Here is a 72,089-nt window from a genome sequence, read left to right as displayed (position 1 = left end):
TGACTGATTTTCAGAATCCATTTATTATACAGGTACTGCTGGAAGACTTAGCTTCTGTTTTTCTGTTGAGTGATTCAGGAATAAAAGAGCAAGGGGATCTGGGCTACATTCGGTGTCAGGCCAAATATGGCATGGAAAAATACCAAGATTCAGTCTCTCTCTCTCTCTCTCTCTCTCTCTCTCTCTCTCTCTCTCTCTCTCTCTCTCTCTCTCTCTTTTCTCCTCTCTCCAGGTGAGATAGAGAGCTAAGCTCACAATTAACTCATCCTCAGCTCTGCCTCCACCTCATCTTCCCACTTCCTTCCCATCCTACCATGCCTCTGGCCTTCTTCTTCTTTATCATCTATCTCAGAGAGCCACAAATGAGTCAAACATTAGCATCAGCTGAGACCTGAATATCAGGAGCCAGCAGCTCTGATCTGTGTGATCTGAGAACAGACTCAAATCTCCCCAGAGGGAAGCTGGATGTGTTCCCAGTGGCCAGAGAGGAAGGGTTAGGGGAAGGGGAGACCTGCCCTTCTAATACCTTTCCCAGCAGAAGTAGAGAATAGCAGTGACCTTTCACATTTTGGATATTTTGCCAAACAGCCTGCCATCAGGGGAATTTGCCAGGCCAGGAGGTCATTAGCTCTTGCCCGGGAGGAAAATCCAAGAGGCTCAGGCTGGGGCACAAGAACCTCTCTCTTGTGACCCAAAAAGCACCAAGTTCCCATATTATAGCATTAATTGCAGGCTCAAAGAGTTTTCTGTTATATCTACTTAAGGATACAATAGAGAGCAAACCAAGAAATAGATTCTAAGGTCCTATTCTAATGGAAGGGGAATATTTATACTTAGTTTTCATTCCTCCGAATTTGAATGAGGAATATAAATATGTGTGTGCATGTGTATGTTGCACATGTGTGTTGCAGGGGGAGTAGAATCAGAATTTAGAGGTATATTCAGTGATCAAAGAAGGGCCATTAGTGAAAAAACCCCTGCATCACTGAGTTCAGGTTCATTGTGAAAGCATAAGAGGTCACTTTTCAAATTTGCCCATGACAGAAAACTGGGAAGGATTGTTAATATGCTGAATGAAAGAATGAGCATCCCAAAGGATCCTACAAAATCACAACTTCGAAAATCTGAAGGGCCTCTAGCAGTCATGTAATTCAACCTGTACCCCCCCCCCAAAAAAAAAACAACCCATGACAATATCCCTGACAAATGTTCAAGCAACTTCTTGAAGACTTCCAAGGAAGGGAATCCCACCACTTGCTTCTGCTTCAAATCTATTAATCCCCTTTTCATATTAATAGCCCTTTAAATACTCAAACCCAACTATCAAATCCCTTCCACCACCCACCAAGTCTTCTACTCTTCTGGTTAAAGCTCCCCAGTTACTTCACCCCAACCCTGAATGACACATACTAAAGACTCTTTGCTATCCTGGTGGCTCTCCTCTGGTCAGTGACCAGATGATCACTGTCCCTCTTTAACCATGGTACCCAGAACTGAACATGATGCTCCAGATAAAATAGGACAGAGTGTATAATAGGGCTACCACCCTTTTGTTCTCAGAAACTGTGAGTCTCTTGATGCAGTCAAAAAAATGTATCTTACTGTGGACTCTTATTGAGGTTGTAGTCCACTAAGACCCTCAGATCTGAGTCAGACAATATGCTGTCTCATCATTCTTTCCCTATCCTATCTTTATGAAATTGATTTTGTTTGGTACACAACTGTAAGACTTACTCTTCTTCCCTACTAAATTTCGTCTTACCGTATGCTGTACTCAGTCAAACTCTTTTTGGATGCTGAGTTGGTTACCTAAAATTTTAGCTATCTCCACATACCCATTTAAGAGTCACTTGCAAATCTAAGGAGCACTCCAGCTATATCTTTATCTAAGTCATTGATAAAAACAGTAATTAGGACAGAGCTAAGCATAGATCCCTGGGGTCCTCTACTGAAGACCTCCTTCCCCCTTGACATTGAAGCATCAATTCACTTGATTCAAAACCAGTCTTAACTTTATTCAAAACTGGCCACAAGACCAGTTCTAAATTTAGTACACATCTCTCTATCTTCCCCACGAGAATAATATGAGATATTTTATCAAAAGCTTTCCTAAAATCTAGATCAACTACATATACAACAATCATTTCATCAACCAGTTTAGGATAGAGAAGGGGAAGAGGAGGAAGAAGAGAAATGAAATTAATCTGACGTGACATTTTTGATATAGCCATACAGACCCTTGACAATTTTTTGTTTTTGTTTTGTTTTGTGGGGCAATGGATGTTAAGTGACTTGCCCAGGGTCACACAGCTGGTAAGTGTCAAGTGTCAGAGGTCGGATTTGAACTCAGGTCCTCCTGAATCCAGAGCTGGTGCTTTATTTACTGTGCCACCTAGCTGCCCCCAGTCTCTTTATAATTAATCATTACTTCTCTTTCTAAATGTTCAGCAACTTTCTCTTTAATTTTCCCTACTAGAATTTTTCCATTTATTAAAGTCAAATTCACTGGCTTATAGTTTGCAGACTATTTTCTTACTTTTTTGAAAATAAGAACATTTGTCTTTCTCTAATTAACCAGTCAACAAAAATGTATTAAGAGGGGCAGCTAGGTGGCGCAGTGGATAAGGCACCAGCCTTGGATTCAGGAGGACCTGAGTTCAAACCCAGCCTCAGACTAGCTGTGTGACCCTGGGCAAGTCACTTAACCCCTATTGCCCTGCAAAAAAACAAAAAACAAACAAAAATGTATTAAGTTCCTGCTATGGGCCAAGCACTATGCAAAGTGCTAAAGATACAAAGAAAGGCAAAAACAGTCTCTGTCCTTAAGGAGCTTACATTTTAATTCAGGAATATAAGTGTAAAAAACTGGGTACATTGCATATGCATATATACACACATACATAACATAAACATGTAAGGTTTTATATAGATATACATATATGCATATATGTGTATGTGTGAATAAATATATGATCATCTCAGAGGGGAAGGCATCACTAATAGCTGAGAGGATGAAGAAAGGGCTCCTACAAGAGGTATGATTGAATTAATTTTTGAAGAAAGCCAGGGAAACCAAGAAGTAGCGGTAAGGAGAGAGAGCATTCTAGGCATGGAGAATAGTCAGGGCAAAGGCACAAAGATGGCAGATGGCACAAATTGTGCAAGGAATAGCAAGTAGGAAATGGGCCACTGCATCTGGATTCTAGAATACCTGAAGGAAAATAAAAGGGAAGATGTATAGAACGGTTGAAAGGAGTTAGGTTGTAAAGGGCTTTAAATGCCAAATGAAGAATTTATATCTGATTCTAGAGGTAATAATAGCAAACCACTGGAGCTCACTGAGTAGGAAGGTGACATATCAGATCTATACTTGAGGTCAATTACTTTGGCAACTGATTTGAGTAGGGAGAGATTTAAGGCAGGGAAAATAATTAGAATGGAATCGTATTAGTCCAGGATAGAAGTGATGAGAGCCTGTACTAAGGTGGTAGCTATGTAACTGGAGAGAAGGGGATGTATATAAGAGATGTTGTAAAATACAAATGACAAAATTTGGCAATGCATTCCATAGAATTTTTCCTTAACATATTTTTACTTTGTTAAACATTTTTCAATTACATGTAAAAAAATTTAATATTTTTTTTAACATTTTGAGTTCCAAATTCTCACCCTCCTTCCCATCCCATCCCACCCCTCCCCACTCCTTGAGAAGCCAAGCAGTTTGATGTTGGTTATACAAATTAAGTCATACGAAACATTTCCATTATTAGCCATGTTGTGAAAGAAAACACAGACCAAAAAAAAAAAAAACCAACAAGAATAAGTTTTTAAAAAGGATACTTCAAACTGTATTCAGTGTTCATTAATTCTCTTTCTACAGATGGATAGCATTTTTCCTCATGGGGCCTTTGGAATTGTCTGGGATCATTTTCTTTATCAGAATAGCTCAGTCTTTCACAGTTGATCATCCTTACAATATTGCTACTACTGAACACAATGCTGTCCTGTTTCTGCTCACTTAATTTTTCATCAGTTCATCTAAGTCTTCCCAGGTTTTTCTGAAACCATCCTGCTTATCACTTTATATAACACAATAGTATCCCATCACAATCATATACTACAATTTGTTCAGGCATTACCCAGTTGATGGGCATCCCCTCAATTTCTAATTCTTCACCACCACAAAAAAGACCTGTTATAAATATTTTTGTACAGATAAGTCCTTTTCCCTTTCCAGTCATCTCTTTGAGATACAGACCTAGTAGTAGTATTTCTGGGTCAAAGGTTATTCACAGTTTTATAGCTCTGGGGTTAGTTCTAAATTGCTCTCCAGAGTGGTTGGACTAGTTTACAACTCCATCAACAACACATTAGTGTCCCAATTTTTCCATATTCCCTCCATCAATTATCATTTTCCTTTTCTGTCATGTTAGCCAATCTGATAGGCATGAGGTAGTATATGAGACTTGTTTTAATTTGCATTTCTCTAATCACTAGTGACTTAGAGCATTTTTTAATGTAACTACTGATACCTTTGATTTTTTTTTCTTCTGAAAACTGCCTATTCATACCCTTTGACCATATATAAACTGGAGAATAACTCCTATTTTTATAAATTTGCCTAATTTTCCAATAAATGAGGCCTTTATCAGAGAAAATTGCTTTTAAAAAATTTCCCCCCAGCTTCCTGTTTTCCTTCTAATTTGGGCTGCATTGGTTTTGTTTGTGCAAAAGCCTTTTAATTTCATATAATAAAAATTATCCATTTTGCTTCCCCTGATCCTCTCTATCTCTTGTTTGGACATAAACTCCTCCCTTATCCATAGATCTAACAGGTACATTTTTCCATGCTATGCAAATTTACTTATATCACTCTTTATGTCTAAATCATTAATCCACTTTGATCTTATTTTGGTATGTGGTGTGAAATACTGGTCTGTGCTTAGTTTCTGCCAAACTGCTTTCCAGTTTTCCTAGCAGTTTTGATCAAATAGTGAGTCTTGCCCCCAAAGCTTAGATCTTCGAGTTTGTCAAACACTAGATTACTATGGTCATTAACTATTGTGAATTGTGTACCTAATCCACTTCACTGATCAGCCATTCTATTTCTTAGCCAGTACCAGATTGTTTTGCTGATTACTGCTTTGTATTATAGTTTGAAATTTGGAATCGCTAGGCCATCTTCCTTAATATTTTTTCATTGATTCCCTTAATATTATTATTATTTTTTTGGTGAGGCAATTAGGGTTAAGTGACTTGCCCAGGGTCACACAGCTATTAAGTGTTAAGGGTCTGAGGCTAGATTTGAACTCAGGTCCTCCTGACTCCAGGGCCAGTGCTCTAGCCACCTAGTGCTTGTGCCACCTAGCTGCCCCGATTCCCTTTATATTCTTGATCTTTTCTTCTTCCAGATGAATTTTGTTCCTGTTTTTCCTAGCTCTATAAAATAATTCTTTGGTAATTTGATTGGTATGGCATTGAGTAAACAAATTAATTTAGGTAGAATTGTCATTTTTATTATATTAGCTCAACCTACCCATTAGCAATTACTATTTCTCCAATTGTTTAGATCTGTCATTATTTATGAGAAAAGTATTTTGTAATTGTGTTCATCATAATCCCTGGGTTTGTCTTGGCAGGTATTTTATATTGTCTGCCATTATTTTAAATGGGATTTCTCTTTCTGTCTCTTGTTGCTGAGTTGTGTTGGAAGTAAATAGAAATGTTGATGATTTGTGTGAGTTTATTTTATATCCTGCAACTTTGCTGAAATTGTTGTCTTAACTTTTTTTTTTAGTTGATCCTTTAGGTTTTTCTAAGTACACTGTCATCTCATCTGCAAAGAGTGATAGTTTTATTTCTTCATTGCGTATTTTTATTCCTTCAGTTTCTTTTTCTGTTATAGGTAGCATTTCTAGTATAATATTGAATAAATAACAGTGGTCATAATGGATATCATTGTTTTACTCCTGATCTTGTTGGGAAGGCTTCAAGTTTATCCTCATTACAGATAATCCTTGTGTTTGGTTTTAGATAGATAGAAGAAAGGTTCCATTAATTCCTATGTTTTCTATGGGTTTTTAATAAGAACAGCTGGTGTATTTTGTCAATGTCTTTTTGCATCTATTGACAGTCATGTGGTTTTTATTGCTTTTGTTATTGATATGGTCAATTATGCTGACAGTTTTCCTAGTACTGAACCAACTCTGCATTCCTGATATAATTCCACCTGCTTATAGTGCATAATCTTTGTGATATAGTTCTATAATCTTGCTAGTATTTAACTTAATTTTTTTTGCATCAGTATTCATTAAGAAAATTTATCTATAGTTTTCTTTCTCTGTTTTTACTCTTCCTGGTTTAGGGATACATATTTGTGTTATAAAAGAAATTTAGTAGGACTCCTTTACCTGTTTTTTTTCCAAATAATTTATGTAGTATTGAAATTAATTGTTTCTTAAAGTTTAGTAGAAATCACTTGCATATCCTTTTGATCCTGGAAATTTTTTCTAAGAGAATTCATTGGTAGCTTGTTCAATTTCTTTTTCTAACATAGGGTTATTTAATTATTTTATTTCCTCTTCTGTTAGTCTGCCCAGTTTATTTTCATAAATATTCATGCATCTTATTTAGATTGTTGATTTTACTGGAATATAATTGAGCAAAATAACTCCTAAAATTGTTTTAGTTTCATCTTCATTCAAGGGGCCTTCACCCTTTTCATTTTTTATATTAGTAATGTATTTTTCTTCTTTTTTCTAAATCAAATTAACCAATGGTTTGTCTATTTTATTTTTTTCATAAAACTAGCTCCTACCTTTTTTATTAGTTCAATGGTTCTTTTTTTCCCTTAAATTTTGTTAATCTTTCTTTTGATTTTCAGGATTATCATTTTGGTTTAATTGGGGGTTTAAAACTTGTTCTTTTTTTATTTTTCTTTTTACCTACATGGCCAATTCATTTATATACTTTTCCTCTACTTTACCAATGCACACATTTTAAGATATAAATTTTCCTCTAAGTACTGCTTTGGCTGCATCCAACAAATTTTAGAATATTATCTTACTGTTGTCATTCTCTTGAATGAAATTATTATTTCTATGATTTATTCTTTGACCCACTCATTCTTTAGGATTAGATTATTTAGTTTCCAATGAACTATTTAACAATTAACTATATTTAATAAAGGGACATGGAAGTATAGATTAAAAGTTTCTAATCGGGGAAGCTAGGTGTCGCAGTGGATAGAGCACCGGCCCTGGAGTCAGGAGTACCTGAGTTCAAATCCGGCCTCAGACACTTAACACTTACTAGCTGTGTGACCCTGGGCAAGTCACTTATCCCCAATTGCCTCACCAAAAAAAAAAAATTAGAAAAAAAAAGTTTCTAATCCCTTCTGCTATCCCCTTCCATTTTATGGGTGAGTTCATCCCATTCACATTCATAGTTGTGATTACTATGTATTTCAATTTATCCTATTTTTTCTGTTTATCTTTTTCTTATTATTCCCTTATTAAGTTCCTTATGATTTCTCTTTCATGTTTACCTTTTTATGCTTCTTTTGAGTCTTGTATTTGAAATTAAAACTTTTTATTCTTCTCTTATCTTTTCATCAGGAATGCTTAAAAGAACTCTATTTTATTAACTTTCCATTTTTTCCCTCATAGTTTTTTACATAGTTTTGCTGAGCAGATTATTCTTGGTTGTAATCCCATCTCCTTTGCCTTCTGGAATATCATATTCCAAACTCTCTGTTTCTTTAATGTGGTAGCTGCTAACTCTTGTGTGATCTTGACCGTGGCTCCATGGCATTTGAATAGTTTCTTTCTGACAGCTTATAATTTTTTCTCCTTGACCTGGGAGCTCTGGAATTTGGCTATAATATTTCTGAGAATTTTCATTTTGGGATCTCTTTTAAGTGGTGACGGGTAGATTATTTCGATGTCTATTTTACCCTTTGGTTCTAAGATATCAGGGTAGTTTTCCTTGATAGTTTCTTTTTTTCTTTCTTTCTTTTTTAGAGACTCAAAGGTGGCATTTTGCTTTATAGAATTCAACACTTTAAAATCAGCAAAAAGTCAGAAAATGATCAGTAGGACATTGTATTCTCTACATCTTTCATTCAATCATGTACTATTTAAATTTTTTTTTATTTAGGATTTTCCCCAAGTTACATGTAAAAAACCCAACATTTTTTCACCATGATTTAAAAAAAAACTTTGTGTTCTAAATTTTCTTTCTCCATACCTCCTACACCCTCTCTAAGAAACCAAGCAACTCAATATGTTATACATGTGCAGTCATGCAAAACATCTTCACATTAGTCAGGTTGTTAAAGAAAATAGACAAAATAACTTTAGAAAGGGTAGTTTCTTGAAATATGATGTCTAGGCTCTTTGGTCATGACTTTCAGGTAGTGCAATAATTTTTAAATTACCTCTCTGATCTATTTTCCAAGTGAGTTGCTTTTCTAATGAGATAGTTCATTTTTTCTTCAATTGTTTTTCATTCTTTTGACTTTGTTTTATTGGTTCTTGATGTCTCACGGAGTCATTAGCTTTCACTCACCCAAATCTATTTTTTAAGGAACTATTTTCTTTAATGGACTTTTGTACCTCTTTTCCCATTTGGTCAATTTTGTTTTTTAAAGTGTTGCTTTCTCTTTCTTCAGTATTTTTTTAATCTCTTAGCTGTCTTTTCATAATTTTCTTCCTTTTATCTCATTTCTTTACTTAATTTTTCCTCTACCATTCTTATTTGATTTTGAAAATTATTTTTTTAAGCTCTTCCAGGAATTCTTCTTGGAGTTCTGTCCAATTTACATCTTTCTTTGAGGCTTTGCTTATAGCTATTTTGACTTTATTTTCTTCTTCTGAATTTGTGGCTTGATCTTTCTTTTTGTTGTTGTTGTTGTTGTTGTTGTTGTCATTGTTAGCTTATCTTTCCACTTCTTGATTTTGAACTTTATGGTAAAGTTGGGCTTTGTTCCTAATGGGGATAGATGGAGAAGGGGCACTGTCTCAAGCTTCAGGCTTTTTCACACCATTGTTTTCAGAGCTAGTTCTAGGGTTTGGAAGTTTTTTGTGCTTCCAAGATGTTGTGATCTGTGAAGAGTTATGGTCACTGCTCTCCTGGTTTCCACTCTGGTCCTTACCCAGGAAGGGTTCCTTATTCCTTAGGATTATAAATGATACCGCTCTTTAGGAGCCCTCCTCCCATGGAACCAGAAGTGATACTATTCCTCAAGATCCCTTATCTCTTATGATTGAAAGTGATACTGCTCCTCAGGGCTCCCATTCCCTCTCCACTCCTGAACTGTGACCCAGAAGTGAACATAGGCAATGGATCTGAAAACAGTATCTAGTCCTATGTCTAGTCCTAGGATGTGGGTCCCTTGTAATTTCTTTCTGACCATTTGTCAAGGTCCCTTACCATCTCCAGTTTAAGAGCTTTCAAAACTGTTGCTACTTTTGTCACCACTAGTGTTTTTTCACATGGGCTCCAGGCCAGTCTCCACCCCCATGTCACACATCTTAGAGTATATGTGTATAAGTGTTTTAATCTAAGTTGCTGAATTCCCTATTTATATGAATCAATTTCTTCAGACACATTCCATTTTTCTTCTTTAGTGGAATTATTTAGATTTTATTCTTGAGCATCTCCCATCCTTCCTAGACTGACTTCATCTGAAGCATCTTAATCAGTAGGCTAGTCCTGCCTATCTTCTAAATCCCTTGAAGTATGTTTTCCCCAAATGTAGAGTACATGTCAGATTGGATCTACTCTCCTCTATGATAAACTCTCAGAAGAAGGGAGTAGTTACTTCCTTTCCACCATTTATACCTCAGCAGCAAATTAGTTCTTCCCTGGTAGTGAGAATAAAACTTCCTCAAACTGGTTCTTACAATTTCATCTAGACAAACTAGTATTTTGGACCAAGTCCAGGAAGATGATATAAAATGTGGATAAATATAAAGTAGACTTAAGGTCAAAAAATTAACTTTGCAAGTATAAAATGAGAGAAGGATAGCTATATAGTAACAATTTGGGAATTTTAGAGGACTATGCATCAATAAGGTGACATGGCAGCCCAAAAAGCTAAAGCAAACTTAGGCTCTATTAAAAACAAAACAAAACAACAGAATCTCTAGCTAAGAAGGTAACAGTCTTTCTGATCAGACCATATTAGGAGTATTGTGTTCAGCTCTGGGTACCACATTTTAGGCAGGCCATTGATAAACTTGAGTGCAATGTCGAGGATGACCAAGATAAGGGACTAGGGACCAAAACAAATTAAGGCAAGAAAAAATTTCACTTTTCTAAGAATTTTGGTGACTGAAAGAGGGAATTTTTCATAGGCCAGGGCAGGGTTGGAAGCAGGATAGATTGTCAAGAACAGTGATGCTGAGGGTAGGCACCTAAAGGACGGAGCTATGGATTAGGAATGGGAGAGACAATGGGTAACATTTTGAAGTGACTATTTCATGATTTAAGCATATGTCAAGTTAACTCAGTAATAGGATTTATGTATTTACTTATTATAAATAGTACTTATGATTTCCCTCAACCATTGATTTCTTTCTTTAATGTCCTCCTCTGATCAGTCATCCTGACCTGGAGGTGACCCAGGGTACTTAAAGGCTATGCTTAAAGAGCACCAGATCTAGCTGGAAAGTCTTTGAAAATAGGTCTCACACAAGACTGCATGTTTGTGGTCTGGAGCCCACCCAGTTAAGTTTTATCATCAGAAGATTGGTTGCCCAGTGTTGATTGATTTATTATTATTATTATTATTTGAACCCAGCAACTCATGAAGGCAATATGACATGTTAGAAAGAACCCTGGATTTGTATTCAGAGAACCTGGGTTAGAATTCTGGTTCTGCTAATTATATAACTTGAACGAGTTACTTAACATTCAGCCTCCATTTCCTCATTTGTAAAATGAGGAGGTTGAATTAAATGATCAATGACATCCCTTTTAGCTCCAAGTTTATAATCCTATGAAATTCACCATGTATATTTCAAAGCTATCCAACCTGCATTTCCTTCTGTTTTCATTTATGCATTCATTAAAAATGTTTCAATGACCTCATTTTCTTTCCTTTTTCTTTTCTTAGAAACCTGATTGCTATCCTTCTCTCTATTCCATCCCTCTCTTTCCCAAATTGAAAAAAAGAAAAACAATGTCTTTTAAACAAATATCCATATTCAAACAAAACAACTTCCCACACTGACCTTGTCTGAAAATGTATGTGTCATTTTACACTATGAATTCATCACTTCTTTGTCAGATGTGGCTGCTAATTTCTATATGACTTTGGACAAGTCATTCTTTGGGCCTCCACTTCCTCATCCATAATATGAAGCAGCTGAACTAGATGAATTCTCATGTCCTTCTCATCTCTCTTTTTTTTGGTGAGGCAATTGGGGTTAAGTGACTTGCCCAAGGTCACACAGCTAGTAAGTGTTAAGTGTCTGAGGCTGGCTTTGAACTCAGGTCCTCCTGACTCCAGGGCCGGTACTCTATCCACTACACCACCTAGCTGCCCCCCTTCTTATCTCTAAACCCTATCATCTCATGAAGTCCATCTGTTAAAGCACCACCACTTGAAGCAGTCCAATCCACTTTTTTTTTTTTTGGTGAGGCAATTGGGGTTAAGTGACTTGCCCAGGGTCACACAGCTAGTAAGTGTTAAGTGTCTGAGGCCGGATTTGAACTCAGGTCCTCCTGACTCCAGGGCCGGTGCTCTATCCACTGCACCATCTAGCTGCCCCAGCCCAATCCACTTTTGAACACCTCTAATTGTTTGAAAGTTTTTCCTGACATTGACTCAATTTGATCTTTTGAGCATAGTTCTCCAAGAAGGTAAAGGACAGATGAAAAAGTCTCACATATACAAAAATATTTATAGCAGCACTTTTCATAGTGGCAAAGAACTGGGAGGAAATTAGGTGATCCTCAAGTGAGCAATGTTGGTGTAGATGGTGTAGTGAATAGAATGCTGGACCTAGAGTGAAGACGGCTGAGTTTGAATCCAGCCTCAGACACTAACTGTGTAAAGTTGGACAAGTCACTCAGCTTATCTGCCCCTCAATTTCCTCATCTTTGAAATGAGAATAATGATAGTGCCTACCTCTCAGGGTTGTTGTTGTGAGGATAAAATGAGATCAGATTTATAAGGTGTTTTGCCTATAGTCTTCCCCTGATATGCCTAAGTAAATCTCCTTTTGCTAACAGTTTAATGACTTACAGATGTACTGCTTTATTCCAATATCAAACCTAAACTACCAAGGGACTGGTTTGAGTCAGGCTTAAACCAGAACAGGGTTATATGTCTATTTTCTGAAAGCATCATCAGGACAGCTCCAAAAGTAGATGAAATCCCAGGAACAATATGCATCTCAATCTGTTCCTATAGGATTTTTATCTACTCTGCTAGATCTGAATATTTTCATTCTATGTAGCTTGGAGTGGATGAATATTGAACTGGCAACATCTATTAAAAATGTTGTTTTTGAATTTTTATGGATCAATATTCTGTCCAGGCAATTGTGGGAAACAATTATCTGTGATAATGATCCAGTCCCAGTACCATTCATTGGTTGGGTTCTCAAAGATATTTTGAGGTCTGTATTTGTATGGTAAGAATTTTTTATCTGAAAAGCCATGCCTATAGAAAGATACTGCTATATAATTCTATCTACTAGGCCATATCTTTCCAGGTATTCAGGAAGTGCTAAATTTTTTGAGCCTGCAGTAACATATCACATAATTTTATTGATTTATTGATTTATTTTTTACCATTTCCCTGCATAATCTAGGTCTATTACTAAACTCAGGCTTCTTGAGGTTAACTCTCCTATAATTTCTCATGACAATGACCTGATCTCAAATTGCCATGATCAGTCTTTCTGTTTCCACAAACCAATCTCTGTAATTTGGGGATCATTTCTTTGTTGACATACTGCTGGCTGAGTTCATACTGATGTTGCCCATGGAGGGCCTTTTGGTTCCATTCTTGAATCTTGGACTTTAGCTTTTTCATAGGCTTCATCCTGAGGCAAATCAGTTTCAGTTACATTAGATAGATCCCACAGCACACACCTTTATCAGCCTTTACTATTGCTTGGTCAAGTGTTGTCTGCTTATTCCAAAAGTATTTTTGTTTTTGTTGCCATTGTTTCAGGATGTTTCCCAACTTAGGAAGCCCAGACAAAAGTTGTACCCTTTGAAACACTCATCCTTGAAAAGCTCCATCAAGTGGTGTCAAATCATGGGACTTTGACTAGCTCCTTTGGCAGTGGAAAGGGATGTTAATGGCCTTCCCCTTGCTCTAAGTCCTCAAAGCATAACTGAATGGCCACTTGTCAGTGATGTTGTAGAGATTTTTATTAAAGCATGAGTTAGATCTCTTTATTCTCTTCCAACTCTAATAATCTGTGGTTTTGCTGTTCAAGGACAGTCATACTTCAAATGCTCCTAAATCCACCAGTCTTTCCTTGCCCACATCTCCCTACTTCTCTGAATAAGTTGAAAGTAATTGAGCCACTGTTGTTAAGGACCACAGTGTTCCCTGCAAAAGATGTGCTGTGTAAGCAAGCACGGCAGCCTGCGTCCTACAATTGTTTTAACTCACAAGACCTCTTGCTCACAGCACACTACAGCACACAGACTTGATTACCAAAGTCAAATGAATGAATGGAAGATAGCCAAGATGCTTAAGCACAAGCCTTCCCAGCACGTGTGCTTCCATCCTGGAAGCATGTCATGCTTTTCCTTCTAATAGCATATCCTCCGGGTAATCTCAGATTATTTATAGTTCTTCTTCTGGGCTTGGCTAGAAGACATAAGAAAGCCCATAAGTGAGGGGCTAACCTCCTGAAGCCCTCTCACCTTCTACTTTTCCATGGGTTTTGATTCCTCTGGCTCACATTGGTGGGCTCTATAGGATGATATAAGCTGAAACTGACCAGTGGAAGGAACAATCTTATTCCTCAATAAAGTGTGATCCCACACCTGGAGTTAATAATAGCCAGTCAGAGGATTTGGTAGCTCTGTTTGAACAAGCATGGTATACCATTTCCAGAGTCAGAAGACCTGGGTTCAAATCTCATTTCATACAGTTGCCCTTTGTGTGACCTTGACCAACTTAATTTCTTTATTCCCCTGTTTTCTGATGTGTAAAATGAGAGTGTTGAACTAGAAGGCCTCCAAGGTAGTTCCCTTCCATCTCTCCAGCTCTCATCTTAAACTGAAATAAGGATCCTTGCTTTCCCGGGTATAGGTTGTCTCTCTGCCAGTGCTTTTAGCAACCCTTCCATGACTATACTCTTCTTGAGTTGTTGTAGCTGAAAAAAAAAATTCATTGCCTATGTGGGGACCAATTTTTAATTGGGGAGTGCTAGCTAAGCAGCTCACCGCAATATTGGGGCAAGGAAGGAGACCGGCAGCCTCCCTCAAAACAGAACAAGATTTATTTTAACAAGAACGAACTTAAAAACAAAACACAAACAGGATCAGTAGGATCAAGGGAAAGGAAATAAAATGGGGAAAGGGAAATTATAATACCTGAAAAAATACCACTGCCCAGGAATCAGCTGAAAATACCTAGCAGAACGCCTATCGCTTTCCAGCTTCCACCTAGAATGCCCAATTCTCCTCCTCCAAACCTAGAAACTCCCCACACAGCTCCAGCCAATGGGATGATCACTCTGACAGTCACATGACTGCTCTCACTAGGCTTCCAATCATTATAATTTTGCCAGGCCCATGTAGGTGTTGGCGAGTGGTGATGACATGAGGTGCCAGAGCCCTGGCAATGGCTACAAGCAGTTGGTGGAGTACCGTGAGGTTTGTGACCCCAGGTCAGTGCTTGCCCCAAAGCATAAAAACCTCAAATAACAATTAATTCTTTACACCTAATGGCAAACCCTCTGGGGATGAGCTTTTTTAAACCTAGCTAGGCTAGTCCTCATAAGACAAATAGTTTGTCTTTGAGCTTGTACTCAAAGTCTTTCTGATTTTATAAGCTCTACTGGAGCTTATGTTCAATTGGCATCCAAGATCTAGAACCCAGGATCACCTCCATTCCATGCAAAAGCCTAAGGGAGAGGGCAGTTAGGAGGGGAGTTTTGCTAGAGATTGATAATAGATACTTTTTAAAAAAAATTTTTAAAAATTAAATGTACAAAACCCCAAAACACTACCAACACACACACACACACACACACACACTGCCTTATGTATGCATATACAGATGGCCCTGTCAGGCAGTGGAAAAACTGCCACAGTAATTTACTGTTGGTATAGCCTTGAATTGGTTCTAGAAAGTAATATGGAAGTGTACTTCTAAAAAGTGACTAAAATGGCCATGTCCTTGAATGTCTGTCTGTATGTATGCACACATACACATATGTGTATGTATTCAAGGCATATATCCCATATATAGTGAATATGGTTGTGTATATTCAAAGAATGTATCCCATATTATTTCATTTACATGTATGTGTATTATGTATGTGTGTATATGTGTGTATTCAAGACATATATCCCATATATAGTGAATATATGTGTATGTATATTTTTCCAAGGCATATAGCCTATATAGAGAATATATGTGTGTATAAACATACATTTATTTAAAGCATATATTCTATATTTGTGTGCTCAAAGCATATATCCCAAATATATTGAATGTATGTGTATATATATGAGTATATATAGTCAAGGCATATATCCCATCATATATATTGAATATATATATATATATGTGTGTGTGTGTATGTGCATACATTCATTCAAAGCATATACCCCCCATATAATGAATATCTGTGTGTTTTTCAAGGCGTATATGCCAAGAAGGTCAAAGACAGAAAGTTCCCATGTACACCAATAAATTCAGAATGGCAATTTTTGTGGGAGAAAAGAACTGGAAATAAAATTGGTGTTCATTGATTGGGGAGTAGCTAAGTAAACTGTGGCATATTAGTTTAATGGAATATTAACCTCCCATAAGAAGTGATGAATAGGAAGAATTCAGAGAAGCAAGGGAGGACATAAAAGCTGATGTAAAATGAAGTCATCAGAACCAGGAAAACAACATGCTCAATGACTACAACAATGTAAAGTGGAAAGAACAATGGAAGGAGGGAAGGAAGGAAATTCTGTATGATTATAATGACTGAGCTTGGTCCTAGAGAAGAGTTGAGTAAATTCATCTGCAGAGGTGAGTGCAGGGAATGTAATGTTGCTATATTGCATATTGTATACCTGTAATTATACCTGAAGGGGTGTTTGATTTTGCTAACCTGTTCTTATTTCATTTTCTCTCAGTATTTCCTACAAGGATTGGCTCAAAGAGTGGGAAGAAGGGGCAGGATTTATAGAGAAATGAGAGTGGTAGGGATTAGACTGACTGCTATGTGGCACAATGGATAGATTGCCAGGCCTGCAGTCAGGAAGACTCATCTTTCTGAGTTCAAATCTGGCCTAAGACACTAGCTCTGTGACCCCAGGCAAGTTACTTACCCCTGTTTGTTTCCTCATCTGTAAAATGAGCTGGAGAAGGAAATGGAAAAACACTCTAGTATCTTTGCCAAGAAAACTCCAAATGGGGACACAAAGAGTCAGATCCAACTGAACAACAGCAAGGGACTCAATCTGTGATTTCATTAATGCAGGGATTTCACAAGTGAGGAAGGTTACCCTCTGCTGAAAGTTAGTACTTTCTCTCGGATTTATGCTCTTAGAAAGTTTCTGAGAACGCTGAAAGGTAAAAAGACTTACATAAGGTCACACAGCTAGCTTGTGCCAGAAGCAGGAACTGAAGATTTCCTAAATTTGAGGACAGTTCTCTAATAAACCACACTGCCTCTTGCTGGTATAAAAACAAAAGATATTAATAATTTTAATAGCCCTATTCAAATTCCAAACCAGAGTCAAAGAGCTGAAGAGCAGTGAGCAAAAACATGACATGCCAAGCTCCATTGGTTCCTTTAATATTTGTTTGTGGTTGACTTTGAGCCCAAAACAAACAGTCTTTTGCTGCCCACTGAGTCCTTAAACCCAACCAAAAGGCATCTGGCACATGTCAGCTCTCTAATGGCCCCACACTCTCCCAGGCAACAGGAGGCGGGCATAAGGAAAAGCTCCCTAAAGAACATGTAATTTAAAGAGCTCTGGAGGATGACTCAGACATTCCAGGCTTGCTTTTCTTTTTCCTTTTTTTGTTGATGTGTGAAATATAATTTTAGTCATTTTTCTGATGACTTTTGAGTTTATAAGCAGTAATTATCAACTTGGGATCAGAGACCATCCCATAATCATCCAACATTGCAAAACTTTGCTTTCTTCCAATACACAGGCTTCTCTAAAGAGAGCTGGTTAAGACTTGAGGCAGGAGGACTAGAAATGCTCTCCTGTGGCCATCTGTCAAGCAAGCTTGAAGATAAGATGTGGAATACACCGGGAAACGCTCTGGTCCCTCCTCTACCTTCTCTCTCCTTCCTCTTCTCTGAGACTCGGCTTACTTCTGTGCTCTAGGAAGCAGCAAACAAAAGAGAAAATATTTTCATAGTAGCTCATAGATTTTAGAGCCAGAAAGGACTTTAGAGGCTATCTGATCCAACTCTCTCATCTTATAGCATTTTTCAGAGGTATGTGGATGGATCTGTTGGGAGCTCCAAGAGTCACAGCCTTTCCTCCACCCTCTTGGCTCTGCCACCCTAACTCTCTCATCTTAAAGATGAGGAAACTGAGGCCCAGAGAGTTTAAATGGTTTACATAAGGTCACATAGGTAAATGACAGAGCTGGTATTTGAACTCAGATCTTTTAGTGACAAATCCAGAGCTCTTTTCACTGTATAATACAGTAGGGAATTAGCCACCAGAGGACTTTGCTTCCATGATGCCTTGGTGGAGATGGGAGGGGGAGGCCCCCAGAAATGTACCAATATCATAGCCAGTGAACATTGTCCCCCTTCTCACCAACCAAACAGGTCAACAAAGTCAGCTTTATTAATTAGTTAGCACAAGTGATTAGTGGATCTGGACCAGTGGGCCTTGGAAATGATCAGATTCAACCCTTTGATTTGACAGGTGGACTTGCCAAAGGTCACATGACTAAGTCAAGACAGAAAAGCTACTACAAACCCACTTCTCAGAAACCAAGACACTATGGCAAAGCATAACTGGAAGAATCCTAGGATGCCAGAGGCTGCTTGTCCTGGCCAAGGCCTGTCCCTTTCCCCTATGCAATATCTCTAGAATATGCCCCTTCCTCTCCTCTAACACTGCAGCCACTCTGGTTCAGGCCTTCGTCAGCCCACACCTGGACTGTTATGGTAGCCTGTTGATAGGACTGCCTCAAGTCTTTCCCCACTGCAATCCATCCTCCACTCAGCCACCTAAGTGATTTCCCAAAAATGCAGGTCCTTTCATGCAACTCCCTTACTCAATTAACTCCAGTAGCTACCTCTAAGGTCAAATATAGAATCCTCTATTTGGCCTTCAAAGCCCTTAAAAATCAAGCCCCAACCTTCACGTTTCCAGTCTTCTTGTACCTTAGCCCCCACTTCCTGTGTGATCCAGTGACCCCGGGGCCTCCTTGCTCCAACAAGACACCACACCTCCCAGTTTTGGGCAGTTCACTGGCTATCTGTCATCTCTGCTTCCTGGCTTCCTTCATGTCCCAGCTAAAATCCCATCTCCTATAGGAAGTATTTCCTAATCTCTCTTCATTCTAGTACCTTCTCTCTGTTGATTAATCCTGTATATAGGTTGTTGATACAGAACTGTTTGTGTGTTGCCTTCCCCATTGTGAGCCCCTTGAGAACAGGAACTAACTATTTTTTATCTTTCTTTGTACTCCCAGCACTTAGAACAGTGCCTGGCACACAGTAGGCATTCAATTAATGAATGCTTTTTCACTGACTGACTGACTATTCCATAACATACCTGAGCAAAAATTCCCTCTACAATATGCCTGAACAAGACTCAACTGATCAGATGAAGATCTGGCTTCTAGTTCCCACCTGTCCCACTAACTTGAAAGCTGTGTGACCTTAGGAAAGATAGCGCTATAATTGAAAATAGAGTGTGGTACAGAGGACCTGGTTTCAGAGCCCACCTCTGATGTTTGCTACATATGTATCCTTGTATAAGTCATCTAGTCTTAGGTCTTGGTTTAAAATGAGGGGATTGGATTCTGGAAAGGGTTGGACATTGTAAAATGAGGGTCCCTTGTAGAAGGAGTCCCATACCAATGAGCTTTGGGATTCGGGCTAAGATCTATGACCGGATGGCAGCTACTCTCCACGTCACCTCTAGAGGTCTGCAATTCCATGTCTAGAGAGGTTCAAGAATTGGGGTATTACTGCTACTTTAGGACTTGTCTCTTTGCAAGCATGACTACAACAGACGTGATATTTTGTAGGTGGCTGGTGCTGTTGGTAGCGTCTAAGTCCAGCTTAAGAACAATGATCCCTTACCTCCTTGAGCCGTATTCCTCATATGTCAAATGAGGTAGGTTGTACTAGATAATCTCTAAATTCCCCTCCAGTTCTAAAATGCTATGGTACTGTGACTTCCCCAGCCCATAGTCTTTTGCAAGCTAAATCCTCAGAGAATTCTAATCCTGCTTACACTGAATCTTGCCTTACACCACCCTAATATCCACCCACTCTTGGGAGACTTTGCAAACTGTCAGCTGGTCCATTAACAGATTATAGTAGGGAGAACTGCTTCATGGGCCCCAAGAGTGGGAAACCTGGGGGCATGAAGGAACTTGGGAGGTTAGCTCAGAGAGTTGCTAGAGAAGAGAGAGAGAGAGAGAGAGAGAGAGAGAGAGAGAGAGAGAGAGAGAGAGAGAGCTGGCAGGTCCAACCCCACCCTAATTCCAGGGGGGTGACCTCATCCCAAGGCAAGGGCAGGCAGGCCTTGGCTCATAAGCATCCTGGGGGAGGGGCTTCAGGGGTGGCCCCAGGACAGGACTAAGTGCTTCCCTGGGAAGAAGGGAGAGGAGGTGAAGGCTTTCCCACCCAAAACTGTGGACCCCTGGAGGCTATAGGAGCTAAGGATTGGAGCTTCCTCCCCCCCCAGAGTGACCATTATCCTTGCGGCCTCCCTTGGGTAATGCCATATAGAATTATTTCTTATATCCATCTAGTGCTTAAGGTTACAGAGCACTTTCACATTTGAACCTCACAAAAACCCCATGAAGTAAGCAAAGGAAGTACTGTCAGGCTCATCTTAATGATGCAGAAATTGAGGTTCAAAAAGGTTACCCTGGCTTTCTTGAGGTCATGCAGCTAGGGGTGTGCTGAAGCCAGCTTGAACTAGCTCTGGAGAGGCAAACACTTCAAATCGGGGCTGACTTTGTTGATTTGTTGATTCTTTAGACTCAAGAAAGTAATGAAGAAAATGTGAATAAAACAAAAATTAAAAGTGTATCATGTGCGCATTTTTCTCAGAGAGCTTGTTGTTAAACATTTACCAGTACACCAGTGGACTTGGCAATCAGAACAACTTGAATTCATATCTCACTTCAGACACTTGCCAACTGTATGAGCCTCTCAGCCTCACTTTTCTCATCTGTAAAATGGGGATAATAATCTACATGACAAGTTTGTTGTGAGGGTCAAATGAAGTGTTATTTGTATAGCGCTTTGTGGACCTTAAAGCACCCTATGCATGTCAACTATCATACCACTGTCACTTTGCAGTGACTACCCACCCCCATAGAACCTGCCCTTATAAGAAATTATTATCATTTATAACAACTAATTACAGTTAAGGAAAACAAATAAAAGCTCTAAAAGTGTATGATTTATTCTGCAACCATAATCTAGTACCCCTCTGCCAGGAGGCAGGAACCAAATGTCAATATTTAGCCACCAGTCCTCTGAAATCACTATTGGTCACTAGCATGGATCCAAGTCAGGAAAGCCTTCACTGTTTTTTGGGGTTTTTTTGGTTTTTTTGCAGGGCAGTGGGGGTTAAGTGACTTGCTCAGGGTCACACAACTAGTAAGTGTCAAGTGTCTGAGTCTGGATTTGAACTCAGGGACTCCTGACTCCAGGGCCAATGCTTTATCCACTGCGCCACCTAGCTGCCCCCGAAAGCCTTCACTGTTAATTTCTTTTTCTTGCAGCTAGATGGCAAAATGGATCAAGCACTGTCCTGGAGGCCAGAAGGCCTGAGTTCAAATCCAATCTCAGACAATTATTAGCTGTGTGACCCTTGCCAAGTCACCTAACCTTTGTCTGCCTCAATTTCCTCAACTGTAAAATGATAATAATAACACCTATCTCTCAGGGTCATTGTGAGAATCAATTGAGATAATATCTGTAAAGTACTTAGCAGCGTGCCTGGAATATAGTAGGTGCTTAATAAATGCTTGTTTTCTTCCTTCCTTTACACTGTTGTAGACATCATGTAAATTGTTCTCCTGATTCTGTTCTCTTGGTTCTTCATCAGTACATACAAGTCTTTCCAACTTTCTCTGAATTCCTCACATTCACAATTTTTTTTTACTATGTCATAATATTCCATTATATTCAGTAATGAAATTTGTTCAGCCAGTTCCCTGTCAAAGGGTACCCCTGGGATCATAGATTTAAAACTAGAAGTGACTTCAGTCATCCAGTCCAAAAGAGGGGTTCTCTTTTGCAGATGCAGAAACTGAGGCCCAATGAGTGAAATTATTTGCCCAAAGTCACAGAGGTAGTAAATGGCAGGCCTGGGGTTGGAATCCAGATGCTCAGACTCCAAACTCTACTCATTCTCCTTCTAGGTCTTGGTTATTACCAAACAAACAAACAAAGTGTTCTAGTCCCCTTTCCTGCCACTAGAGTGTAGAACATGAAAAGAACATTAGTTTTGGAAACACAGGACATGAGTTCAAATTGAAACTTTACCACTTGTTCCCTATATGGTCTTAGACAAATCACTTAATGTCTCTGGGCCTCACATATAAAATGAGAGTGTTGAGTGAGACGACATCCAAGGTCCCTCCCAGCTCTAAACCCATGATCCTATTGATGCTTTTCAACAGAAGGGATTGGTGAAATACATTGTGTTATATGAACAGAATCAAATGTTATAACACAGTGAGAAAGTATGAATATGAGGAATTAAGAGAAAGTTGGAAAGACTTGTATGAACTGATGGTGCAGGGCCAAAACTGCAAAATCAGGAGAGCAATTTCCATGATGATCATGTGATCCTGTCAGCTTCCCTTCCACCGCACAGTCTCATACCTATAGACCTTGTGGCAGTGGCAAACCCCTCTCTGCATCCCCCTCCCCAGGCTACATTCCTCCTCCCCCATCATGGTCTCCCTCCTGCAGTCAGATCCCCAGTTATTTTTGTCTGATGGTGCCTTTGTTGGCCCTAAGAGGCACCGTGTGGTTGCTGTTGACAGCTTGCAGGCAGAAAGCATGAATTTCCTGTGTGGCTTCTTCCTTCTTCCTCATGCATGCTTTGAGGCCTTCTCTATTATGAGTTGTGCTAACCTAATGTCTCACCAAAGCCCAACTAAGAAGTTCAGAAGATAAGACTCCAGAAAAATAGCTTTCCTCAAGTGGAACCAAGAGTGAAAGAATAGGAGAAGGGAAATAGCTGTCCCCTAAGCTAATTTTTAGTCTTGACCTAGTCTCTGACCCTCTTGCCTCCTCAGGGTTGTACTCTTCTTCTACTCTTTTTTTTTTTTCTTTTTCAATTTGATTTCCTATGCAAAGAATCTCTTATGTAATCTATTAAACCATTTTTTCTAGTCATCTCCCACCTAGAAATAATAACCATAGTAACTTTAAGGGATAAACTTGCTATTTCCTTGTTGACTGATCCCACTAATGAGCACCCCCTTTCCTCAGAAGTAGTATTTGGGAGATCCGGACACTATACAGTGCTTGCATCATTAAATTTCCTAGTACAAAGAATGGGTCTCAGTTTCCTCATCTGTAAAATGATATTGTGAGAGGAGCTGTCTTCTGAGACTCCTTCGAGAATAGTGGATAGAATTCTGTACTTGGAGTGAGGAAAATGTAGGTCTGAATCCATCCTCAGACACTTCCCAGCCCCATATAACAAGCCACGTCACCTCAGTTTCTTCACCTGTAAAACAGGGAGAAAAATAGCAACTACTTCACAGAGTTGTTGTGAATATCACATGATCTAATGTATATATAAAGTGCTTCACACACCTTCAAGAGTTAGGATTACTCTCCCATGATCCTGAGAATGTATTGCCAGAGTGATCAAGCAACTGCTTACAACACTCTGGTAGCCCCCAAGTCCTGAGTCCTCCAGCCTTGCATCGGTCAAGGGGAGCCAGGTTCAAGGGACAAAACTGACTCTCTTGGGGCTTGTGCTTAATTATCATGGGGACCTCAGAGGTTATCTAATCCAACAACCCTTTCATTTTTTGGCCACAGGGAATGACTCCCAGAGAAATAAGTGCCTTGCTGGAGGTCACACAGTTAGTAAATAGCTGAGTCTAGATTGGAATTCCTGTCTTCTTTGACTCAAAGTTCAGTGTACTTTCCATTGTAACATGCTGCATCCCCTAGACTCCTGCTTTTAAAAGATGCTTTTAAATCACTCTTATCCATGTAGGATTTCTAAAATCTCTTGGGAAAGGCAGCATGGAAGTTTAATAGATGTTTGTTGATTTGAATTCAGTTGAGTTGGGTTGACTTGAAGCAGAGCTGGCCTCAGGCTTTTTGTGGTTTAGAAAGGCCCTAGACACCAGAAATCCCTAGCTTGCCAGAGCTTGCCTGTAATAAGTACTTTCACATAGCCCAGACTGTCCTCTTTCCTCTCCATCCCCATAGAAGATAATAAGAACCCACAGGTCTATAAAACTCATAGAGCTTTCTTCATAGCAATCCTGTGTGGGGCAGCCTGATTACGTATCATCTTTCTCATTTTATAAATGAGGAAACTGAATCAGAATAAGGTTAAGTGATTAGCATGAAATCACATTGCTAGTTAATGCTGAAGGTAGGATTTGAACCCAGATTTCCTGAGTTCAGGTCAATTACCCTACCCACTGTACCAAAATAAATATATCCTAGTGTTATGGGATTCAACATGCTACGGCAGAAAAAGCTTTAAATCTGGTGTCAGAGAGCATGGGTTCAAATCTCATCTATCTTATTTCCTAGCTGTGTGTCCTTGGGCAAGGTAATTAACCTTCCTGGGCTTCAGCTTCCTTAAGTGTAAAAAGAAGAACATTAGCTAAATACTTTCTTCCAGTTTTAAATCTACAATCCTGTGATCTCCATCTAAGATGTTTTCAGAGAGGTCTTCTAAGTGGGAGAGGAAAAGTGTCTATATGTACAAGGCTGGTCCAAATGAAAGGAGGAAAGGAAAAGAGGCAACCATAGGCCCAGAGGAGATCCTGGCACTAATTACTGAGATCTCTGATGATTTTATCAGGAGGCTGGTTTGGGAATCAGAGTGGGGAAAAGGTGTAGTAAGTTCCTCCTATCCATTTTCTCCTCTCCCTACCCAGCAGTCTTCCACTTGCCCAGAATACTGATTTAACTCATACAGGAAACAATCATCTGGACAGTGTCTCCTGTTCCTAGGTCCTGTCAGACACAGCTGCCACTGGGTGACAAACTGGTACTCTACCTCTGGAGAGCCCTTCAAGGCCAGAAAAAAAAAGTGGGAAAGTTAATTAAGCTGGGTGCTCTGGAAAGTGAAGTTCAAGCAAGGTCTGTAGGAAAGGGCAAACTTAACATTTTTCTTTCCAGTGGAATAAAAATGCAAATATCACAGGAGCAGACAAATTCTATTTCAAAGTAGGACCTTTGATCCACAGCTCATAAAATCATTCATCTGGCATGATCAGGGAATGGGGTATTCTGGTTAATCAAATATTTTCATGAATAAAGTTATTGTACACACCATTTATGGATAGCCAATGTTTTTTCTAAAATATTGTTGATACTTCCCAGTGACACCTCCCCACTCCAGAGAACACACCTCAGTAACAAGAAGTATAGCCAAACAAAAGAAATCAACCCGTCATCCATATTTGAAAATGTATTATCCAGGGCGGCTAGGTGGCACAGTGGATAAAGCACCGGCCCTGGATTCAGGAGTACCTGAGTTCAAATCCGGCCTCAGACACTTGACACTTACTAGCTGTGTGACCCTGGGCAAGTCACTTAACCCCCATTGCCCTGCCAAAAAAAAAAAAAAGAAAATGTATTATCCATTCTACACCTGTGATCCACCACTTCTCTGCCAAGAGGCTAAAGGGAGACTTTCCTCTCAGTCCTCTGCAGTCTTGAGGATCACTAGTTTTGAAATAATTACTCAAACATACAAATGGATCTGTGATCTCATTGGTGCAGGATGCAGAAGGCAGTCTTTGAAGAATTGGAAATATAATATTATATAATAGAGGTACCAACCAAAACTTGTAGCACTTGAGAGGTATCATAGAGTGCTTGGGAATGGGTGGAAAGTTATTAACTTCAGATCTGATTCACTGCTCTTGCACTAACTCTTTGTATGAAGCCCAGTTTCCTAATCTGGGGGAAAAAAAAGGGGGGACTAAACTAGAGGACCTCTAACACCCCTTCTGAGTCTAACACTCTATGACTCGATAAAACTTTAATGTATCTAACTTAATCTTTCTTTGTCAATTCAGAAGTCACTTAATTTTTTTTTCCATTTCTCAAATGAGGGTCATCATTATGATCATTAATTATCTTCCTACAGAGAAAGGCTTGGACGTGGTGATTAATAGAAGTCTAGTTGAAATTTAATCTATTTCTTAGTTTAGCAAAGGGAGATTTCCTTTTCTTAGAATAGTGCTTTACAGAACCAAGGAGAGGTACATTAGATAATAAAGAACACTGGACCAGGAGTCAGAAGACCCAGGTTCAAATCCTGGCTTTGCCATTTACTAACTATGATCTTGAGTAGATATTAGAGGGTATCCTTCAGTCAGTCATGTGCCTATCCCAGTGTTGTCATTCAGTCATTTCAGTCATGTCTGACTCTTCCTGATCTCATTTGGGGTCTTTCTGGCAATTTGCCATTTCCTTCTCCAGTTCATTTTACAGATGAGGAAACTGAGGCAAACAGGATGAAGTGACTTGCCCAGGGTGACACAGCTATTCTGAGTATCTGAGGCCAGATTTCAGCTCAAGAAGATGAGTCTTCCTGACTCTACCCCCTGAACCCTACCCGTTGAGCCACCATATGCCTTTCCCATGCTGCCACCAAAATGAGACGATAAGGAGATATCACGGTCTGGAAGTTAGAACAGGTTCCTGGGAAGGGAACTATTTGTTTTCAATATCTGGCTCCAGCACTATTACTGCTACCTAATTGACCTCATTAAAGTCACTTGTCTTTCCAGGCCACTATGCACAACCAGGCAAAAGGTCAGGCACTTGCCTTATGGGAAGACTTGTGAAACTCCATGGTCATACCCAAGTCAGAGCTATGTACCTAAGTACAACTCATCTCTAGGATGTGGGGATGATTCCACATCCTACTCTGGTGCTTTAGGGTAACATGGATGTGATCCTGGGATCCTGAAATCTATGCCCATGAGGAAAAAGCTGTAGGTGGCTCTATGCATCTCGGAAAACTTCAACTAACAACCACCAAGAGACTGTGTATTATCTGAGAACCAGCTTAGCTAAGTAACCAACAAAGCGGCTCCTCACCATGTTGGCCAAAAGGTAATGATTTATTTTTCTAAAAAAAAAAACCTCTTAAAACTGAAGCATGGAGGGGATTTGAACTATGTGGGTAAGAGGGAATACTCACTCCAGTGAAACCACTTAAGTATTTATGAATGGATAAAGGGTGAAAATCACCACTTAATGTGGGAGAAATGATGCACAGATCTATATTTGGGCTACTCAAATGTTGAGTGATAAAAATGATGGCTAACATTCATATGACACCCACTATGTGCCAAGCATTGTGCCAAACACAAAAAATATCTCATTTGATCCTCACAACAACCCTGGGAGCTAGGTGCTCTTATCTCCATTTTGCAGTTCAAGAAACCGAGGCAAACCACGGTTGACTTGTTTAGGGTCAAAAAAACTAGTGCCTGAGGCCATATTTGAACTCAGTTCTTCACGACTCCAGGCCTGGCACTCTATCTACTGTGCCACTCTATCTACCCATCCAAGATAAAAGCAGTGTTCCCTCTAATGACTTTGGGGGGGGGGCAATGAGGGTTAAGGGACTTGCCCAGGGTCACACAGCTAGTAAATGTCAAGTGTCTGAGGCTGGATTTGAACTCAGGTCCTCCTGAATGCAAGGCCAGTGCTTTATCCACTGTACCAGTTAGCTGCCCCTCCCTCCAATAACTTTTAACTTCTTTGTTTTTGTTTGACTGGACATATGCTTTGATTGATGTAGGGAACTTTTAGTGAGTAACTTCCTATAGAAAAACCTCAGATATCAAAAAATGGCTTCCAAGTCCTCTTAAGTTGTTGTCATTCATTTGTATTTGCTTATCAAGAAATGATTGGATGAACAGTGGAAGGCTATAGATTCTAGCCAACACAAGCAGGAGGAAAGATACTCCGTGAAGTAGCAGCATGTCTCAGTGGAAGCTCATTGGCTTTGGACTCAGTAGACTTGAGTTCATATCCTGTGTCTCTTATTGCCTATATGACCTTGGGCCAGTCCCTTCATCTCTGGACCTCAGTTAGCATATCTATAAAATGATTGACTTCCTTCCTAGTTTTAAATCTATGATCCTATCATTTATTCCTTTGAAGCACAATTCAGGAGTTACTTCTTTTTTTTTTGGTGAGGCAATTGGGGTCAAGTGACTTTGCCCAGGGTCACACAGCTAGTAAGTGTCAGGTGTCTGAGGCCAGATTTGAACTCAGGTCCTCCTGAATCCAGAGCTGGTGCTCTATCCACTGCCCCACCTAGCTGCCCTGGGAGTTACCTCTTAACACAAGATCTGTTCCTACCAGTTACCTGCATCATCCTGGGATCTCCAAATTTACTTGTGTATATGCCATATCCCCTCAGTGGTTATCTAGGCTCTTTGAGGGCAGGAATTAACTTTTTTTCAGTCTCCATGGCCTGGCACATAGTAGGCACTTTAGTAAATATTTGAATTTAATGTTCTAGGCAGATAAGTCACAACATATAGAGATGAGTAACACATGAAGATTAGAGTAGGAGACCCTAAATCTGGTGAACAGAAACTGACATCTCCAATAGCTCTTTTCATGGTGTTAAACTAATTCTCATCACCAGTGCTGATGGAGGGAAGTGATCTAGAATGTCCAAAATAGAGAACCATCACCTAATCATTCCTAATGGCTTTGGAATGGATCATGACTTTCTGGGCAGCAGATTCTTATTTCTAATTATGTTTCACTTAGATAGGAAAATGAATTGCATTTCAAATAATGGTCTGTTATATTCTGAGCACATCTCCCTGACTGTCGGTGATGGGGTAAGGGAGAACAGAGCAGCATGCTGTGGTAGAAATAGCCCTGAAACAGGAATCTAATTAGGCAATAACTAGCTAAGTCACTTCAACTTCTTTGGGCCACAGAAAATAAGGTTATCAGGTTAGATCATGGATTCTTCATTTGATCAGGGGTCTATGAACTTATGTGTGCTTAATATTGTAATAACTGTGTTTCAGTTTAATTGGTTTCCTTTGTAATTGTATGCATTTTGTGTATTTAAAAACATTCTGAGGAGTCTGTAAGTTTCACCAAAGTGGAGGTTCCATGACACAAAAAGTTGAGCCACCCAGGTTAGACCATCTATAAGGTTTCTTCTAGTTTTCTAACATTTTGCAACTCTAAAACTTTCTCCTGGTCAAGTTGAGACATCCAGTCCACCATTAGAGATCTGAGATCATTTACTTTGAATTGTTATTTTTATCAAAAGCTCTTATATTTTTTCTTCTCTTCCACCATGAATGAATGAATGAATGAATGCCCTTGAGCTGTGGAGACCACATTCCAATATATGTGTCCCAAGTGAGTTTCTTTGACCATAGAAGACTAACTTGGGCTCTGTTTAAAATCAGAGAGCAAAATGCACTCCAACCTCACCTTCACATCCCTCATTTCCTTCCAAACAGTATTCAGGCAATACCGTGTACATGAAGCCTTTCTTGCTCTCCCCCTATCTCTACTCTCCTGAAAAAAAAAGTATTTATCATATTTCTCTGTCACAGAGTTCTTTGTGTTCATGTTGACTCCCCCTATAGAATGTGAGATCTCTGAGGGTAAGGATTCCTTCAGTTTCAGTTCTGTAACCCCAGCACCTCGCACAGTAATTGGGTTGAAACATGAAGAAAAAAACCACACAAACAAATCCTTGTTTCCCTGAAGATCCAAAAATCTCCTTCCCAACCTTGTGAGGATGTCACATCCTTGTACCTGTTGTATTTATTTTGTTCCTTCTCATCAAGGAAAGAAGGAAACCAGGCCAAAGTGGAAAGCATTTTCAAACTTTATTTACAACTGTCACAGTGACAAAAAGTAGTTTTGGAAAAAAAAATGCTAGTTTCTCCCTGAGCCTCAAAAAAGAACAGACAGAAGTTACAGAAAGTTCATCAAACAACAGGCGTTTTTTACTGAAGTTTTTTTTTTTTTTGATACATTCAGTTAGAAATACACACAAATTACTTCTAAAAGGGGGGAAACAACAACAACAACAATAACAACAAACAAAAACCCACAACAACACAGAGGCCGGATAAAGAGCATAGTTTCTTCCAAGGGTAGATGGGATCAACCCGGTGGGGCTGACCCTTCTGAAGATCCTGGCCTATGCTGGCTGTCGGCCCCTCGCCTGCTCAGAATTACAAATGGTGGTAGAGAACGGTCTCAAGACCAGAAGGATAATAACCCACCAGCCATAAACATACATACACACACACACAAAATAGGTTTGTTATGCAGTGTACAAAAGCACATTTCTTCACACAGCGAGACTGGGACAGATGATAACAGGTAGCAAATGGGAAGGAGGGGAAGGCTGCCTACCCACCCCATTGAGGGATTTAAAAAGACAAGGAGTCACTAGGTGAGTCCCCAAGTCTCCCCTCCACAGGAGCTGAAGGATGATCAAAACTACAGCGGGGAATACACGACAGAGGTGACTGGCTCTTTGCCACCAAACCACAACTAGAGAGAGAAAGAGGCAGACCTATCATGGGTCACCAGCAGAAACTGCAGGGAGTGGGTCATCTTCTCCTCCCTCCCCCCACTTGCTGGCCTGTTGCCACAGTATGGAACTAAAAGTTATTGCCATCAATGTTTATAATACAAGCAGATGAGATGGGGGTTGTGGGAAAAAGAGGGGGGAGATACTCCTCAAACCTGGTCTGGCTGACCTATAAAAGCAATACCTTTCCCCAGCCTTCCCTAACACCATACTACCCATGAGGTATTAAATACAAATATATTACATACTAAGTCCAAGACTAAGGGCTGAAATAGGACTGACTGGAAATAGGGAGGCAATGGTCAAGTGCCTTGGGTTCCCTCATCATACCCAAGGAAAGCTTTGAAGCCTTGTTCCGTAGCATCTGCTGCCTCTCTTAGCCTCTGTGGAAGCCAGAGAGGACCTGGCAACAAGATGGAAATGTTTCTATAATTTGTTCTTCGGACCCTGGCAGGGCCCCTCACCGTGGCCAGCTCATAAGTGAGCTGCCACTGGTCCTGTGGAAGTTGCCCTTCCAGATGAGAGGCCAAGGAGGGTGAGAGGAAGGAGGTGGGGGTAGCAGAATTAGGGGGAGTGAGGGGAGAACACAGGTCTGAATATAACATCCTTTCCTTTCTGGAGCCTCCTCAGCGCGCGCACGCATGCACGTGCACACACACACACACACACCCTACCTCTCTCCAGGACTTGGAAAGCTGTAAGGCATCTCATGACACCCTCTCATTTCCAACAGAGTACTGCTGGCATTCGACCCACCACATGTCACCCCACTCACTCCTTCCCTCCTTCCTCCCTTCCCCAACCCACACTCCTCTAAGTCCCAGGCTATTCTGGCCCTCAGGACCAGAAGGAAACTTCATCTCCCACCTAAAAACAACCCCAGGGCGGGAAAGGTTTTCCCTCCCCTCACTCCTCCCCTTCTCATAAAAAGGAGGAAGAATATTCCAGGTGAAAAGTAGGCTGGAGGCCAATAGTAAGTGATCTAGCTACTCAGACTGGCTAGAATCAAACAGGTGTGAAGAGGCAGAGGATTCAGCCCAGAGACTGGTACAGGGGCTTTGGAAGAAAGGGTTAATGAAAGAAAGGGAACCAAGGCCTTCCCAAACCTCCTGCTTGGACTTTTAGAATAAGAGGAGAGAGGAACACTGTCATGCGCCTTCCATCCTGAGAAGGGCAAGGGACCCATCTTATCATGCCTTTCTCCTCCCTATCCCCTCCCAAAGGACACAGGATGACGGGTCACCAAGAACAAAAAGGGAGGGATAGTTCAGGATATGGACCCAGAAAGCCTTGCCCTCCCCACCACAAAACAAAAAAACAGATAAACACTGGGAAAGGTCCTATATGAGAGGAAGGTGGAGATGGGGGGGGGGGGGAGGAGGAGGAAAAAGGGGAAGCGATCAAGGGACTTAGCCACATGCTTGCCCCACAGCTCTCTTTGCCTTTGCCATTGGTGAGCCCCCAGTGTGGTCTGTTTCCCCTCCTCACTTGTTAACTCACTCAAATATACTCTGAAGAGAAACAAAAGGGGGAAAAGAGAAAAAACAGGAGAGAGAGAGAGATGACGACTCTATCTATGGATGTACTTTTGAGCCAGCACTAGTCCCCTCTGAATGCTTTCTGGCTGTATGTCGTTGCTGAGTGTTTTCTTAAAACCTCTATTTTCTCTTATTTCTGTCATTTGTTTTTTTGCCTCTAAATGTTCCTTACTTGTTCTGCCTTTTACCAACCCCCCTGGAATATCACAACTCCTCAAGACTATGCAGAGTTCAGATAGTGATCTCAAAGCAGCAGACACTTCCCCAACCCCAGTTAAGTGACTTCCTTTCTCAGAAGGCCTTGCTGATCTTTGCAGTGAGGACTCAGCTGCTGGACACATTTCTTTCGGAAAAAAAATATACATATCAAAAAGAAGAAGAAGAAGAAGAAAAGAAAAGAAAACCAACCCAGTGATCTCGCAGGTGCAAAATTGAAGCTGTCATTGGACATTTTCAGAACTACTGTGGCTCACTCATTTTCCACCATGATGGGAAAAAAAAATACAGTTCAGATGTATTTTTTTTTTTGCCCCCTTTGGGTGCCTTCAATAGATTTACTGCTCCTTCTTCTCGTTCTCTGTTTCTTTACTGGTTTCTTTCTCATCTTCTTGGACCAAGAACTCCTCTGGGGGCCATCTTAGCTCCCCACTTTCCACTTCTCCCTCTGTGGGCTCCACCACAATGGAAGGCAGGCGGTCCTTCAGTTTGCAGTAGCGATCGAAGTCTGAGGGATCAGGAAAGATCTGAAATAAGAAAGACAGGGGGTTAGAGGTAAGGGAAAACTAAAGATATTGGGGGCAATTATTGGGGTGCTTTAGGGCATTTTGGTCCTATTAGACAAGGATGAGCAAAGGTGCTTTCAACCCTATAATGAAATAATCATTTAGGAAGCACCACAATATTTCTACTTGAATTTTTTAATAAACGAGTTCAAGTTCATACTACTCCATAGGCCTTCCACCTTCACAAAACAAACTACAGGCCAGAAAATCTAAACAGAATTATGGATGGCCAAGGATCTGGACTGGATTAACTGGATTAACAAAAGCAAAGGTAGGAATGAATTCTAAGTGTCTATTTCTACTCTGTGGCAGACTCCAAGGTTTGATCACTGAGCTCTTGCAGCTGTCAAAAGGTTTGGCCAAGGGGGAGGCTAGGTGGCACAGTGAATAAAAGCACCGGCCCTGGATTCAGGAGTACCTGAGTTCAAATTGGGCCTCAGACACTTGACACTTACTAGCTGTGTGACCCTGGGCAAGTCACTTAACCCCCATTGCCCCACTTAAAAAAAAAAAAAAGGTTTGGCTAAACAAACTATGGCTCAGTAATATAATGAAATCTTACTGTGTTGTAAGAATCAGTGGATATCATGACTAATGCAGAAATATGTTTAATGTGATTATACATGTATAACCTATATCAGATTGCTTTCTGTCTTGGAGAGGGGGGAAGTAAGGAAGGGAGAGAGAAAAATTTGGAACTCAAAATGTTATAAAAACAAATGTTAGGGGCAGCTGGGTGGCGCAGTGGATAGAGCACCGGCCCTGGATTCAGGAGGTCCTGAGTTCAAATCCGGCCTCAGACACTTGACATTTACTAGCTGTGTGACCTTGGGCAAGTCACTTAAGCCCCATTGCCTGCCCAAAAAAACCAAAAAACCAAAAAACCAAAAAAACAAATGTTGAAAACTATCTTTACATGTAACTGAAAAAAATAAAGTACTATTAAGATTAAAAAAAAAAGAATTAGTGAATATGATGAATATAGAGAAGATTGGGAAGACTAAGATGAACTGATGAAAGGTAAAGTAAGCAGAGCCAAAAAAACTATATTTATAATGACTACACTTCAGTGTCAAATGGAGAGAACATGAACAAAACAACTGAAACTGAATACTTTGAAATTATATTAACCAAGCTTGGTGCCATAGAAAAAATATGAGAAGATGCCTTTCCCCTTCTTTGCAAAGGTAGGAAAACTATAGCTGTGAAATACCACATCAGCTATTTTTGCTTGGTTGATTTTTTTGTTGTTTAACTCAGCTTTTTTCTTCCTTTTTTTATTCTTTATTAAAAGGGATAATTGTGAGAGGAGGGGAAAGGGACACATCTGGAAATGTAGGCAATGGCAAAATGAACAATATCAATAAAATTTATTTTAAAAAAAGAAATGACAGGAAAATAAAGGGACTTGAGGTCTTCACACGTAGTGTCATTCCTCTCCAAACTCTTCCTAGAGCCAGATCAATAAGTTTTTGAAATCTAGAAAATAGTGTTTGTTGTTTATAGAGTCTCTGTTCCAGAAAGAAGGTTAGGGTCATTAAAGGACTCTTGCAATTTCCCAAAGGTCTCCTTTTAAAATTCTGGGCTCAGGGCAGCTAAGTGGCACAGTGGATAAAGCACTGGCCCTGGATTCAGGAGGACCTGGGTTCAAATCTGGCCTCAGACACTTGACACTTACTAGATGTGTGACCCTGGGCAAGTCATTTAACCCTCATTCACCCCCCCCCAAAAGAATGTAAAATTCTGGGCTCAACTCATTGTCTATTTGCCACATACTGATGAAAAAGTGCTACAGAATGAAAATCTGACTGCATGTCATAGTCTGGCCTATAGGCATTCTTCATCCACTTAGTTTTTCCAATGTGAATGGTTCACCCAAACTCCTGAGCAGTTCTGGATCTCATCAAGGAGACTGCAATATTTGGAGGCCTAATCCTCTGCTAAACAGAAGAATCGGAAGAATCTAGAGGACCTCACCATCTTTAAACTTGTACTGATCTTGGTTGTCATGTTGTGAAGACTAAAATATTACCTTTCCCTATTCCCCCATGGAGGAGAAATCTTTTTCACCTACAAATATGGTTGAAGTTTACTTCTACCACTAATTAGCAATGGGGCACAGTCCCAATCCCAAGCATCTGCTGCTCCAGGCAAGAATCCAATCAAGCTATGAGCCCACTGGAAAAGCCCTCCATTTTCTACTGAGGATTCTAAGAACTACCAACCTCAGGGAATCCTCTCCATGCCACTGGATGAATGATTAACTATTTATCCCATAAAGGCCTATTGACCGGGATTAAATCTTAAGGCAGCTGCACAACTGGGCAACATTAAAGATTTAATAAGCCTCATAAAAAGACAGTGTAGTGGCATTCCAGAGTGGGGGAAAAACAAAACATCCATAGAGAAGAAGCAAAGAATCTATATGTTGGATGAGGGCCTCCAGAAAGTGATTTCCCTACTTTCTGAATTATCTCAATTGCTAAAATTATTTAGAACTCAGCAGTACTCAACAGGTAAAGTGGAAATATGTACACTGAGGCAATGCAAAGGGAATTGGACATTTTCCCCTTCTAGATCCCATTCAAGCTTAAGTACAGCCTTCTCTGAGGTGGGGGTTTGGGGAAGGAGTGACAGGGAAGGTAATACGGCCCATAAGGTGAGAGAATAAAGAAGTGAAAGAAGGAGCATGCCTAAGACAAAAAAAATTCTATTACTTGACCCCTTCATAAACAAACCCATTTCACAGATGGCATAGGGGGAAAGAAATTATCTAGTAGGATATTTAAACTGGCCCCAGCTAGTGGTCTCACTGGCCTTCAGGAGACCTTAGTCAAGATTATTAGGACAAGCAGTTTCCACAGAAATCCAAAAGATGGGCCAGCTGGAAACACTTTTTAAAAAGTTGTCACCAAACCCTCAGGCAATGAAAAAGATCACTCACATCTAGGAAGGGGTGGGCCTCGATCGAAAATATCTTCTAACTAGACCTCTGTAAGCCAGTCTAGACCACAATGCCCCATGTCCTTCTATCCTCAGCAAAAGGATCATAGGCTCAGGACTACAGATAAATTCCAGGACATATTGACTGTACATGACGGAGAGGCGAAAGGGAGAGATTTTAAGTTTTTTCTTGCTCACATTCTTAAATACTATGAATTACATCTCCCCCACTGCCATCCCCAGGGTATGGTGCACAAAGGAAAAAGAGGGACAGATAAAGGCCAACTAGTCCATCTGATTTGGTTTCAAGCCTGTCCTAGCTAAGATCTGATAAAAGGTGAAGAGAACCTAAGAGGTAATGGAGGAAAAGTCAGGAAACCTGGCTGTTGATCCCCTCCCCTGAAATCTCTGGTGGGATAATCTTGGCCAAATCACTTTATTTCTCTATAAAAGATTCATCAGGCCCTTTCCTTGTCTCTAGTCATGCTGAGTTAAGTTACACCAAGCACAAGATTGGGTAGGGAGCATGTAGAATAACAGGGCAGAACCAAGGAAGGAAATACAATCAGGACAGACCACTTCCCAAATATCCCAATGTCACTTTGTCCTGGAAAAAAAATGAAGGCATAAACAAGTTGTTGGCAGCTTCCCCCATGGCCACTGTCACCTCCCCCTGTCTTTCTCCAATGCTGACGACAAGCTGTTGGCATAATGTGTGTGTAAGGTACTTTGCAAAACTCAAAATTGATTGTGAGCTTTCAGTAATAGATATAAGTTAGAGTTGATGAAGTTCAGAAAAATAACGTCTAGCCATCTAATTAAAAAGGATAGAGCTTCCTATGATGCATTTCCATTAAAGTTTTTTTTCTTTTCAATGAATTTGTTTCATGGCATGCTACATTTAATTCTAAGCTGGAAAGGAGTTAAGCAGTTAAATAAACTGTCAGGTGGTAGTTGTAGTAGTAGCAGCAGAAAGAAAAGAGAGAAAAAGAGGGAAAAAAAAAACATTTGAGCTCCCTGAAGCCAAGGGTCATTCATCTCACTTTTGTCTCTGTATCCCCATTCCCACAACATGGTACCTGGAACACAGTAGGCACTTAATAAATGCCCACTGATTGACTGGGTTAATGAGTTCAATGAGCAAAAATCTTTTAGTGACTCTAATAAAATATTCCAAGATGGAAACAAACTTCAACATTTCCAAGGTCTGTGATTTTGTTGATGGGAATAACTCTTATACAGTCCAGTCCCTTCATGACTTGCTGTGGTGGCCAACCTTCTGCCTCGGCCATGGAGGGCAGACACACATACAGGTCATTGCCAAGCCTGTGCTCTAAGCCCCGAGGCAAGTAGGTCTTGACAGAACTCTAGTTGTCTTGCAAGGACATGACCCTCAAGAACCTGGTGTCATCCCTTCTAGGACTCTAGTGAGCTTCATAGGAAGACTTCCATGGAGCCCACAAAACTGATTCCTTTCTGATAGTAGCTGAGCTAAGGCAACAGCTCACTTCCGATCTCCAAGAGAGAGGCAATGCCACTAATATAATGTAATTAAAATAACTGAACAATAACATTTATCCCAGGAGCTGGGCCCTACTTCATGAGAAAGCTGTCCTCAGGGAATTAAAAGCCTCTGCTCTGCTTCCTTGCCAGAGAACTTTGCTCCCTGGGTTGCTCAAAGGAGGCTCCAGGTTCTTTTTCTTTTTCTTTTCAAAAAAACGTTCTAAAACCTGCTAATTCTGTGGGAAAGAGATAGAGACAGAGAAAGAAAACAGAGAGAGAGCAGAGAAAGAGAACGAGAGAGGAGACAGAGAGAGAGAACAGAGAGAGAGAAGAGGAAGAGAATATGAGAGAGAGAGAGAGAGAGAGAGAGAGAGAGAGAGAGAGAGAGAGATTGACTGTGTAATAATTGAGCTGCTTCTTGCCACAGTCTCCCAGAAGAGATCTTATCATCAGATTGTACCAACATATTCTTCTGGAAAAAAGGGGGCTCTACCCCAAAAAGGGGAGGGACCAGGAACAATCCCCAAACCGAGGAGCTCTACATTTCCTTCCAAACAAACAGAAATGCTCCCAACAAGCCACTGAGCTGTTGGCTGCCAGCACAGTCTTATCTCTCACAGCTGCTGTGAGAGAGGCTGACCCCAAGGAGGTCGAGATTTTTCCACTAAGTCATGCTTTTTAATCATCAAGGCAGCAGAAAAATGAGAGGTTGCAACTGCAGTTTTAAGGGGTGGGGAACAAATATATAAAAGGATTCAAGTTGGACTTCCCTAGACATATGACAGGTAGGGGCTGAGGGTGCTTGCATTGGGGGTGGAGAATGGAGCTGGGGGGAGAGAGTATTAAGCCACCCAGGCTCTGTTTAATGCTGGGGAACAAAAACAAGAGGGAAATAAATACTTATGCTATCCCTACACCCCTAGAAGGAATCCACTTCTGCTTAAACTTCCTCCTCCGGTCAAAAGCAACTCAAAGGCATTGCTATTCCCATTTTATAAATGAAGAAACAAGAAATTCAGAAAGGTTAAGGCATAAAGTAACTTCAGGGCAAGTCTGGTTCAAATCTAATTCTGGCACAATACCAACTCCAGGGGGCAGGTATTGGCTCCTTCCACAGTGCTTAATTAGGGATTGTGGATCAATTCATAGGATTATAGAGTCTGATGACCTTCCTGCCCGCCCCCCCCCCCCACCTTCCACACCCATATCCTCTATAGATGAAGGGATCAGCTAGGTGCACACTGGATACAACACTGGCCCTGAAGTTGGGAGGATCTGAGTTCAAATTTCACCTCAGACACTTACTAGTTATATGACCCTGGGCAAGTCACTTAACCCCAATTGTCTTAAACATCCGGGGCTATTTCCAGTTGTTCTGATAATACATCTTGCCATTGGACCCAGATGGCTCTGGAGGAGAAAATGAAGCTGGTGACTTTTCACATCTGACCCTCACTTAATTCCAATTCATTGCAAGTCATGACATCTGCCACAGTCCCGAGGATGAAAGACAAACAGATGAGGAATTTTAGGCTTAGATGGGAAGAGAGGTACCCAAGGTCACATACTTAACAAATAACAAAGCCAAGTGTTGATTCCAGGACTTCTGGCTCCGAATCCCAGGGCTCTCCCCTTTACCATGAGGCTGCATTCTATGTCTCCTTATACCACTCTGCCTCACCAAAGTGTGCCCAAAGTTGATGGCCAACCATGGCTCATTAGCAAGCTATGGCCTCCTTACCTTTCTGAACACTCAACACCAAAGTCCAAGGTGAGACCTAGAGAGGCCAAGCTACTTCATGCTACATAAGGGAGAGGGGATTTGGCAGGATTCTGAAGAGCTGACCAGAAATGAAGGGCTGTTTACATGTAACTGGGAAATATTTGGCAAAATAAATAAAAATAATTAAAACAACAACAACAACAAAGAAAACTAAGGGCTTGCCCAGCCAGAAGACAGCTTTGGTGCTTCCTCTTTCATAACCTAGGTTAAAGGAGAGACCAATGAGATCATATGCACTTAGCACAATAGACATTTCAATATCTCAAATATCTGTTGAATGGAAATTTGACAGCTGAAATACCCATTTCAGGAAGACATTTGCAAATCTATCTTCTGCCCCAAACAGAACTGAAACTAGGGGGAGATGATCAGTACTTTGTCCCAGGGTGCCAATATTTAGAGAGCCTGACAGCACTTGTACTACTTTTGCAGTGTAGAAACAACTGAGCCAAGCCTAGCATGTAGTTTTCATCCCTCCCACCCCCTTTACCCCACCCTGCCCGCCCACACACACACACACACACACACACACACACACACACATTGAACTGGCCCATTCACCAAAATGGCCAGTTAAGGCACTGGGTCCACAATCATTCCTCTTCAATCCCTAGGAATTGGAGACCCCTAGGGAAAGGAATCTGGTGCACCTGAGAAAACGGGTTTGGGAATTAAGAATTAGTCAGCAGATCATTTTGCTTAGGTGTAAAAGTAGCAAGTTTGCCATCTCCCATTTCACCCATGGAAGGGAACTGAAAGGTGATACCATGTTTCTAAAGGGCCCAAATTTGGGGACCTGGCTATCATCTGTCTCCCTCTGAGCCAGGTGACCTAAACCTGACTTACTCTGGGGTGGGGAGAACAGAGAGATATTTGGCATCTTGAATGGAAAATGTTAGTGATTCTGGTAAGACCAGCCCTCAGCTTGTGTGTATATTTTCTGTTTGTGTACACCATCTTCCATCACCTTGACAAACATATGAGCTGGCCCACTACAATGGGAAAGGAGTGGCCTGCAAAGGCCTGAGAGATGCTAATAGGGAAAGCAGACACCAGCTGATGGAGAGATGAAAGGTAGTTAACTGGACACAAAGGGCTAATTACCAGTTCTGCAAGCTGAGACAGCAGTAGCTTGCACATCCTGCTTTTCCATGCTAGGCAGGCATAGAGTCAAAGGGAGAGAAATGGAGGCAGTAGGGAGGGCCAAAGCCTCATAATAAATAACTAGGCTGAATGCTGAAGGGTATTGGCAATAAGGACACCAGAAGGAGTGACTTCCTTTCTCCAAACCTGAGAACAAGAAGGGATTTCCCATGAAAGCCAATGGGTCCCATAGGCAAAGTTGAACCACCCTGAGGAAAATAGGCTTTGTCCCTAAGTAGCCAGATCTAGCCCAGGAAAAGTGGGGCTCAATTAATTTCTGAACTTCCTTCAGTAGAAAGCCCCAAGTTGTTGGCTTTAATACCTTCACTTCACACCTCTCTATGGCTCAGTTCCCCCCCAAAGGAAAGGTCAAGAGAGCTGACATGACTTATTCATGATTTGAGAATGCTAGGGAAAGAGGTTATCCAAATAATCATAGCTCTGGAAGGAACTTTAGAAGCCATCCTGTCTAACCTCTTCATTTTGCAGATGTGGAAATGAGAGGACCAGAGAGTAATTTGCCCAAGGACAACAGCACTAATTAAAATGTGGAGGCCCAGTCTTCTGCCTCCTAGGAGTGCCCTTTCCACTACACCAACATGGTGCCTTCCCTGTTCTTGCTGCTGATCCCCAACGAGTATTCTGGCAGCCTTTAATGAGAGCCTACAGTGCTTCACCACAGTTTGCTGGCTCACTTCTGTCCAACCCCCCCATTGCCATATCTGACCTTGAGCCTCACTATGGATCCTCCCATTTTTGCCTACAATGAAAAGGCAGAGACATGAATGAAGCTACCACCACTTCATTTGACGATGAGAACACTTACACAAACTGAGAAGCACACAAATTTTACATAGCCGTGGAACTCAACACATGGAGTCTTCTTGACAGCTATTCGTGGTGATTGAGATTTGTTTCACCCCCTTGTCACTGGCCTCCACTGTTTTTCCATTTAAAAAAAAATGAAATGCAATAACAGCATTTGTTTATCTACTTTCTTCATAGATGGGGCTGATTTATAACAATAGACAGAAACATAGCTGCAGCTTAGAGATAAATTAAGTGATTCAAATAAAACCAGGCACCAACATTTCCTCCTTTGTATATTGCTCATTCCTCTATTCCACCACCCCTCCCCCACATATGCATGCATATTTTGAGAAATCCAAAAAAAAATTTCTCTGAATCATCTCTTTTCCACTCCTTTGCAATAATGACTGTGTTTTGCAATGGAACCATCAAGGGGTTGAATGTGTTTTGTCTTTGGCAGATCAGACAAAGGGTTAAATTTAAGGCCAAGCATGTAGGGGAAGGAAGATCTAGTCAACACCTATTCCTTTTCCTTTTCCTTTATTTCCTCTCCCTTTCTCTTCCAGCTCCCTGGGCCATAGATGAAAGACTAGCTGTCCCCTTTGCAGGGGGTCTTTTTCCCATTAGAGTTGGGTGCTAGCAACTTCCTGGTCCTTCTGCTAGACTTAAGGTGTTCAAGCCTCAAAAAAGAAGAGAAAGGAAATGCTTTGTGTAAACTTCATTTTTCAACTACTTTGCAAAGCATCTTTCAAGCACACACCCATCCTGTGGTCTCTCCACTTAGAGTTACACTACAAAACAGCAAACCTTTAGGAGAGCTAAATTCCAACCAAATGTGCAACTGATCACTATGTAACTAAGGGATCAGTGAAGGAATAAAACCTTTGAAATGCTCATAGGAATGCCTCTTCAAAGTCACCCAGGTCTGTGGGAAAAGATGGAGCCCATTTATAATGAACTTCTTTCTATCAGCTTTGTCAATGGCCTCCCTAAAGATAATCTCTCCTCTTGTATGCCAGATCCAATTCCTTGGGGCCTCTTCTGGAAAGTCCTACACAAGATTATTGCATCAATGTTTCCGCTTCAGGCGCTTTTCCCTTCTGTCTTATTTTATTTTTATTTTTAATATAATTTATTTTAGGCCTCTCTTATTTTATTAAAAAGTTTCACTTGACCCTGTGACCACTTTTAGATACTAATTTCTCTCTTCCCTTTTGATACTTAACTCTTCAAGTGTGTGGTTTATATCCACAGCCTTTACTTTTTCAGCTTCCATCCCTTCTCAACCCCTGAAATCTGGCTGCCATCAATTCAACCCAATTCAACAAGCCTTTATTAAGCACCTACTATGTGCCAGGCATTACAAAGACAAAAATGAGGGTCCTTGAGCTCAGGGAGCTTACATTCTACTGAGAAAAATCGATGCATATACAGAAAATCAAATATAAAGTAGATACAGAGAGAGAGAATGGGGATAGAGGATAGAAGATCAAGAAAGGCCTTGCTTAAAGGTGGCTCTTAAAGTGAGCTCTGAAAGGATCTGGGGGTTCTAAAAGGCAGAGGGAAGGAGGAATGTTCTATACTGTTCTCAGGAATGATAAGTGGTCTAGTTTGGCAGGAATGTAGGGTAAGTGATGGGGAGGAATATGGAATAAGCATAGAAAGAGATGTTGGAGCCAAATTACAGAACTTAAATTCCAAGGAAAGGAGCTGGTATTTCATTCTAGAGACAATAGGTAGCCACTGAAGTTTCTTGAGCAGGGCAGTTACGTTGCTGAAATTATTCTCTAAATTCCATAATAATTTGCTTCTGGCCAAATATCCCCATTGTAGTTATTGTTGTTCAGTCATGTCCAACTCTTCATGATCCCACTTGAAGTTTTCTTGGCAAAGATCCTGGAGTGTTTTGCCATTTCCTTCTCTAGCTTATTTTACAGATGAGGAAACTGAAGCAAATAGAGTTATGTGACTTGCCCAAGGTCACAAAGCTAATGTCTGAATTCACATTTGAATTCAGGTCCCTCTCCTCATTACATCCCCTCTTTGGTGATGTTTGACTGTCCTTACTTCTGGGAAGGCTCCCTTTCCCCCTTGACCGATGATTCTGTACCTTCCTGGTTCCTCTCCCTCCCCCTTCTCTTTGGTTTCTCTTCTTTTCCTTTGCTAACTTCTACTCATTCTCCCAAAACCTCAACTATAGGTATAGCTAAAAAACTCTTCCTCAGCCCTCTGTTCTTTTCCTTTGCACTATTCGTTAAAAGAACTAAGGTTCTGTCATGGCTTCAATTGTTATTCCTATGTTAAAGACAGCCCCAATTTCTGTCCCAAGCCATGACTTTTCACTTGGATGCTAGTCCTCAATGGCCACCTGACAATAAAGACATTTCATTTGGAAGAACCCTTTCACTTATTATCATTTTTTTTTTGGTGGGACAATGAGGGTTAAGTGACTTGCCCAGGGTCACACAGCTAGTAAGTGTCAAGCTTCTAAGGCTGGATTTGAACTCAGGTCCTCCTGAATCCAGGGCTGTTGTTTTATCCACTGTGCCACCTAGCTGCGCCCCCTCACTTATTATCTTCAAAATCAGACTCACTATCTAAATGCAAGTTCTTCCATTAGGTTCAAAGATTCAATTGCATTAAAAGTATAAGACAGAAGAGGCCTGGTCATGCCATCATTCATGTGAAAAAAGACCAAGCAGTTTCATCTGGCCATGAGTTCAACATGAGTCAATAGTATGACAGTACTTTTAAAAGCAGATACAGGGCAGCTAGATGGTGCAATGGATAGAGTACCGGCCCTGGATTCAGGAGTACCTGAGTTCAAATCCGGCCTCAGACACTTAATACTTACTAGCTGTGTGACCCTGGGCAAGTCACTTAACCCCAATTGCCTCACTAAAAAAAAAACAAAAAAAACAAAACAAAAAAAGCAGATACAAATTTAAGCTGTTAATGAAGGGTAATGAAGGGTGCTAATGAAGGTAAAGTGTTTAGGTCAAGGGAGGTAATTCTGTCACTCATTCAACAAGCCTTTAAAGTACCTAGTATGTGTCAGTAATTGTGGTAGGTCCTGGAGACCAAAACAAACAATTCCTGTTCTCAAGTAACTTACTTTGGGGGACGGGAGGGGGGGGGCATGTCTATCTAAGTACAAATTTTATTTTGGCCTAGACTCTAAATTCAATGTTCATTCCACTATCCCATGCAGACAAGAGGACAGACTTTAACATATCACCCTGGAGGGCAAAAAGGGGATCAATGAGTCAAAATTACAAGAAGGAAGATTTTGGCAAAATTTAAGAACTTTCTCATAATTAGAATATCCCATAAATGGGAGAGGTAGCATACTAGGTAGTGGTTTCCACTGAAAGTGTTCCACATGTCAAAGATAATGTAGAGGGGAATGATATATTGAGTTGGAGGTGGGATGAAATAACCTTCAAAAACCCTTCTGACTCGACAATTCCATTATTATTTTTCTTTTGTCTTTTAAATGGGTATAATCTTGCAGAGTAATGAAAATTGTCAAGATTAGAAGCCCAGGTCATATTGGAATTATCCTCTCCTCTAACCTCCATTTTGAAGTAAAAGTATAAATTTTTTAAAAAGATATACATGTGTAGGGGGAGAAATTATAAAAGTAAATCCAGTATTCATGACTTAGCATTTGCTACCTCTATGAATATAATAGACAAGTTTCAATTCCAAGACAGATTTTTTCATGTTAATGAGCAGCAGTTTTCTCTTAAAAACAAATTCCGTAGTATTCCATATTTACATAGCATCACTAGGCTGTTGGCCTATTGTAGTGCAGCCAAGAGCTATAAGCTTTTAATGCCAAGGAACAAAATGCTCACAACACTATTCTTCCCAAGGGCCATCTGAGAGACTGGAGCCAAAGGTGTTTTTCTTTTGAATTAAGTATTCCTAAATTCAGAAGAAAGGCCCATGATTCTTGGTCTATGTCTACTACCTAGAACCCAAGGGAGCATAATTTCTGGGCTCATTCATAGTCCTTTGAGCCAGTTCTATAGCATAAAGAAAACCAAGATGGCACAGAAGGTTAAGATCAACAGATGGTCAAATATTATACTATATTGTATCTGTTTAGTATTAGTAGATATATTGAAATGATGAAATTGGTTCTTCTACACAGGTCATAGCTAGTATACCATCTTCAAGCACAATGAACAGAACCAAAATGGAAATAGATGTGGCCATTTCAATCATCCATGATTTCACCAATATGGGTCCTCCCTTTATTGACACAGATGTCAACGTCTGCCATGCCTTTATAGATGGCTGTATAAGTTTCTGTGGCTAAAATAATTAATCACTTGGTTAGCCAAATCCTCTGATGATTAGCCTCTCTAAACTTAGCTAACTTGGTCCTTGGATGGCTGCTTTTCATTGCTAGGCCTATATTCAAAGTCTAAGAACCACTAGAACTTGTATTCTTTGAGAACCCAAGGTCACCTCTAGGCAATGATGAGGGTAGATGGATAGATGATAGGTAGATAGGTAGGTAGATGATAGATAGGTAGGTAGGTAGGTAGATAGGTAGATATAGGAGAGAGATGAAATAGAGATATACCTATCTCACACACACACACACACACACACACACATAATGAGCATCCCCGAAAATGCCCAATAGACCAACCACGTCAGGTTTAAAGCTAGAAGGGATTTTATAGGTCATCTAGTCTATCCCTCTCATTTTACAGATAGAGAAAGCAAGGCCTAGTCTTGGTGAAGTGATTTAGCCCAATGTTACCCAGGTCACAAGTGGGAAAAAGTGGGGATTGAACTCAGGTCCTCTAATGCCAAATCTAGCACTCATTCCACAGTGCAAATGTTCCTTCAGAGAAGAAAATGTCAGAGAGAGACAGAGAGACAGATACAGAAAGAGAAGGAGGGAGAGACACAGAGAGAGAACATTTCCTAATGAGTAACATATTAAACCATTTTTTGATACTTTTTATCATCATTGCATAAAAGGAAACATTGGATAAATCTGAGCTTATCTGAAATATCTAAAAAACATAATCAAAGAAAAATACTGTGGAGGGTTTTTTTTTTTTGCTTGTAGGTACATATGTGTGGTTTTGTTGTGTATTTTTTTAAGATTGTTATTCACCAAACTGCTATACTATTGTTGTTTCCATAGACTTCACTGAAACAATATGTAATCAAAAATGCTCTCATGGGCCTAATAGCCAGTGCTTCTGGTGCTATAAGCTTTCATCATAATGGGGTTTGGATAGGAAGTATAAATTCCTTAAGTTTGTGATCAACCTCTTAGCCCAGGAGCCACAAAAACCTTGACCTTCCCCAAATCCACCAGTTAGGGCCTTTGAGCTGGTCGGCCTTGGAAGGAGTCTTAGTAATGTGGAAAAGTAGTGCATGCCCTTTTCAAATTCTTTGCTGTGGGTTGGGGAGTGGGGGGTAAGGGGAAAGAGAGCATATTAAGGTCTTTGAACCAAAGACCCAACAATAACACTAGCTACAGTAATAGCTACCATCTCTGGGTGCAGCCCACACAAAAGTTCATGGGAAGGAAGGCTCTGAGTGTGTCAGGACCTAGACTAAAGATACAGAGACTTCTGAGAATGATGTTCCCTTTATTGGTGAGTTACCAGTTCATGGTGCTCCACCTAAAACCTGGGAAATCACATCTTCCCTATTGAGAATAACCAAAATGCAATTGTCAACAGCCCAAGATTGGGGAAGAGGAGCAATAAGCTTGGATGAATATATCTGGGTTTCCTTTTTGATTACCAGCTATAGTCATCAAACCGTTATCACTAGAATGTTTTCCAAATAAGACATTCCTCTGAATATTCCCAATTCTGGTCAAAATGCTCAATCAACAGAAGGGTAGAGAAAGAACCACTTTGGACTCAGAGCAAACCTTGATTTTTTTTTTTTTCAAGACTGGTCTGTGCAACTAGGAGAATGTCATGAGCTCCAAGTGAGCTAGCAAAGATATGATTAGGTTTACTGATTTAAAAAAAAAATCTCTCCTCTCTCTCTCTCTCTCTCTCTCTCTCTCTCTCTCTCTCTCTCTCTCTCGGGAGTGGGGTTGAAGAGAGGGCAGATGAGGAGCCAAAAGAGCTAGCTGTGCATCCAGACAAAAGTACCACATGCAGACTGCCAGGGCTAGAGAAGAATAAACCTTTTCCCCCTGGAGAACATCTTCCTCTGACATAAGAAGCATCTGAAACCATCAGCCCCATGGGAACAAGTGGCTGTCTTCGTATCCACAAGAAATGATTTCAGGACATATCCCTGAGGGATCATTCCAGGACATTCATTAGACACCCAGGAATAGCTCTTGGCTACAATCACAAGATCCATCACCCAAACACATTCCTCCTCCTCCCTTACCCCTGCAATATTCCTTCTTTCTCATCCAAGTTGGAAGACTGGGTGACTGACTGGGAGAATATGCTTATGAACACCAAGTTCTATATAGTCCATTGTTTCTACTTTGGAGCCAGGATGCTTACTCAGACTATTTATTCTGTTAGAGGCTTACAAAGGTGCACTGACATTCTCGGTGCTAGTGAGCTAAAGTTAGAGTAGAATTAATCAATATTTACTCTACCTACTACAGGCAGACACTGTATGAGGCATTATGGGAAACATAAAGAACAGTATCAGTCACAACCTGGCTAACAGCACAGATGTGTCTTAGAAAAAAATTAATGTTTGAACCTCGACTCCACAGGTTGCTAATAAACCAGACCTCCCTTCTCTGGGTAAAGAGGTGGTACAATACTCATATGGAATGGGGCATAGGCTGACAGACATGGCGAACATGTTGGTGGGTTTTGCTGAATTGTACTTCTTTTTGTCATAAGAAAGGACTTTCTTGAGGAGGGGGCAGGCAGTTACTGGGAAGAGAGAGGGATCTAAAGAAAAGCACTAATGATTGTCTAACATTAAGGCTTGTTAAATTCATGCTTTTCCAAGTATTCTAGTTAGTTGGTCTTTGAAGGTAAAATGAACTTTTATAGCTTTTACATGGTAGGAACATGGTAGTGAGAAAGTACTCTCCCCACAGTAGGGTTATCTCTGCAATTCTGAGAGTCAGCTGGAGCCATGTAGGGGCACCTCTGGGGAACCATCTGTTCTGCAAAAAGGGGTGCAAGTAGAGTGAGCAAGTCAACTTCAACCAAAGAAAAGAGAACTTAGGTAAGAGAGCTAGCTAGGGGTCATGGCCATGACTGGCATATATTAACTTTCTAATCAGCTGGTCTTCTAAAGGAAGACAAAGTTATAGCTTCTACATATCTTTCACATGATTTCCAGTGGCTAAAACACTGACAAATAAAAGCTGAGAAATAAGTTTTCCCTAGTGCAATAAAAAATTCACTAGTACGATGATAATGGACAAGCGACTTTCCCTCTCAGTGGGGCAGTTTCCTCAACAAGAATAGCCTAGCACCTTTGTAGGGCCTATTAATAACAAATTGTTAACTTTAAATTACTTTATTATATATAACTTATTAATAGTTTAAAATATTAATTTTATTTTGATCATTAATAAATGTTCATTGACTGACTAATAGTAACAGATGCTTTTATCACATTTCACAGTTTACAAGTAGTTTCCTCAAGAACCCTGCTGAGCTAGATTCTGTAAGTATTATCATTTTTATTTTATTACTTATTATAATCGTTATTTATTTATGGATAAGGAAACTGAGATTCACTAAGGCTAAAGGACTTGGCCAGGACCACGCAGGTAGTAGTGGAAGCCAAGACTCAAAACCAGATCTATTGATTATAAATGGTCCCTTGTTGAGGACATTTTGTTTTTTGGGTGTGGCAATTGGGGTTAAGTGACTTTCCCAGGGTCACACAGCTAGTAAGTGTTAAATGTCTGAAGGTGGACTTGAACTCAGGTCCTCCTGAATCCAGGGCCGGTGCTCTATCCACTGCGCCACCTAGCAGCCCCCAATGAGGACATTTTAAAAGAAAATTCAATAATCTCTAAGCTCCCTTCCAGTTACCCAGGATTCTAGGATTGTTTCACTTTTGTCTTTCTATTTCCAGAGCCTAGCATAGTGCCCAGCACAAAGCAGGCATTTAGTAAATGCTGGTTGGTTGATAAATTATGATTTGATGACTATAAAACCAGTGTTCTCTCCACTAGGAAAAGCAGCATGGCATGATGGATGAATTACTGTATGTAAGAATCAGGTTGGCCTGGGCTCAAAACCTGCCTCGGTCAGTCACTAGCTCTGTAATTCTGGGCAAGTTATTTAAATTGTCAGCCTTAGTTTCCTTGTCAGTGAAACAAGTGGTCTGGACTCAGTGGCCTCTGAGGAGCCTTCTATCTCTAGATCTATGATCCAAGGCTTCCCCACTGGATCAGTTGCTATGAATCCCAGGCAATACCAATGCTAGGTACCAGTCACAAAGGAGTGTTCATTTTTCTTTTTTTTTTTTTTTGTGGGGCAATGAGGGTTAAGTGACTTTCCCAGGGTCACACAGCCAGTAAGTGTCACATGTCTGAGGCTAGATTTGAACTCAGGTCCTCCTGAATCCAGGGCAAGTGCTTTATCTACTGTGCTACCTAGCTGCCCTGTGGAGTGTTCATTTTTCAAAAGGAAAAGGAGGGGTTAATGTCTTTATAATAATAATAATAATAAATAATAATAATAATAATAATAAAAAGCTTGTGCATATGGACCAATACCTAATGTCTCTCTAGAGAATTCACTTTCTTCTTCCTCAAATATAAAGTCAGACTGAACTACCTTTTTTGGTCATTTAGTAATAGAGGGGGAAAAAAGTCTGTGGTAGTCATTTTCACCAAGCAAAACATCTGGTGGTGGAAATAGGGTGTGGAGGAAGATGTAAAGGGTAGGAGGAATTTAAGAAAAAAAAAAAAGTTGATCTTCCACTGAAATGTAGGTCCCTGGATGGGCTTCTCCTGCCCAAACTGCTACAACTTTACTGATACATCTGCATGTCCCCTTAGGAACTGATGGCACAGAGCCTTTTAGATGTTATGGTAGCAGATTATTTTCTGGGGGCCACAGGACCTGTTTCCTCTATAGGGTCACTGAGCAATGTTTTACCGAGCTCTTTGGAAGACTCCACATGGGGCATAGAATTCAGAACTGACCAGGACCACCAAACACTCCAATCACCCCATCTTCAATTCATCCGTCCAATAAATCTGGGGCCAATTCACACACCACTGTGGGGAAAGGGTTATCTATCACTCAACAAACCCTTTTAAGTGAGGAGACAGAAGCAAGAGATGTTCTTTGTTTGCCCCTTCTTCTCTTTTCCCTCTCTTGCAGAAGCTAGGACACCCATCCCTGAGAAAGAATCATAGAACATTCAACCTGGAATGGATCTTAAAGAGTCCAACTACAAGGAAACTACAAGGTCAAACTGTGAGGAGAGGAAGGAGGGAAGGAAGGAAGGAAGGACGAAAGGAGAGAGGAAGGAAAGAATTAAGTGTATACTATGTGCAGTCAAGATATCTTGAACCTTCTTAATTGGCCCATTTGGTTTCTATGATTGGGAAGGATTAAATCATAATCATTCTCTGGACAAGTTGATATATCCTATAAGAGATGAAAAGGGCAGCTAGGTGGCACAGAAGATAGAGTTCTGGGTCTGGACTCAGGAAGATTCATCTTCCTGAGTTCAAATATGGCCTCAGTCACTTCCTAGCTGTGTGTCCCTGGGCAAGTCACTTAAGCCCATTTGCCTCAGTTTCCTCTTCAGTAATATGAGCTGGAGAAGGAAATAGCAAACCACTCCAAGTTTTGCCAAAAACCCCAAACAGGGTCACAAAAAGTAAGACACAGTTGAAAAAAGAGCAAAAGGGATAAAGAATAGTTATAAGGAGAGTGTCATGACTGTGTCTCTGGGAACATAGAGGAAGCAGTGCTAATCTAACAGGTCCAATTACCATGTGTTCCCCATTAGAATGTGAGTTCCTTGAAGTCAGGGACCATCTGTTTTTCAAGTACTACAAAGCTTTGTACATAGTAAGTGCTTAGAAAATGCTTTTTAAAAAATTATTCAGAGGCAGCTAGCTGGCACAATGATACAGCACCAGTCCTGGAGTGGGGAAGACCTCAGTTCAAATCTGACCTCAGACACTTACTAGCTGTGTGACCCTGGGCAAGTCATTTAACCCCAATTGCCTCTAAAACAAACAAACAAAAAGAAATAAAAAAATTCATACATCAAATAGGGAGTGTTCTTTCCTTAAGAATATAGCTATAAGGGGCAGCTAGATGGCGCAGTGGATAGAGCACCAGCCGTGGAGTCAGGAGCACCTGAGTTCAAATCCAGCCTCAGACACTTAACACTTACTAGCTGTGTGACCCTGGGCAAGTCACTTAACCCCAATTGCCTCACTAAAAAAAAAAAGAATATAGCTATAAATGAAAATAGAAGCATGTATATAGTACTTTAAGGTCTGTAAAGAACTGTGCATGTGTTATCTCTGGTGCTATTATTATCTCCATATTTTACAGATGAAGAAACTGTGGCCAAGAGAAATTAAATGACTTGTCCAGGGCCACTCAGTTAGTACATATCTAAAATAAGATCCCTCAAAATCCAATAATATTACCCTCTGATATGTGCCTCATCCAGGACATATCACTTCTTCCTATAATATAAACCCTCAAGAAAAGAATTGCAGGATTTGAGCCAGAAAGAGCAGGATCAGGGATGCTTCAGGTGCCTCAGAGGATCAGCATAAGACAGGTAAGAAGGAACCTGGTTATAGGATGACCGATTTTGAGCTGGAAGGAACCTTGGAAATCATGAGTCCAATCCCTTAATTTTACAGATGAGGTAACTCAGGCTTGGAAGAAGATAAATGATTTTCCCAAGGTCAACACAGGTAGGAAGTAACAGAGGCCAAGAGGAGTACTGAGGTTCTTTGACTCTGGGTCCAGGGCTCATTCTGCCACACATAGCCTCTCCATCACTCAGTCATGCAATGGATTAGCGAGGGATATGTAGAGAATTATCACTCTTGGCTATTGATAGTCTGTATTAGCACCTCTACCTCTCCGAAGAGGAAAAGGCTATCCAATGGAAAGGTGGGCTATAAAAATGCTAATTTCACAACTAACAGGGAAAAATAGTGGGTGGCAAGACAGTGGGTGCCCAGGAGCCAAGGACAGCAATGGTGAGAAAAAAAGGAAGTTGATTAAGGGCTGACTTTATCTGGCTACAGAAAGGGCTGGGAATACAAAGACAAAAGGAAAGTTGACTTTTCAAGTCAACTTGAAAAGCCTCAGCTAACCAAGGGGAAATTCCTCCAGGCCAAGACAGTGATCCTAGGGGAAAGAGAGATTTACCACTTAAGAAAGAAAGGTTAGACCTAACCCAGGGGAAGAAGGGAGCCATATGGAGCCTTGTAACTGAAGGTGGGGGTCACAAAAATATTGTGAGTAAATGTTTAATTTGTATTTTTCTATATCTATATACCCGGGCTCATGTAAAAATCTCTCTGGTGAAAAGGCAACTCAAGTGGAAAAGGTTTAAGAAGCCCTTCTCTAGATAAGAATCCAGGCAATTTGGGGAGAAAAGAGTTTCATTGTGAAATCCTAGGATTACAGCTAGAACCCAGCAGGTTCCCCTCAGGATCCCCTCATCTCCAAGGAGTCTAACCAGAAAGAACAGTGTCCCCTGGGCACTGTTGATAGCTTAGGGGGTGAAGCAGAGACAAAACTATAAAATCCTCATCATTTTTGGATTACAAACCAAGGAATTTCCTCACGACAAAGCTCAGGTAACCTTACTGTCCATAGGTGTGCACTGCAGATGACCCACTATGGAAAAGGGGAAGGAGAGAGCATCCCAAAGGGAAGGCTGAATTCTTGAGGTCCATGGCTAAGGAAGTCAAACCTTTGAGCCCTTCAGTGACAGCAGCAAAAAACATCAGAGTTGACCAAGGGGAAAACTTCTGTTTGGGCTGCCCTGGCCTATTTTACCCCAATTTGCTTTTAATCTGGAAGGGGAGCTTGCCATAAAGTATCCTTCTTAATTAAGATTCATTAACTTTGCAAATGCACCTTGAACAGGATCCAGGGAGCCGTAGGTGATTGTGCTTGAAGAAAGAGAACTATGTAGGAGGGAGAAAAAATTGATTTTTGTTCAATTAAAAATGTTTCTTGGGGCAGCTAGGTGGTGCAGTGGATAAAGCACGGACATGGATTCAGGAGGACCTGAGTTCAAATCCAGCCTCAGACATGACGATAGCTGTGTGACCCTGGGCAAGTCACTTAACCCTCATTGCCCTGCAAAAACACACACACACACACACAAAAAAATGTTTCTTAATATAATAATTTTTCTTTTAGAAGGAAGAATACTGTCTGAGTTCCTAGAGGATGGAAAGCTATTCCATAAAGTTAATAAGGCAGTAGCTGCAGTAATTCATGTTTTCTGGTAGGGAAAAGTAGGCTACAGGCATCTAGACAGCCAGGGTACACACTTCCTGCATCCTTTAACTCATTCCATTAAGTCCTGATGTACTTATTGCACTAGTGACAACTTGCTCACTCACCCCAGGGGGAAGGAATGATTGACACTAAATCAATGTAAAGGAAAAATTTCATTTTAGCTTAATTTTTTTTAAGCCACCAAACATCAACCTACCTTCATACAACTGACCTCTCTTCCCCACCCCTACCAACTTTGAAAGTTTTCCCTCCTCACCTTCCCAGTAGGAATCCCTAGTTCCCCTTCAGGGCAAAACTCAGGTTTTTGTTGAAAAGGTTCAGGTGTATCTGACTCTTCATGACCCCATTTTGGGTTTTTTTTGGCAGAAGTACTAAAGTAATTTACAGTGTTCTTCTCCAGATCATTTCACAGATGAGGAAAATGAGGCAAACAGGGTTAAGTGACTTGCCCAGGGTCACACAGCTAGTAAGTGTCTAAGGATGGATTTGAACTCAGAAAGATGATGATCGGTCTATCTATCTCCAAGCCCAGTGCTCTATCGGCTGCTCCACCTACCTGCTCCTAAGGGTCAACAACCTCTTCCTATATAAGGTCTTTTCCTGTTAGCTTAGTTGTCAGCATTTCCTCTAACCCTAGAGGATGTCCCAAAAATTTTAGTGAAATTTTCAGTTTTAATATCTCACTGCACTAAGACTTTTGGGACAGGCTTTATTTTGCATCTATTTATCTGCATGTTGCACCCACCCCACTGGAATAAAAGCTGCTTTGTGGGCAGGGGCTGTTTCTTTCCTTTTGTCTTTGTATTCCCAGCAGCTAGAACAGTGCCCACCATCGAGAAGGCCTTAAAAGAATGCCTGTTGAATGGAGTCAAAAACTACATCAACTGATTTGGATCAGTAAATATTCCTCATCCAAATTCTACCAGAGAGTAAAAAGCAAGTGCCTGGAATTTTTTCCACTGAGGGGCTAAGGTTCCCCACTGAAGAAGGATCTGGTGACCAGAAACCCAGAGAACGAGTGAGCTCTGGAAATCAGGAGCCCTGGGTTCTAGTCCTTAACATGACCTTGGAGCAAGGCAGCACAACAGGCACCAAGACTCCATTTCTCCATCTGTCAAAAAGGGATTAATGCCTGGCTTCCAGCAAGCTCATGGGACACTGCAGATAAATGACAATGGCTCTCAAGCACTTTTAGTTCCTTGGAAAAGAGGCACAAGATAAGTCCCACATACTATTATTATCCTCAGGAGGAATGCCAAGTGGAGAGCTAGCTGTGAGCCTCCCCCCCTCCCCCCGCCCCTTCATCCTCCACTCTCCGGAAAAGAGACCAGGAATATAAATGCAGGAAGGCCTTTAGCAAAGTGTCATTTTTGGCCAATCACAACAACTCTGGTGGGAATTAGCTTTAATTAACCGGCATATGCTTTGAGCAGGTTTTGAGGAAATTGGTCATACAACATTTATGAAAACACTCGCTGTCTCATTGAGACTACAGTGGAGGATATGAAAGAAATGCCAGGAAGGGGTCAGAAACTCAGTAGGGTCACTTTCCATCTCTCCTTTTCCCCAACCAGTCAGTTAAGGGGGTCTTCCCAAAATCACATGGATCAAGGTTTCAAACCCGGAGGGCTAGAAGCAGGATGTGGTTACCCAAATGGAGGGTGGTAATGAAAAAGGAGGGGCAGTTTGGTGGTATAGTAGACAGAGGGCTGGGCCTGGCATCAGGAAGATTTGAATTCAAATCGGGCCTCAGACGCTTTCTAAGCCATGGGCAAGTCACCTAACCTCTATCTGCCTTCGTTCCTTGTCTCTAAAATGGAAAAGGAAATGACAAGCTACTTCAGTATCTTTGCCAAGAAAACACCATGGACTAGAGTCAGACATAACTGAACAACAAGAAGCTTCTAACTAGCTAAGAGACCTTAGGCAAGTCATTTCCCCTCCTGGGCCTCATTTTCCTCATCTGTCAAAACGAGGTGGTGGGACCAAACGATCTTTATAGTTCTAAAATTCTCTCTGCTCACAGGGTCACTGTGCTAGCTTTACGGTCATCTCATAAAGGGTCTCCCTGCATCCAGTTCATCTTCCACACAACTGCCAGATTAATATTCCTCAAGCACAGATCTGTTATTCTCCTGCTCAGGAAGCTTCCATGGGTCCTAATTGCCTCTAGGATTAAATCCAGACTTAACTGACTGGCATTTAAAACCCTTCACAATCTGGGGCAGGCCTAGCTAACTCTCCAGGCTGATATCACATTATTCCCTCTTATGAACTCAAATCCAGTTAATCTGGTCTTCTTGCTGTTCCTACATATACAACATTCCATATCCACTTCCTTGACTTGGCACGTGTTCTCACCTGTGCTGTTGCCTCCTCACCCTGGCCTCTTGGAATCTCTATCACCCTTCAAGGCTCAGTGTCAGTGTCATCTCCAAGAAGCCTTTACCAATTCCCCCAGGCCTCAGGAACTCTCCCCCTGCCCAAAGATCATTTTTATATACTGTTTATCTATGTGTGTGTTCTTTTCCCCCCAATGGAATGTAAGCTCTTCGAGGACAGACTCACAGTAGCTGCTTAATAAGTACTTTCTGAACTGAATAATCCTACATAAATTCCATTGAAAGTTCTTGTGACACAGTCTAAGAGAAAACAACTAAAAGAAAAAACCTCACTGGTGACCGCAAAGCAATCTTCAGTATGACTCACTGGATAAGAAACTTGCAACCCAAAACAGAGGCAAGAGAGTGTTGTTATTGTTCAATCGTTTTGATATGTGTCGACTCTTTATGCTCCCTTTTGAGGTTTTCTTGGGAAAGATACTGGAGCAGTTTGTCATTTCTTTCTCCAGCTCATTTTACAGATGAGGAAACTGAGGCAAACAGCATTAAATGACTTGCCCCAGGTCTCACAGTTAGTCTCTGAGGTCACATTTGAACTCAGGTCTTCCTGATTCCAGGCCTAGCACTCTATCCACTATGCCACCTAGCTGCCTTTAAAAGAGTGACTAGTGGGGCAGCTAGGTGGTGCAGTAGATAAAACACTGGCCCTGGATTCAGGAGGACCTGAGTTCAAATCTGACCTCAGACACTTAACACTTACTGTGTGACCCTGGGCAGGTCATGTAACCCTCACTGCCCTGCTTTAAAAAAATAAAAAAAAAAAAGAGAGGAAGAGAGAGTTACTAGAACTTATGTCAAGAGCTCTTGCTACCTAAACCTGTCCTCTTGCCCACATTCCTGGAACCCTGGAATCCTGTGTTACAGAATCTAGTCATGGATAAAGAATGGCTTCTCCAGCCCTCACCTCCTTCACTCATACTAATTAAATAAAAATTACAAAGTGGGATTGACGATAACAACTGGGAGCAAGGATCTTGAAAGTTACTTCTAGACCTAAAATTCTATGAACATGAGAGTGTCAGTGGCAGAAAAAGTATAGAGGTGAGCTGGGCTGACCTGCATCCATCCCATCCTCTCTAGTCCTCCCACTAACTCTTGGTTTCTTTCTGTCTCATTTCCAGTTCACTGTGGGACTGGAACTGCTCACTCCTTTCCTCCCTGTCTCCTTCTCTCCACTTGGCAAAATGCCTTTTGGAAGCAGTAATGAGGAATAACTATGTTTAGCCTGCAGAAGAGATGACCTGAAGACGTTGGAGCAGGAGGAATGATAGCTGTCTTTAGGTATTTGAAAGACATGGAAGAGAGATTGGACATGTTCTGTTAAGCCCCTGAGGGAAGAACTAGGGTCAGTACATACAAGGAAGGATATTTTGGCCTCAATTTAGGGGGTGGGATGGGGGGTGGGGAGAAGATACATTGGAAATCAAAGCTCTCAAAGTAGAATGGGCTGCCTGGGAGGCCTTTAAGCCAAGGTTGGGGATCACTGATCTAGAGCTGGAGAGAGACCTTAGAAGTCACCTAGTCCAACTCTTCATTAAACAGATGAGAAAATAAGTGCAGAGGTAAGTGACTTGACCAGAGTCACACAGCAAAATGTGGAAGATGGTATTCCTTCTCAATTAAGAGAGGGACTAGATGATCTTAAGTCCTTTCCACCTTTGAGATATGACACTAAATAAGTCAGGAGGACTAAAGAGTCCTTCATTTTCCTAGCCACAAGATACCTTACAAGAAAGATTCTCTAAGAGTCTACAAGCCCACAAGCTAAGGTGTCTTTTACATATTTTATTTGGATTTTTAAAAATCAGTAATATCAAGCCCAGCACCAGTTTTATGTACTAGAAATAATCAAATTTCACCATATGGAAGACTTCTCTATCATTTATAAGGTATTTTAAAGTGATTTACCAATTTTATTTTTTTCAGCCTTATAATAATCCTATACCATCAACATGATGTATACTATTAGCCCCAGAGGGGAAAACTGAGGCTCAGATGCAAAGTATTAAATGGCATAAGTGACCATATGCATACATCTGCTAAGTAACAGGAGCATTTGAACCCAGATCTTTCTGATTCCAAGAATACTACTAGGGCGCTCTAAAAAATGGAACTGGGTCTTTCTTGAGAAGTAAAGCTGCCTTACGGACACTATCCACAAAACTCTTCCCCTGAAAGGCTTCACAATTAAGTACCTCTTCCTTTCAAGCCATATCTTTACAGAGAAAAAACCTTTCTTATTGGAGCCAGGTATGGAACTCCCCACATGAGCCACTCTCTCACATTTCCCTCTGTTTTCCACCTGGGTGGTGGATATACATCCATCAGGTTGGACAAGAGTGGCTTACAAGGGTTGTTTGTGTCAGCCTAACCTACCAGCTGCTAAACTAACCAAGGCCCCAAAGACTCACTTACCTGATAGGAGATGCCATCCTTCCGGGTATTCAGCCCGATCTCATCCATAGATGGGGTGCTCATCATCACCTCAGTCATGTCAGCTGATCTCAGATAATCAGGGCTGCCAAGAGATAAAAGATCCAAAATGAAGTGGAAGTGATTATTCCCATTCTTCAGGTCACACTGTTCTATCACAAAAGCTGTCTGGAAATAGGGTGAGAGGTCAAAGGATCATGGATTGAAGCAGCATGGTACAGAGATAGGGCAGTAGACTAGGAGTCGGAAAGATGAGTTCAAATCATGAAGACATTTCCAAGCTGTGTGTCCCCTTGCAAGGCACCTTCCTGTGCCTCAGTTTCCTCATATGTCAAACCAAGGGGGCTAGACTTGATATCTTCAACAGCAGATGGTAGCAGGGGGCAGCTAGGTGACGCAGTGGATAAAGCACCAGCCCTGAATTGAGAACCTGAGTTCAAATCCGACATCAGACACTTGACACTAGTTGTGTGACCCTAGGCTTAACCCTCCTTGCAAGGAAGGAAGGAAGAAAGAAAGAAGAGACTAGGTGGTAGCAGGTAGGTGGCAAGGTGGGTAGACTGCTGGGCCTGGAATCAAGAAGACCCGGATCTAGACATTAGCCATGTGACTCTGAGCAAGGTGCTTAATTTCTGCCTCAATTTCCTCAAACGTAAAATGACAATAATTCCACCAACTTCCCAGCATTGTCACAAGGATCAAAAGTTAGGATAATTGTAAAGCATTTAGAACAGTGTCTGGTACATGGTAGGCTCTCAAGACTTATTTCCTCTTTCTTCCTAAGGTCTCTTCTAGCTCTAGAGTTAGGATTTTTAGAGCTGGAAGGAACTCTGGAAATCCAGCTTCTTCTGGCAGAGAAGGAACAAAAAGCTCATCAGAGAGGTTGTTACTTAACCAAATTCACCTCATTTCAGTAAGTGCTAAGTCTTAACTGTAAGTTCAGCAGCACTCTCCACTTTGGAATTCTGATGATCACAAAACTCTTGGAGAAAGGGGGGCAATGTTTAAGCCCTTGGATAGCTGATCTCTTGGCCATGAGCCACTGACCTTAAACTCACTTGTGGGTTTGATAAAAGGTATTCTAAGACAAATTCCTTTTTTTTGTAACCCTTTCCTGCATTCACTGAATCTTCACTAACAATTGAAGAATCTCCGATTATAAGATTTAGAAATGTAATTGATTTAAAGGTCAATTAGTCCAACCCCTCCCATTTACCAATGAAGAAACTGAGACCAGACAGAGGAAATAATTTACTAAAAGTCACACACAGAGGTAGTAAGTAAGAGAGGGAAAGACTCAAATCAGAGACCTCTGACTCCACGATCCATATCCTTGTTCCAGGCCTAGTAATTCCTCCTCTACATCTTAGGAATGGAAGGTACCAGGAGTTCATTCTTCTCCCTCTAAACTTTCTCAGCTAAATTGCTTCCTCGAAATGTTTTGTTGTTATTAACAATGATGAGGACTTTGACAAAAGTACAAAACTGTCATTTTATAAAAAAGCTTCATCACAGAGTGATGTCTATACCTCCCTCCCAGATGTGTAGAGACAAGTTGCAGATCTGGAGGCTTTCAGAATTCCTCCACAGTCCCTGGTACCTCTAAATTGAAGCGTGTCCCATCCATACCTTGAGTGGGTCTGTACCTCCCCACACTTCACACTGGCTTGATGCTCCCTTGTCCAACATCAAATACAACCAGCTCGATGCTAGCAACGCACTAAGTACACTCACAGACTTAATGACTGCTTGGTTCTGCCTGCAGGAGGCATTTTCAAAAGGACAAGGCAGCCAAAGAAGCGTTTTCATACTCCAAGTGTGCACCTGGTACATACACGCAGGATGGTCAAGGGCATAGGACTCTGGGACACAGCGTCCATTCCCATACATCATAGTGAACATGCCTTCCATACGTGCCTCAGCACTACCTCTCATCTTCACTACCTCATGCAAGCACACAAAATAACGCTAAATACATGGCAGGCAGAGCTTCTAAGGAAAGAAAAGCTGTCTCTCCTTACCATAGCTACTAAGGTGTGAGCATATTTTTCAGGAAATTAATGCTTTTCTCCACCGAAACTAAGGTAGGTTAGTCAAGACTGGCGGGCCAGCCTACCTGGATGCTCATTAGTTGAAGGTGAAGGCAGCTGCGTAAGCGTGAGGTGAGATAGGAGATGCCGCCCCCCCCCCAGGAGCCCATCAGTTATTGGTCTCCTGAGTCCAGCAGCCACGCCCCGCTTAAAGGGACACTGGCGTCTCCAGGGGTATCAAGTTCATCAATTCTCTCTAGAGAGAGTCGGGCTGGGGACCCAGGGAGAAGCAGGCAGCATTTAGCCATCTTGAGCCCTTCCTTGCCCCATGTCCAAGGGCCCTTACTCCGGACCCTTCCCGGTAAGCTGACCCTCAACCCCAGGGGTGGGGGTGGGGGCCTGGGGGGAAGGCCTGGAGCTGCTCCAGATTTGCAGCCCAGTGGCTGGAGCCTTTCCCTCCTCCTCGTTGGGGTTTGGGGTTACAGCTGTGAAAAGTGGAGAGGAAAAAGCTGCAAACTTTCCGACTCCGTTTCAGCTTAACAGCTTCAGACTAGCTGCAAGCGGCCACCTTCACCCTGCTGGCTTGGTACATACAAGTCCGCCTTGCCAGGAAACAAACACCCTGGGTTGGGGCCTGGGGTTCCTCTAGAAGCTTCTATTTCTCACACGTGGGTACAGGTTTTGCAGGCACCAAGCTCACTCTATTCGGCACCCCCTCCCCAACTCAGGGGAGATGCTAAGTGTTTGCTCGAATCCTTCCCCTCCAGCAGGAAGGAAGCAAGCTCAGAGCCCCTGCAGAAGGTCGACTCTGAGGCCCGGCTCTGCAAACCACACAGCTCCTCCTCCTCCCCCTCGCAATCTCCACAACCTCTCCTCTGGTGAAGCCCCAGACCCTCGGGAATCTTCACACACTCTCCCCCATCAGTCCAGCCCCCTGCTCCCGAGGATCTCAACAGACTCCCATCAATACAGCCCCCAGCCCCCAAGGACCTCCAAACACGCCCCCAACAGTACAGCCACTCCTCTCTGTCCACTCCCTCCCCGCCTCCCCCGTCCCCCCGTCCCCAACACTGAATCCATGCCAGGTTGTTGGTTTGCTTTCTCTCGGCTCCCCTTCCCTGCTGCAGGGACTTGACCAGCTGCTTTCCCCCCCTCCCCAGTCAAGTCGAGTGGTTTTCAAAGGCACTTCTATTTGAAAGAGGGAGAAAGAAAGCGATGGGGCCAAAAGGATTCGGCGTCCCTCGCAGGGAGTGCGGGGAGAAGGCGCGCGCACACACGCACACACTCAGGCGCGCACACACATATTCTACCACCACTATCACCACAATCACCACCACCACCCCGCCCCGCCCCCCACATTCATAGGAGGCTCTCTCCTCCTCCAACACCCAGGACCATAGTAGCCGTCACAGCACCCTCCCAAGTCCATCTCCAGCACTCTACATCAAGACTTGCATGCAAACCAAAGGAAAGGAAAAATGGGGCGGGGGGGGGGACGGGAGAAGGGGAGGGGAGAAAAGAAGAGAAGGGGAAAGAAAACAGTGGTCTCCCTTCCCCAAATCAAGCAGCACCCACGAGATTCTATCATCTATCCTCATTTGAGGAGGGGGCATTTGGAATACAGGGAGGAGTAGGGAGGATATCGGTCTCGGTACACCCTCTCTCCTATTAGCACCCTTAGCCATCATGCACTTATGCAAAGCCTTCAAGTTCATTGCCTTTGTCTGCATTCTCTAAATACCTCCCGGGGCGCTTACCTCCCCCAATCCCCCTCCCACCCACCCCCCAGGTGTGACTTTGGCATTCAGCCGAATGATCCTTTGGGAAGGAGAGCTGCTCCTCCTCATTAAGTCACCCGAGTCAGTAGTCACGGTACCCTAAAGGGACGGAACCCGGGAGGAGATGACGGGAGCCGCTGGCTAGACCCCACCATACGACAGACGCCTAAGATAAAGAATGAATACTCACCAGTGAATGAGGAAATATACAGACATGAAGTCCTAAGGGAGGCTGACCCACGCCCTTGGGTATTTAAAAAAAGGTCCCTGGGCCAAAGGAAAGAGGGCACTGCAGTGGCCCAGCGCCCAGCAGTTGTCTCGAGCTTTTAGCAGCAACGGAGGGATTCACTGTCCCGGGACACCCCCTCCGAAGGGCAAGATCTCAGGCGCACTGGCTCCCACAGTTCTCAACCACTACCCGGAGGAAAGGATAGCCAAACAGACGTGCCGATTACCTTCCCAATGAGCTCTCAGCCCCACAAAGAGCCCAGGAAGCCTTATTTATAGGAGTTGGGGGGGGGCGGGCCTTTGGCCCCAGAGGCCCCGCCTTCCCTCCCCCCACAACTGGAATAACGTCACCAAAATCATGAATGGTTTCGTAGCTGCGAGCTAGTGCCTGCGGCTCCGTTCAGCTCCTCAGAAGGGCCCCGGTTTGCTGCAGCTCCCCCCTTCCCTCCCTCCCCTTCCCCCCCCCCCCACCGTGCTCGCTCGCGCTCTCTCTCTCTCTCTCTCTCTCTCTCTCTCTCTCTCTCTCTCTCTCTCTCTCTCTCTCTCTCTCACACTCTCACACACACACACACACACACACACACATATTGACCCCCTCCTCTCTGCAAATCGCTGGCTGATTCTGAGGGTGCCGGTCCCCTTATCACAAATCCAATCAGTTCCATTCCCCCCCCCATACAAAGTAAGTGGTCCCCTTTGGGTTCCTGGAGAGGGGGTGAGGGGGTGGGAGATCTCTGGACGTAAGGAGAGATGGAGTGGAGGGGAGTGCGAAGACTGTACGTGAGTGGAATCCTTGTCCTTTGGTACATATGGACATGCATTTCAATGCAAATGAACCGTGCTTTAAAAGAAGATCCCTCCCACCTCTCCTAGCTCCTTCACACCCCCAACTCAGCATCCGTTCATTAAAGCTGCCCCCCGGGTAGCCAGCATCTGCACCAGAGCCTTCTCCTAGCCTATTGCTACCCACCCATATCCCGTGGCCAAGGTTTGGCCACAAGACAGAGTCCAGGCAGTCCCCGAGAGTAGCTCTCTTTGGAAGCCTCCTCTGGGCCAGAGTCCCTTCTAACCCGCGCCTTCTGCGGCCCGCCGCCCTCCCAAGCCCAGAGCGGCTCCATTCTATTTCGGGAGAGCTACCCTGGCGATGAGCCCCGTGCGGAGTAGGAAATAATCTGTGGGAGGGAGACGCGGAGTTGTGTGATTTCTGAAGGGTCGGTTTGAGTCCCTGCTGTTCGCGGAGGGTCTCACTCAAATGTGTCGGGCTAGATATCCATGCATACATCCATGCCTGCATGAATGCCTACATGCATATACTTGTGTATAAATATATGTATATCACACAATACATATGTGTGTGTGTGTGTGTGTGTGCCAGAGAGGATGTAGTCTCATCCTGGGTTTTTTCCATGAGACATATACATACACACACTCCGCGGCAACGGGTGGAGGAGGAAGGCTGAGAGGCAGGCAGGGAGCGGACACACCACCCCACAGCCCTAGCTCCCAGACCAAGCTTGGAGGAAGTCTGGTTTTAGACAGGAGAAACAAAGAACTGACAATTCCTCTTAATCTCACCCCTCTGTTCGGGAGCCTTGGCATAGCTACGCTGGTCTTGTTTATTTGGCCACTGTCCTTATGCACACCCCATTCCCCTCCCTCAGCAGCCTGTCTGGGAGCCAGAAGCGGTGGGTTGAGGTGGTTTAAGAAGGATGCTTCTTTGCTTTCTTTAAATCTAAATTGTTTCACCTGAGAAAAATAGAAATAGTAACACATCTATCCCTGCAAAGGTGGGGGCGAAAACAATATCATGAAAGGGAAAGACACACCTGTTTTCAAGTCAGCCAGAGCTCTAGCAAAGGTAGTGAGTGTTCATAAAGCATACGTATGCATACCTTAGGCAAACTGGGGAAGAGGGAGGTTGAGGAATGTGTGGTATACTCCAGTAATCTGTGTACAGAATCTTCTTTGCTTCTGTATATTAAATAGTAATGAAAAGACCACCCTCTATCTTTCTTTACTTCCAGTTCTTCCACTCATCCTCCTGCAAACTGGTTTAAAGGGGGAAGGGACGGAGAGGGGGGGGAAAGTCCCCCATGGAAATGCATGGAAATGTAGCTTGGTAAGGGGCAACGTTTCTATGGACAGGTTACTAACATGATACGCATAGTGTGTCGCGGTAACAGCAAACAAAGGGAAATTGTTTGGGCTTTTTTTTTTCAGAGGGGGTGGGGAAACTGCCCAAAATTGCTGGCTGGGGTGAGGGATGTTGTAATCTATTTAGCTAAATGAGAATGCAAACTACAGAGAAGTCTGTGATCTATGATCTTTACTAAGGAGGGGAGAAAGAATTCCCTGGCAGGGGATAATGGAGTGTTTAGAGTCAGAGAGCAGATTCTAGAGACTGAGGTTGAGGAGGGCCTGGCTATAACTAGCTTCGTTCTCCTTTGACTCGAAAATATATAAATCACAGGCTCACAGCCATTCACCAAAAGCCTTCCTGGAGGAAAGGCCACCACTTTTGCATTACAAAAGCCACACTGCTTTTTCTATGTCATTGCCCTTTAGAAGCTTTCAACATTTTAGAGAAAAATTAGATCAATGTCCGTTAAGCATTTAGAAGTTCTCTTTGGTAAGGAGAGAAATATGTTGAGGGATTTGTATGGCCAATGGCTTTCTTTCTTTTTTTTTTTTTTTTTAGTGAGGCAATTGGGGTTAAGTGACTTGCCCAGGGTCACACAGCTAGTAAGTGTTAAGTGTCTGAAGCTGGATTTGAACTCAGGTACTCCTGACTCCAGGGCCGGTGCTCTATCCACTGTACCACCTAGCTGCCCCTGGCCAATGGCTTTCTAAAAGTATGCCCATCAAGTCCTGAATTTTTCCCTGTTCCCCCAGTTGATGCCCATTTCAACCAGATTTTCCCTGTGGAAAAATGTTGGGATCTACTGGAGCTTTCCCCAGGATACATCCCAAGTGTTTTATATATTTTTTTCTTAGGGATTCAATTCAATAAACATTTATTAAGCACTTGACTTTGTTCGAGGCACTGTGCTAATTATTAAGGATATGCCAATGCAAAACAAGGCAGTCCCTGCCTTCAAGGAACTTAAATTCTATTAGAGAAGATGTTAATGTACACCAATAATATTACAAATTCGTGCATGATAAATTCAAAGGAAAAATACAAAGAGCTCTAAGCCAGTTTGAAGATGGACAGAACACTCAGCTGGAGAATGAAAGAAGGCTTCATGGAGGAGATAATATGTGAACTGCACCTTGCAAGAAGAGGATTTAAACAACTGGGAATGGGGCATAGCCTGTTTCAGGCCTGTGATCTGGCCTTAACAAATTTGGAGATGCATTATGACATAGTTAATAGTCCAGCTTAGGTGGAACAGAGAGCACAGAGGGGATGAGAATGAATTAAGGCTAAAAACATAAGCTCAAATTAGATCAAGGAAGGTGTTATAAGCCAGGTTGAGAAGTATATATTTTATTCTATATTGGGAATGGGTAGCCATTGAAGCTTCTTGAGTAGATGAGTGACATGACTAGCCCTAGGCGTTATATTATGTAGGCAACCAGGGGAGGAATGAATGAATACAAGAAGGGACAGAATGGAGACTTATTGCTATAAAGTTAGTTAGCTATTACAATAATTCAAAAAAGATAGCTTAAACTAGGGTGGTGGCTCTTTGAGTGTTAAGAATGGAAGGGTTTTAAGTAATATTATAAAAGAAGAAATAACAGGATTGGAAAAGGGGGAGGGGGAGGCAAAGGGAAGAACCAAAGAAAATTCTAAGATTTCAACCCTAGGTACTTAATAATGATGGATGGAGATGACATTAACAGAAATAGGAAAGTTGGAAGGAGGGTTAGCTTTAGGTAATTTTATAACAAGGGATGACTCTGAGGAGTTATCCTTGCCTGGGCATTATTTGAACACTTTTATGATATTTTTCATTATTTGTCCATCTTATCGAGTCCCTCATCTTTCCACCATCTACCACAGTGTTCTGTTATCAGTCCTTCTGATTGACACTTTCCCAGAAGTTACTTTCTCTACAAATGAGGGAATAACACCTCCAATTAGTGAGGTTACTTACCCCCAAATTATCCAAGGATTAATTGGCAGAAGTTATATGCAAACTCCTGTCAATCAACATCATTTGTTGTTGTTCAATTGTGCCTGACTCTTCCTGATCTCATTTGGGGTTTTCTTGGCAAAGATACTGGAGTGGTTGCCATTTTGTTCTCCAGCTCATTTTCCAGATGATAAACTGAGGCAAACAGTGTTAAGTGACTTGCCCAGGGTCCCACAGCTAGTAAGTGTCTGAGACCAGATTTGAACTCAGGAAGGGGAGTCTTCCTGATTCCAAACCCAGTGTTTTATCCACTACGCCACCTAGCTATCCCTTTTGAATACATTGTCTTATTTGATCCTTATAATGATGATGTGAAATAAATAAAGTTTGGTGTCCCTTTTTTTTATGGATGAGAAACCTGAGCTTCTAAATAGCTAGGTTATTTGCACAAGGCCATACAAGTTACTAGTAAGTGGCATCCTTCAGACTGTGCCCAGATCCAGGGGAGATGATTGCTATCCCATCAACACTCACTGGTTATAGAAAAACACACAAGGCAACTTTTCCTAGCCCACTCTTTCTCTTGTCCTCTCTCCCTCTCTTCCCTAACAAAACCTGTATCTTAAATATTCTTAATATTAGTATTGTAATTAAATATTCTAATAGAAAAGTAGGTTTTCACTGGTAAAACCAAAGGATTCTAGATCCCTTCACTTATCAAAAAAGTACCTATTTCCTAGTTGCCTCATGCCTTTCAAAAAAAAAGTTTTTTAATTTCATGGGCTTTGAATGATCTTTCCCTCCTCAATTTTTTTCCAAGATTCCTCCAAAATAAGTTGTATGAACTAATGCATGTTGAAATAAGCAGAACCAGGATGACAATCATACAATAAAAAACTTTTGTAAAGACAAACCAACTTTAAAAGATAGAATTCTGATCAATATGATCATCCACAATTACATCTTACCAGTGATATAGAATGCTGTACACCTCCTGACAGAAAAGTTATGGATGATTTGGAGTGCAGAACAGGACATATATTTTTTATACACAGTCAATGCGGAAATTCTTTTTACTTGATTTTATATGTTTGTTACAAGATATTTTTTTATTTTTTCCCCTTTCAGTGGGAAAGGGAGAAATGAGAGGGATCAAAAATAGATTTTTGTTAATTGAAAAAATAATAAGAAATTCAAAAAAAACAAATGGGAAAAAAGCAGACAAAAATGCTATGCTATGGGGGCAGCTAGGTGGCGCAGTGGATAAAGCGCTGGTCCTGGATTCAGGAGTACCTGAGTTCAAATCTGGCCTCAGACACTTGACACTTACTAGCTGTGTGACCCTGGGCAAGTCATTTAACCCTCACTGCCCTGCAAAAAGACCCCCCAAAAACAAAACAAACAAACAAAAAAATGCTATGCTATGTAACAGAGAAAAATAAAGACAACCAAAAAAAATCTCTCCCAAATCACTAATTTTGCCTCCCCCAGCTAGAAATTCAGAAGTTACTTTGTATTTTATGTTTAATTTTCTGTATACATGCTTTATTGTCACCGATAAAGTGTGAGCTCTACATTTAACTTTAAACAAACAAACAAACAAAACAAAAAAACAAGGGAAAGACCATTGACTCTAAGTCAGAGGACCTGAGGCAATAATAGATGGCACAATAGACAGAATACTAGACCTAAAATCATAAAGGCCCAAGTCCAAATCTGGTGTCAGACTCTGACTTTGTGACCCCAGACAAGTCATTTAACTTCTGTCTGTTTTAGTTTTCTCATCAGTGAAATGAGGATAATAATAATAATACCTGACTTCCAGGGCTGTTGTGAAGGTAAATAAAATGAGAAGATATTTGTAAAGTGCTTTGCAAACTTTCAAGTGCTTTCTAAATGCAGCTATCATTATTATTCAAATCCTGTGTCTGATAACTCACTGCCCAGGTGACCCTCAGCATTTACTTAACCTCCCTTCATCTCATTTTCCTTTAACTGTAAAAATGAGGGTGGCCTCTGAGGCCCCTTCCCACTCTAGCTCCATGATCTTAGTGCTACAACTCATTGCTGCATATGGTGTCAGCTTGGCAGGGACCCTGGTTGATTTTTTACAACCAAGTAATAAACTCAACATGAAAGTGATGATTCCATTGGCAAGGACTGGATATTCTGATGCCCACAGCAGAGCCAGTCCAGCAGGAGTAAGCAAACATTCACTGAGTTGGGAACCTGTGAACTTCTTAAAATATCTGAATCAATTACAGGAGTTTCAAAAAAAAAAAAGGTGATATGTGAGAGAGGGGGGATGTTTCTAAGCCAATTTTATGTGGGAAACTTATTTAATAATCAAAAAGGTGAAGGGGGGAGAGGGAGAGAAGGAAAGAAAAACAAAGATTATCTCATCTAGTTCAGTTCTCAACTCATTCTGAAACAAACAGACCTCCCTCGAGTTTCTTTGGAGTTCCTTATTTACCATTTGGGAGGTAGCTGCAGCCGATGGAAAGAACATCAGACCAAGACAGAGTTCAGAACACCTAGCTAGCTAAGTCCTGGCTTTGATCCAACAAGTATCATGGGGCCTGGCACACAGTAGGTATGCCTAATAAACATTTGCTGAAACGAATTGAGAATTGAATTTTCTCACTCTTTTTGCCAGCTCAGAGATATGTTTCCTGGCTCCTTTCCCTCCTTTAGGAAAAAGAGAGAAAACCTTTGAGTCTATGACTACTTTCCTTGATCAACTTTGAAGCTATTTCCCTTTATTATTTTTTCTTTCTTTTATTCATATTGAGAGGCCTTTGAACCAAAGGGAGATTTATAAGCAGGGGCCTCAATGAGATCTTTCAGATCTAGGACCGAAAGTAAAATACACAACTGGAAGCCATCCAAAACTCTTATGTCCAATTAAGGAAATATACACATTCATTCTCTCTCTCTCTCTCTCTCTCTCTCTCTCTCTCTCTCTCTCTCTCTCTCTCTCTCTCCTCTCTTTCAACACGCGCGCGCGCACACACACACACACACACACACACACACACACACACACACACACACACTTTAACAGAAAGAGAATTGCATAGTCTCTAGATTCATATTATATAAGATGCTCTGTAGAGTGGGAGCCAGGAAGCTGTTCCCTTTTTTCTTGGATTAGTATGAGAGAAGCTTCAGAATACTGATCAATCCACATAAGATCCCTACATCCCCAGGCTTTCATTCCCTTTACTTACAGCCCTGACTAGCCAAGCTCTGTGGTCCCAGCCAGTTATAAAAATAGGAAGATACTTACCCAAGTTTCTCTTGGGCAGCCAAAGCACTTTTGGTTTTCTTTTTGAGTATGTAGGATGCTGGGTAGCTCTCTCTGAGGGCAGCTGTCTCCTTGATGGCTGATTTCACACCCGCTGCTCCTATAAGGCATTAAAATGTAAGTTATGCATCAGGGACTGATTCCACCTGTACACTTCTGCCAGCTTGGTAACCTTAGCTGAGAGAGGCTCACTTTCATCTCCAGTGTATTTTCACACCCACATTGGTGCCTGGTCTCAGGATCTGATAGCTGTGTCTATATTATACCACACTACATTTTGGGGTTCCAAAGGCATGTATTTGCTTCTGCTGCCTGTGTGCTAGAAGTAGAAATACATTAGGAAATAGCAATAAAAAGCAAAGCAAGACTACTGGATTGTGTGGGCCTTTACTTCAGAAGTGGATTCTTCATCGAATTTATAAGAAACTAATTAGCATTATCAAAAGGACTGGAATAATTCAGGTGATTGTTGTTTAACTGCCTTCCAAGTTATATGAAGTTATTATTGGTATTTCTCTTCTATTAAGGTAGTCCTAGACATAGTGGTTAGATAGGATCATAAAGTTAGATCTGGAAGGGACCTTGGAGGTTACCCAGTCCATCCCTCCTTATACAGAGGAGGAAACTGAGGCTCAAAAATGTTAAGTGACTTACTTAGCTAAGGTGATACAGGTAGGGAGAGGCAAGAGTAAAACCTGGGTCCTCTGACTCTCAGTCTAGCTCTCTTGCCCCTTATGTCAATCTTCATAGGTCAAGTTTGTCCTAAATAAAGTGTTACTACTGAGACCTTCCCTTTCAGTAGGATGCAGAGTAATAAACACCACTTCAGGATCCAGAAGCCCTATGGCTTTTTATTTTTTTTTTTTGGTCGGGGCAATGAGGGTTAAGTGACTTGCCCAGGGTCACATGGCTAGTAAATATCAAGTGTCTGAGGCTGGATATGAACTCAGGTCCTCCTGAATCCAGGGCCAGTGCTTTATCCACTGTGCCACCTAGCTGACCCCCTGCGGCTTCTAATTCTAGCTCTATCAGTCACTAGATATGACCTGGAAAAAGTGCCTTCCCCTACCTGAATCCTAGTTTCCTCACCTGTCAAATAAAGTTTTACTAAATAATCTCTAAGGTCTCTTCTGGCTCTAAACTTCTAGTATTCTGTGGCCTCTTTTGCATATCCCGACATCATCTGCAACTTTCTAGGTAGTGATACACAATAGAGAGATGGATAAGACTCGAGCCAAGAAGACTTAGATTCAAGTCTGGCTTCTGATATTTAACAGTTGCATGACTATGGAAAAGTCACTTATCATCTCTGAGATTCTCTTTCCTTATCTGAAAAATGGGGATAATAATATAGCCAATACTTTTCTCACATGGTTGGGGAGACTCACATCCAACTACATAAAAAATACTCTGTAAATCTTAACATACTATAAAAATGCCATCTTTCATAATTATTATTAATCAATCTACAAGCATTATTGTATATCCGGCTCTGTGCTAGGAACTGGGGAGATAAAGACAAAAGCAGAACCAGTTTCTGACCTCAAGGAACTTATTACGCTAACCCTAAGTGTCCCTTTTGATTTTCACTCTATGAGGTACCAAAATTATTCCATGGCCTTGAATTATTTTTTAATTTTCTGCAATAAACTCCTTCGGATCGGGAGCCTAGGTAGATGCCTGGTCTGCTTTCCCACTCCATCTCAATCTCCTGGCTTCCCCCGCCCCCCCAGGGCAGTGAGGGTTAAGTGACTTGCCCAGGGTCACACAGCTAGTGTCAAGTGTCTGAGGCTGGATTTGAATTCAGGTCCTCCTGAATCCAAGGCCAGTGCTTTATCCACTGTACCACCTAGCTGCCCCCTCCTGGCTTCTTTTAAGACTCAGCTCAAATCCAACCTTATTCTAAAAAAAAAAAGGGGCCTCTTCTCTGGGTCCCATCCCTCTTCTTTATTCCTCCTACCTCTGGTGGCTCCCATTTATGCCATATGTATGTAGTTGTTTGAATGGGGCAGCTAGGTAGCTCAGTGGATAGATTACTAGCCCTAGAGTCAGGAGGACCTCTGTTCAAACCTCCCCTCAGACACTTACTAGCTGTGTGACCCTGGGCAAGCCACTTAACCCCAAATGCCTTAAACATCAGGGGCCATCTCCAGTCATCTTGATGCATATCTTGCCACTGGACCCGGATGGCTCTGAAGGAGAGTTTGGTTGGTGACTTTGCACAACCCTCTCTCACTTAAATCCAATTCATGACATCGCTCTGATGTCATGGTCCTCTTAGAGAATGAAGGACAAACAACAATCAGTTGTTTGAATATTGTTCCCCCTTGGTACATGAGGATGGGAGCTCCCTGAGGGCAAGGACCAAGATTTTGCCTTTCCTAATGTCCCCAATATGTATCACAGTGTCTGACACATAGTAGGCACTTAATGAATGCTTGTTGAGAGACCATCTAAACAGAATGACAATCTGATAAGTTAATTCAACTTAGGTGTGAATAGCTCCTTTATTTAATATGTCCATTCACATTTCCAAGGTAAGGAATCCATTATTGATGATGGAATTCCCTCATGCTACAGATTGGTGGGGGTGGTTCTGGGAAGCAAAGAGACCTTCAAATCATACCACATAGATGAACGCCCAGCAGGCTACTCTGTACATATT

The 72,089-nt window shown here is 41.6% G+C and overlaps 1 protein-coding gene across 2 annotated transcripts; it reads right to left on the bottom strand.

Moving 5' to 3' along the window:
* Positions 1-29,475: 29,475 nt before the first annotated feature.
* LBH (LBH regulator of WNT signaling pathway) lies at positions 29,476-62,431 on the bottom strand. Of its 2 annotated transcripts, none has more exons than XM_043988004.1 (3): positions 61,998-62,431; positions 57,982-58,084; positions 29,476-32,479 (listed from the first exon to the last, which is right to left on the bottom strand). In XM_043988004.1, exons 1-3 carry the CDS (start codon positions 62,021-62,023, stop codon positions 32,291-32,293), a joined length of 318 nt encoding a protein of 105 aa, XP_043843939.1. In that variant the 5' UTR covers positions 62,024-62,431; the 3' UTR covers positions 29,476-32,290. The 2 variants fall into 2 exon arrangements, with proteins under 2 accessions (XP_043843939.1, XP_043843940.1); XM_043988005.1 differs by lacking the exon at positions 61,998-62,431 and adding an exon at positions 60,021-60,154.
* Between the last annotated feature and the right edge of the window lie 9,658 nt (positions 62,432-72,089).

This window comes from Dromiciops gliroides, chromosome 2, assembly GCF_019393635.1.
Source record: "Dromiciops gliroides isolate mDroGli1 chromosome 2, mDroGli1.pri, whole genome shotgun sequence".
NCBI classification, from domain to species: domain Eukaryota; kingdom Metazoa; phylum Chordata; class Mammalia; order Microbiotheria; family Microbiotheriidae; genus Dromiciops; species Dromiciops gliroides.
The sequence above is the reverse complement of the archived record's forward strand: the minus strand, read 5'-3'. Positions and strand labels throughout refer to the sequence as shown.

Bases quoted from the DNA above. Each gene is read 5' to 3' on its own strand.
- LBH (XM_043988004.1), bottom strand. From the start codon at position 62,023: ATGTCTGTATATTTCCTCATTCACTG. The intron at 58,085-61,997 runs GTGAGTATTCAT...ATCTCTTGGCAG, and splicing joins GTATATTTCCTCATTCACTG to CCCTGATTATCTGAGATCAG. The intron at 32,480-57,981 runs GTAAGTGAGTCT...TTCTTATTTCAG, and splicing joins AGGATGGCATCTCCTATCAG to ATCTTTCCTGATCCCTCAGA.